Raw genomic sequence first — 72,089 nt, forward strand, 5'->3', positions numbered from 1 at the left:
TGTGTGTGTGTGTGTGTAAACCTATAAATGAGAACGATGGTAAATGAAATATTATATTAAATTTTATTTTTTTGGAAATTCCAACCATATTGATGTGATCTATATACTTGTTTTATAGGAATCACTTCTTGTATCATATGAGTCTGAAGGTTAAAAAATTAATGGCCTTCAATTTTCATAACTTTTTTAGGCTTTAAATACCATGTCTTTCATCCAATAGCATGTTTCATTTAGCACCTTGCTAATTTTGTAGGCTTTTCTCTCTCTCTCTCTTGATTGGTTCCTCTTATTGGTATAAGAGTGGACAATCTTAATTTTCAATTTTTTTTGTTCTTTTTTTGGAATCCAAGCTTATAGATGTGATATAGATGCTCTTTTTTTAGTAGAAATAAGCTTTTAGATCGTATGATTCTGACATGTGATCAGGTTTTATAAGGCTTCAAAAATAGATGGCTCAGAATTTTTTAAAATTTAAAAACTCATAAAACCATATTTTTTCAATATAAAAACATGATCCAACAATTGGTTTCTAAAAAACAAAACATGTGAACATATCTCTAATGTCAGATTTACCAAACATGTCCTAAAACATCAAAATCCAGCACTGTCAACATGTCCACGCTTCATGGACCGTTAGAGGAACCAATGAGAGAGAGGGGGGAGGGGGATATAGACACACCCGCTGAATCTTTCAAATTGTTTAATTGGAGTACTGATAATGATCACCACTAGTGGTCTCAATGCGTTAGACTTGGATCAGATTTAAATGTGTCTAGAACCAAATCCGATATCAAGGTGCTGGTACCATGTATGGGTCTGACTAGACCAATCCTTGGCAAATTAAGCTACACCAAGTAAGGATAACATAAACCAAACCCGGACCAGACCCAGGAAAATAATGAACTTTTTATGCTTTTTGCATTTAATGGTTGCAGTTCTTAATTGGAACTTCGCTCGGGTCCCGATATAGTATAAACCTTCACAAATCATATCCCGCTCAGTTTGCTGATCAGACCTTTTTCTTTATTACCAAACCTGAATCTACCAGGTTTGGTAGGGATTGGATTGAGTCTTACCCGACCCGTTTCTACAGGTCAAATCCTTGATGACGACCATCGCATAATCTTTTTATCCTTTGAACAATAATTAGGGCTAGTTTTGGTCATTTGCTTGTATTTGACTCTTTAAAATATTAGACATAAATATGCATAGAGTAAGTTAAAGTTAGCGTGGAGATAGAGGGAAGCTAGTGAGCGACTGACAAAATGGTAAGTTAAAAATAAAATAAATAAATAAAAGGGAGAAAGGTTTGAAAAACGAGGGTGGTGGTGATGCATTGGGAGGTGGGCGTGGTGTGGTGTGTAAATGTAGAAAGCAGGAGGCGCGTGGCGCGGTTCACCACCAGCCTTTGGGTTTTGTTAAGGGGCTGCAGCTGCTGAATTATTTTATGGTGTGCGCGTGACTGTGTGTGTATGTATAGGGGGTTAGGGATAGGGTTTTGTGAGACTATCATTATATTTAACATACGGCATTTTAGGGTTTTGTGGGTTGCTTACCGATTGGCAGGGTTTTATATTCAAACTTGTGTGTACGATATATATATATATATATATATATATATATATTTATATATATATATATAGAGAGAGAGAGAGAGAGAGAGAGAGTATGGATTATGATACCATGCATAAAATAACACGTTGTATATGTATACGTGTATATGAGAGAAAGAGAGGTTGTGGAAATGAAACCATAACATGCCAGGTTTGACCTATTCATGAGTTACGTCACAAGGACAAGGACACGAATAGACTCAAAATACATGTACGACACTCTAAGACGTAATCATGTTTTAAATGGTTTAATCGATAAAAAATATATTTTTGATATTTTAACGTATAAAAATATATTTATTATTGAAGATATACATGTTCACACCTGTTGTATCGTGTCTCTTGGGGACACAAGGCCTTAAATGGCTTGTCTTCATCACGTAGTATGAGAGAGAGAGAGAGAGAAGCCTTTAAACCCAAATGAGAGTGTATACATAAATGGGCGTACGCATCCTGAGGGAATGAGTGCAGATTTTGTGGTGCTGCACGTTACGTTGGTTGTTGTTTGATGTGTCGTTGGTGCGTGCATGTGCATGTAAGCATGCATGTGACCGACTGCATGCATGATGCATGCACGATAATTCAACGTGTTAGCAAACACATGCCCTTTCACGAAGCAAATGTTCACCACATGCCATGGTTCAAAGCATGCATTAAAGCCTTTTTATGAACTCGTGCTCTCTCTCTCTGGGCCACGTGCTACGGCTAGATACCATGATAACGCATAGGTTTTAGTACAAAAATGGCACTCTCGAAAAGTTGTTGTTTATTATTATCAAGATATCTCATAATGTATGTAATTCATATTCATATGGTTATTTTATATCTCAACCTGCTTGTCCCTTGTTTCCTTGTATTGAGACATGGCTTGGCGTGCCTTCACAATCATCATGGCATTTTGTGCCATTTGGCATTTTGTGCCATTTTTTCAAAGGGCCTCTTTCTTGCCCTGCCCTAATTCATGGAGCCCAAAACCCTAACCCTAATGCACTACCCTATGGTTTGCCTTTATGTCTACCAAGAGAATCTATAGTAATGAAGAACATATATCCTTATATAGGGATACTAACAGGAACTAGATGAAACCAAGTATGGCCTTCGAACTTGCATTTTCGGATTCAAACATGGCCTTTAGGTGGGGAATTTCTGATCAAATCTGGAGATTTTCCCCCTATTCTAGATCTAGTCAACTTAATCAAATATAGGTCTTATCAGCAACGATTTTGGGATTCACCGATTACATATATATGACCTGATCCGAGTCTATAGAGCCAGTCAAGCAGAACTCGGACCTTTATGTTATTGACATTATTGCTGTATGTATCTAATACAACTAAAGGAATGCACCTCCCCCGCCTCTCTCTCTCTCTCTCTCTCTCTCGTCCGTGCTCCGTTATTCGGGACCTCTTGCTTGGTCCCAGGATTGTACGACACAAAAAAAAATGGAGATTATTGTGGCGGGTTTGGTTGCTTTCAGCATGGTGGGTCATATGGACCGAAAGAAACGACATCTTTTTCAGGGGCATCAAATTCGATTTCGGAAGGCTTCGGCAACGGGTCATGTCTGATGTGTATATGGCTCTTAAGTTACATAGTAGGGGGGAGGGGCTGATCGACTTGTACTCTGATCTATGCACAATCACCATCTAGATTGTGGTTGTTTTGCTCTTATGTTTCTCTTTTGTCTCTCCCATCCAATATTCTGTTGGATGTATTTTGGTAATGTTGAATGGTGAATGTTCTCTCTCTCTCTCTCTCTTATATATATAAACTTATGAACTCTTTTTTTTTTCATATTTGACCCTTCAGATAAGATCTATATTTTTGGTTTAGTGGAAACTGGCCGTTGAATCATGTTTTTCTAACATGTAATCTTCTTAGAGGTTGAAAATTTGACAACTTAAAATCTACTAAATTTTTCATCTAAAAATACAATCTAAGGTTCTCTCTCTCTCTCTACACACATAGTTTATATCCTATGCCGTTCCAAACGGCTCTAATAAATAGTCGTTTGTGCCATTTGCTTAGTCTAAACCTAGTAAATGTTTTTTCTATACTTGGTAGAAAACATGCTTTAGATTGTGCATTTTTAAGGTTTAGATGTGTTTTTAGAGCAATAAAAATGCAGTGGCTCATATTGTACCAAGTGGCTCATATTGTACCAAAGACATGGTAAAATAAAATATCAAAATAGGATTAAAATCATGATTTTAAGTGAATAAACAATGATACAAGTTTAGATTAAGCAAAAAATACACAACTATAATTGTTTAGAGGTGGTAAATGTTCCAGAGTTGACCGGTCATGTTTTGATCGGACGGGCTGAAGGCTTTGGTTTATCTCTTAAATGTCACCCCTTTTCCAACCCTAGATGGATCCCTATCTTAAATGATCTCTCATCTATCTCTTCCTTAATCCTTAAGTTAGGAAACCTTCAACCAATCAGAAAGACACCAACTAGATCTCAACCATTCATATCTCGCCATCTCATTTGTGGATTGATATCTAGATCTTTGAATCTCGGATATGTAAGAACAATGTTTGTATCTGCGAAAAAAAATATAAATAAGGGTCTTATCTTCCTAATTTTGGATCTGGTTTTTGAGATCTAGAGGCACCCCACCTGCATGAAATTTAATTCTTCGCCTAAATCCAAGTATTGGATATACATTAGGACAAATATTCTACAATAATATATGTAATAGTATTATACTAAGTCAAGGATATGTACATGTACAAATTGAGTTAACAAACATATTTAAATAATTGTGAATTCATTTGCCAAACTAGCTTGCAAAAAAATAAACTTGCAATATAACATTTAACTCAACAAGTACTTGAAAAAAATAAACACATTATTAAATAAGTAATGTTATGGTACCATATCTTCAACATTTTGATTAACAAGACAGACATAAGACATTTGAGAAGTACACTATATAAATTTCAAAAAAGTAATTAATTAAAAATCACTAACTAAATACTTTCCTAAGACATATAATACTCATACTTTTATTAGCGGTTTCGTCTATTGTGGTTAACCTCACCACATACACTGCACTTGTATTGCAATCACATCCTTATATTTTGTTCTTCGTCTCTTAACCTTAGATCATCTTGATTTACGTCTCATTTTTGATGAATACACAAGAATAAGAGTTGGAGGAGCGACGTGTGAGACATTAATTAATTATCTCCAATAAAAAGAAATATACATGTATTATATGCAACTCTATATGATTTAACTGTGAAAAACTTGTTACAGTAATCCTTTAATAGCTTGCACTTATACAAAATGAATCAGATCACATGTGAGAATAAAATATCGCTAACATGCCACTCTTGACAAGAGCATGTTTGTTTCTCAAGATCGACACTGTAGGCATGAGATCAATCGTGGGCTTAATACCGACGTGTGAGGCAATGCACTACTTGCACACATAGTAGTTGTATATTTCTCTTATGTTCATATAGCTTCTCTTTTACCTCATACACAACAATGCCTCGCATTTTCTACCTACTAATATTTTTCTTCTCATAAAATTTTGTCAGCATGATACGAAACCTCTCAATAAAAGGCATTTAGTAGCATACTCATTTTATAAGTTTTTATTTTCCTATATATATATATATATATATATATATATATGAGAAGGGAATAGTTGTTAACCACTTTTCTAGCTAACCGTTATGCTAACCGAGCTTTCAAAAGGGGTGTTTACACGTACTCTTTAAATTTGATTTTACATATGTATTCTACATGCTTGATTTTATAAGAATCGATTTATAGATCATATGATTTTGATACATAGACATGTTTTTATAATATTTAAAAAATCAATGATCTAAGATTTTTTTAAATATTAATTCAAGGCTTAAAAAATCATGTTTATCATTAAAAAATACGACTCAAATGCCATTTCCTAGTAAATTGACCGCGTTGATCACATCTAACAGACAAATTTAAGTATTACACAAGGAAAACCCTTAGAAAGTCCAATTAGCACGACCGATAGTTAGAAAAGTGGTTAGCATCTACCACCTTATATATAAAGAGAGACAGATGTGGTTACCCATTTCAGCAGCCACTGGTGTGCTAGGGATTGTCGAAGGTTATCTCAATATCTTCCATTAACCATCTGGCGAAGCTAAGGGTGAGTCGATGGGTGTGGGGATGGTGGGTCTAGAAATGGAGAGCAATTGAGATGCAAGATTGGAGTGTCAAGGAGAAAGGAGGTCGATGAGAGAGAGAGAGAGAGAGCTGGGTGGAAACAAGTGAGGTGGGATGGGCGTCAATGGAAGTGGGTCGGCGACTTCCCCAAGGACCTCCAGATGGTTGTCCGGTATACACAGAGGGATATAGATAGGTAGGGATTTTTTAGGTGGGGGAGGTGTAGCGAGAGACACTAGGGTGGGAACAGGGGTTCAGACATGGGTCAACATTGGTGGGGGTAACGAGGGAAAGAGATACTGTTCGATTATCTTAGACAGTCAAACAATTCAAAATCACCTGTAGATTTTGGATTGTTTTGTGCTAGACGTATTTTTTTCTCTCTTTATATTTATACAATGCTATGGTGCTTGAGGAGCATGTTCCTACATTTTAAAAATCATAGTTGAGGTTGCATCTTCTTAGACCTTATAAATGTACTTAACATAGTTTATTTGATAGGAATCATATTTTGGATCATGTATTTTTGGCATAAAAATGGTTTCTTTAAGTTATAAAATTTTGGTACATCGTGAGCCATTGATTTTTTAGTATCTTAAAAAACTTACATGTATGCTATAACCACATTATCTAAAACTTGTTTTCAACTAAGTAATGATTGTGGATCATATAAATGATTAAGAAAAAACTCAAAAAAAATAAAAACTTGAAGCTTCTATTGGGTGGGGTAGGTGCGAGCACCTTATCATTACTATATATATATATATATATATATATATATATATATAGAGAGAGAGAGAGAGAGAGAGAGATGCACAACCCTTAGGTGTGTAGCTACCCACACAATCATATTGGTCGTCCATCACGACCTTGATGGACAGCCTGTGCAAAAAACGCGAAAAAACTCGTTTTAGCAATTTTTTTGCTTTCCAATAACACTTTTTAAAAAAGATGCCCATGTCCTTTTAAGTGTTTTATCAACGCTTTTGAGCACCGCTAAAGCCTAAAAAAGCAAAAAAATATTGTTTTTGTGTTGACCTTCTATCAAGGCCAAAATGGACGGCCAATATGATTTTGCTGGTAGTTGTGTAACTACCACTCACTATATATATATATATATATATATATATAGGAAAATTGGCCCCTGCTAAACCCATTTGGTGCTAAACTACATGCTAAATGGGTTTTTCGGGCTTTTTCGATGCTTTTTATGCAATTTCGGTCCCATAAATGTGTTGGCCATGGTCGATTTACTAAGAATCCACACCTGGATCATGTGTTTTCGATAAAAAATATGATGTTTGGAGCCTCAAAAATTTATAAAGATTTTGGAACATTGTTTTTTTAAACTTTATAAAAACCCACCCATGTGTTGCAATCAAACGCTTCAAGAGCTAATCCTTATAAAATCAAGTACATAGATCAAATTTGTATGGTTAGTGTAATATCGTGTATTTTTTTATGATTTTTAAAATAAAAAAATATAATTTTTAAATTATATATTTCTTTAAATTAATAAAATCATAGGAAAATATATCATTTTATAGGTGACGTCAGCGAAGTATGGGCATGACCTAGAGTCCACTGACAAGACCTAGTCGAGCTAATTGTAATTTGAAATGTTTTTTGTTTTTAACCTTTAAATTTGAGCAAATTTCAGTTTAAATTCAGGTATAACCACCGTTAGATCCGCCTTGAAATACTGATTGCGTTGACGACCTGTTTTTCCGAAATCAGATTAAAGTTGGCCCGAAAAATGCATTTTTCAAAAATGATCGGCCTTATTTTTGTCATTTTTTTGGATTGGATCGGAGTGAATCCGTTCTGTTTGATCTAAGTTAATATGGATATGGACCCAGTCCAGGATCTATGTTGACTAGGATCTGGTCCAAGTAGAATCGATGTGGTTTTTGATATGAATCTGGATCCTAGATTCAAATCTGGATCCAAAATCTATTCGTGACTATTTTAAAACTTTAAAATCAACTTTAAATTTAAATAAGATGAGGTAGAGAGGTGACACCCTCTAAAATATTCTTTAGAATTTAAAATAAATAATTAATAAAATAATTAGTTTTTATTTATTTAAAATATATAGAAAGTAGATAAGAGTAGAGTTCTACATGAAGTAGAACTCTACCTAACTAAGAGTCTCTAGAGGGGACATCACCCCTATCTAGAAACAATCAAATAAAAAATAATAAAAAAATATTAAGAACAATATAAAAAGGGTTAATCTCTCTCTCTAGAATTCGTATTCTAGAGAGAGAGGTAGATAGAGAGAGAGGTGAGAAGCAAAAATCATGAAAATCGAGTACAGAGAGAAAAATAAAAAAGAAAGAAAGAGAGAAAAGAGAAGAAAGAAAGAAAGAAAAAGAATGAAAAAAAAAGAAAAAATAGTTTTTCTAAGGCATCCATCGATTTTTTTGAGTTCGTTCACGTTATGAATCAAGGTACGAGTTTCTCTCTAATTTCTCACAGGAAGATAATTGTATAAACCAATTTAAGCATGAGTTTAACAGGAAAAAAAGAAAATTTGATTTCAAAACAATATATATTATTGATTTTATATAGATAAATACCTATGTATATTTGTTCACATATATCTCAAATTTTCTAGTTCATGAGTCTAAAAATATATAGATAAATATATATTCAGACTCATCAATTTTAATGATTTTTGCATATGCATATTATTGAGTTTATTGTTTATGCATCAAGAGTATATTTATGCTTTAGATTCGGTCGATCTTATTGTTGATGCATCTGAAAACATGGATTTAACTTATATATATCAATATGATCCTCATGTGTGTGTGCTTTAATAGTTTTTGAGTTATACCTTGCATATGAACATATTGTATTCTAGTTTTACCGAGTTCGTATTTATGCATCTGAAATAAATTCTGCATTTTTCAGACTGGATGATTTAAGGGCTTATATATTTGGTATATACATGTATTTTCAGATTTGTTATCTTCATTCATTAAAAAAAATATTATGTTTATGTTCTTAGCCTACTGTTTATCAATGGATTTAGTGGTTCATGCATGCAGTCGAATATATTTTATTCAGATCTTTCGAGTGTTGTATGCATGTATCTGAAAATATTTTTTCTTTTGTTATCAGATCTTTTAGGCATATATGTATATGCAGATTTGTTTCAGATCTGCAATATATATATATATATATATATATATATATATATATATATATATATATATATATAGTTTAGATCTGCTGATAATATATATGTATATGTAGATATGGTACGGATCTGCCAAGTTTATATGCATACAGATTTGGATCATATCTGCCGAGTTTATGCTCGTGCAGATCTGGTTCAGATCTGTCGAGTAGGTGCACGAAGACCTGGTTTAGATTTGTCATGTATGTGCTCATGCAAATCTAGTTTAGATCTGCCGAGTACATTCTTGTTTGTCTTGGACCAGATCTTTCGAGTACACACTTATTTTAAATTGAATAAGACCTACCGATACATATGTTTATTTTGGTTTAGATCTGCCGAATTATATGTTCATGTTGGATCAGATTGCCATGACACATGCTCATGTATGTGCATATGTTATGTTCAGTTTTTATTGAGTTTAGCATACATAAATATGCAGTCTAACATGCATAATAGTGTGCTTATGGTCTGACCGACCCATGTATATGTTTGTGAAATGTACATGGATCATCGAGCGGGCTGATCTACGTGTACTCATAGTCTAGCCGACTCATGTACATGTTTGTGAATATGTACATGGATAAGACAGGAGGGTATGGTACACATTTTGTTGGGGTTTGGCCGACTTATGTACATATCTGTGAACATGTACATAGATCAGCCAACAAGCTAGTACATGGTTTCTTATGGTCTAGCCGACCCATGTACATGATTATGATCATGTACATGGATCAACCAACATGTTGTTAATGTGTATTTTTTAGTATTGGTCAACCCATGTACATGATTTTGATCATGTACATGAATCAACCTAGTTATTGGCTTGATTATCGATCCAACTTTGTATGATTTTGCGATGATAGATTTACGTAATTGTGATTTGTTTATGTACATTAACCTAATCCTGATTTGATCAGCTTGTAATAATGCATATCATACGCATAAATCTGAAATTTATTTAATGTTTGCATAACTGAGGCCACATGCATGTTTGTTTGATTATGTATGAAATTGATCGTGAATGGTGTGCTCTGCAAGCATTGTATTTACATGCGTATGTGCATTGCTTAATGTGCATTCATAATTATGTATTTTGAATATGCATTGTGAACATGTTTGGAAACAACGTGTGTGTTGTATGTTTATTGAAATTTTACAAGTTTGCATAAATCACTTTTGAGAGGTGTTGTTGGTCAGATGTGAACCACTGTAGGTCGTGTAGGGCAGGAGCATTATTGCTCCAACTGTTGTTGATTTTATTTATGCATTATAAAATTTATTTTTGAAAATTTATTGATTGTCCAAAGTTAATTGCATTGTTAAATTATGAGGGTCATGGCCCCAAATTTGTTGGTTTTACATGTTGATTTGCAAAATGATTCTTATATAAAGAACTTGAAAATTTATTTGAAATTATAAAAGAGACCAAATAGTATAATTAATATCTTTCTTGATGTCCCTTCCACAATGTGAGAATCTTGGATGGTGGTCATGAGTGACTGTGAGGATACTAAAACTCGGTATGTAATTGTGCCCTTTAACCCGATAGGGTGATTCACCTACCGACCATGATTTTAAGGAGATTTCAGTCACTTTGTCTGGATGTGGTGTTGTTGACTCGACTGTAGTTGTTGGTATACCAAGAAAGTGATGTCAATGGTTGAGGATTTTAATTGATGTCCCAACACTATGTGAAGATTCTTAATATTTCGATGAAAGGTAAGGATTTTTTATATCGATCGAGAAAAAAGTGTAAAACCCATTAATAAAATACAAATTGTGTGTTAAGTTACAACTGAGAACCTAACTTGGACTTCAGAAATTTGTGCCCGCTTTGAGTATGCACGGGTTTAAGAAAAAATAAAAATTAAACTTGTATGCATTTAATAGAGACATGCATGTAAAAGTAACTCTGATAAATAACTTTACAAGTTATTTAGGTATGTGCATTGAATCATAAATATTTTGTTGTTCAACATTAGTTCATACATTATGCATATTTAGCTTTGTATAATATTTGTTTTTGCATGATATTTGATTAAATGCTTGAATGATATGTTGATTGTGGTAAGTTAATTGCTTGTGATATTCTTTTAAAATTTATGCATTAATTTGTTTATGTTATTTTTTTACTATTTGGATATTTAGAGAAATTCATATATAGGACTTCGGTTCTTACTCATTTTCTTAAAACTATTTTACAAGCACAGATGCTTAGTAATGTTCTGACTAGCTGGCTGAAGACTATGAGTTCCGTGATTGGTTTCTGATGTCTGAGAGGGTGACTCTATTGATATGGACGATATTGATGATTCTAGTCTATTTTACTCTTTGATATAAATAAATAAAGTTTGATTTATTCTTCTCTTGATTCAATACACGATATAGTTTGTTGTTTCGTATATTAAATCTATGATGACTTGAATCCTTGAATGTGTTTTTGTAATTATTTAAAAAATATATATATTTTTAGGGGAGTCAATTGGGATCATTATAGTTAGAATTTAAAAATAAAATAAAAAAGCCTAAAAAACCCATTTAACAAGCGGTTTAGCATGAACCCATTACTCTCTCTCTCTCTCTCTCTCTATATATATATATATATAAGCCCAGTCCTCTCACATTTGTCTGCAAGTGGCTGCATGGTGGACCAAGACTATTCTCTGTTTTTCTAACCCGCACGTGCGGCTCTCATGTGCCGATATGGAGCCCCGCCTCCTCCTCTCTCGGCTACATTCGTGTATCAACCTCAACCAGATAAAGCAAGTGCATTCCTTCCTCATTACTTCCAATTTCCAGCAGAATTTCTGCGGAGTTCTCGTGCTTAAGCTCGTGGATCTGCGTCTGTTAGATTACGCGCGCGGAGTGTTCGACGAAATTGCTCGACCAAACGTGTCCGTCTCAAACCCGCTACTTTCTGGGTTTTCGAGATCCGGATTGAACGAAGAAGCACTCAGGTGCTTCGTTTCAATCCACCGTAACGACCATCTGTTCAATTCGTTCTCGTTTCCGCCGGTTCTGAAGGTGTGTGCGGCGATACCGGAAGTTCATGCGGGAAAGCAGATGCATTCTTTGATAATCAGATTGGGTTTTGGCTCGAACGTCGTAATTCAGACCGGTTTGCTCGATTTTTATTCGAAAGCGGGGGACGTGGATTCGGCTGAGTGCGTGTTTGGTGAGATTTTGTGGAAGGATTTGGTTTCGTATAACGCGTTGATATCTGGATTTTTGAAGAATGGGAAAATTGGTGATGCCCGCCTAGTGTTTGATGAAATGCCCGAGAAGAATGTGGTGACTTGGAACGCAATGATCTCCGGGTATATGCATAATGGGGAGTGCATGGAGGGGATGGAAATGTTTGAATGGATGTGTGCTGAAGGAGTGGAGCCAAATGAGGTCACCCTAGTGACTGCATTGTCTATTGCCGCGAAGCTTGGAGATCTGGAAAAGGGTCAGAGGATCAAGACTTACATTGATCAACTTGGATTCGAGATGAGCCTGATTTTGTCGACTGCGGTCACGGAGATGTACGTGAAATGTGGGTCAGTAAATGAAGCACGCAAAGTGTTTGATGGAATGTATGAGAGGGATGTGGTTGCTTGGACCACAATGATTGCTGGATACACACAGAATGGGCAGTTTAATGAAGCTATCATGCTCTTTGATCAGATGAAGGAACAGAAATTGAAGCCAAATGAGGTCACAATTGTTAGCGTGCTGTCTGCATGTGCCAATTCTGGATCTGCAGATGCAGGTGACAGGGTGGGGGCTTGCATAGAGAGTGAAGATATGATTTCCAGTGTGTTTGTTGGGTCTGCGTTGTTGGGCATGTATGGAAAAACGGGCAATATTGGAAAAGCTAGGCAAGTGTTTGATAAAATGGCTCATCGATGTGTTGTATCTTGGAATGCCATGATTGGAGGACTTGCTATGCATGGGCTTTTCAATGATGTGATCGAGCTATTTCGAAGGATGCGAGAATTAAGGATTGAGCCTGATGATGTAACATTTGTTGGGTTATTAACAGCTTGTGTGCATGCAGGACTGGTTGAAATGGGTTGCCGAATTTATGATTTCATGCATGAGGATTTCAGAATCATTCCCCAGATTGAGCATTGTGCATGCATTGTTGATCTCTTTTGCCGAGCTGGGCTAGTGAGAGATGCTTATGGGTTCATAAAGAAGATGGATCTCGATCCTAATGCTGTCATATGGGGAACCCTGCTGAGTGCTTGCAGAATTCACAATGATGTAGAGTTGGCTGAACGTGCAGCAGAAAAATTGATGATATTGGAGCCTGAGAACTCAGGGAGTTATGTACTCCTTTCAAATATATATGTGAATTCTGGGAGGTGGTATGATGCTGTGAGGGTGAGGAATTTGATGAAGGAGAACGGAGTGCAGAAAAACCCAGCTTATAGTTGGATAGAGGTGGAAAACGGTGTTCACAAGTTTCTGGTTGGTGATAGATCACATCCTCAATCTGATGAGATTTATTGTGCTCTCGAAGGGCTGGGTCTTGTGATTGAAGAGAGCAATGTATATTTTCCTTTCTAGACTAACAATGTCAGTGTGAATTTTTACCCCATGTGCTCCCTGATAGCATTAGGCTGAGAATTTGGGTGCAATAAAGGTGGCGTCTTACAAGGAGCAGCTATGGAATATATAGCATATAGGGAATGGAAGCATTGAAACTTGTGATCTGTAGTCAAAAGGCCAGCTAGCCTATGGGAAACCATAGCAATTCTTGGGTAAGATAGCTAACTTCGCTAAAAGATTCCATGCACAGGTTCTCATTGCATCACAAGCATTAGGCTTCATGTATGCACCAGCTCACATCCACAACTATACGTGTGCAGATTGGAAACATCATAGATTGTGATTTCTAGCTGAAAGAAGCTGAACTAGCCAAAGGCAACCTGGGGAATTCCTGCGTGGGGAAGGTAACTTTGCTAAAAATATTAGCATGTACAGGTTTTGATTACCTGACAAGCATCAGTATACATCTATGCACCAATCTGCATCCACACTCGTACTTTTGCAGAGTGGAGGCATTGAAGGCTGTAATTTCTAGTCAAAAGAAAGGCAGCTCAGGGGCAAACCAGGGCAATTCCAGTGTAAGATTCCTAACTTTGGCTTAAAAACTTATCATATACAAGTTCCCATTACATAACAAGCATTAGTCTGCATGTGTAGACTAATGCCCACCCACATCCATGTGGACACATACATTTGCTGTCATTCAGACTCATGTTGAGGCGCATACATGTAAATAGACCAAATTCCCTCACTTTGGCAGGAAGGTTTTGGGTGGTAGTAGCCCATGAATCCTATGGAGTTTTTCTTATTACTTCATCTTGTCCTTACCGGTAGTTCTCCATTGCCAACATGGTGGAAGATGAAACACCATAATGTGGCCTTGGTTGGGCCAGTCCCAACAGCCTTTCAGTTTTGGTACCGTGCCAGGAATTGCAATTCATGATTTTGCAGGCCACTTATGATGGCTAAAGCTGCACATCCTTTGAAACTCAAAGTGAGCTTAATGGAGCTTAAAGAAACGTGATGTTGGCTTGTTTGTGTATGCCTGTTCTTCTGGTATATTGTAGGTGTGGCATCAATTGGTGCAGGCTCTCATGCGACCATACTGTAGAACCTACAGTTTTGACTGCAATTTCATTGGATGAACTTAATGAAGTGGACAAAGTTCATCGAAGATGAACAAGGTCATTGTGTGAAGTTCCAGCTGTTATGGTGATGTCCGGCTTCAGGCGCTCACAGGGTCACAATGGAAGGTCTTGCGGACTAAGGCTGCAAACTATGGCCGGCCAGATTGGTTGATCTATGGTGAATTGGTTCAAGCTTGGTAATAGGAACTCATCAGCACAACTCGAGTAGGAGAGCATCTGATTCAATTTTGCGACTCCCATTGGAGAGAGAGAGAGAGAGAGAGAGAGAGAGAGAGAGAGAGAGCAATTTGAATTTTTCCAAGAACTTTTTGGGATGACTATCAGGCCATGTTTGTGTCATCACCATAGCTTCAAAACATGAAGTCGAAGTCAAAGGAGTTCTAAATCTTGAAGTTCAGGGGATTGTGATCTGGGGGGAGTTATACTGCTGCAGTTAAGATCTTCTGTATGCTTCCTGTGCCACCAACAGTCCATTTTAGTTTGAATTTGATTTGCTTTCTCGCCCTCAATCAACACAAAATAATGTGGCCAGGCAAAAAGTAGTCGACGGTGCATGTCCATTTAGGTATCCATGATTTGGTTGCTTGTGTTTGAAATGTTAATGTCACCCTTGTATGGTCACTGTCAGTAAAATCACCCACTTGTAACCATTATCGCACATCTCATTCTTGAAATTTTATCAAGGGAAAATCTCGTGATAAATTGATTTTTTCTAAAAAAAAACAGCAAAATCTTGTCACATTTATAATTTAAATAATATGAGAAAATTTGGTCACTAGAGAAATTGTGATAAGATGGCGATATATTGGAAATAAGATTTTTGGTCTAGCTGTAATAATATTGGGATTTTTTGTGGCCTGTAAATGTAAGGAGAAAAGTTGTGGGATTTTTCAAAATCTAGGCGCGCTGCTTGAAGCTGACTGCTTCAATGCATATGGATGCATATTGCAGTCAAGATCCAGTTAGACCCAACTTTTAAATTATTTTAACATTTGTATACAGAAAATACAAGTTGGGTATGGTTCAATTCGCATATGTATGACCCAGATCTGTTTGCAAGACATGGTTCGATCCTGTTTTATAGCGGGGAATAGATACCCCTCAATCCCATGTCCTAACTACAAGGAGATGATGAATGAGATTCAATCTAGGTCATGAATTGGCCATTGAGAGCTCTAATATGGATAACGATGTATTAATGCTGGTATCAAGCCCAGCATCTCTCAAGCAGCTCGAGCTTGTTTACGAGCTCCACAACTGGGCTCAGGGTTCGAGCTCAGTTCTCGAACTGTTCTCTCTCTTGACATTTGCCTGTTTTTTCAAATAAATAAAGGTGGCTGCTTGATCCAAAGTGAGTCCAACTCAAGGCTCAAGCTGCTATCTACTGTAACTAGGGGGTGTCAGAGGGTTAGATTTGACCCATACCAAACCATATATATATATATATATATATATATATATATATATATATATATATATATATATATATATATATATATATATATATATATATATATATATATATATATAGGGATGGCAGTAAACCGGGGCAGGTGTGGGACAAGGTCTCAATCCCCACCCTGTCTCAAAATAGTAACCTTCCTGCTCTCGTTTTCGCATCTCACCAAATTTACCATGTCCACGTCTCCTACCATTGTGTTCATTAGAAGAAGGAGAAAGATAGGCCGAGCTGTCGAGAGGGTCGAGTTGTCATGTGGAGCGGCACAAGAAGCATTGAGAGGAGGTCGACTGCAAAGGATTGTTTTAGGCTTTAGGGTTTAAAATTTAGTATTAGGAACATATATAGGAGTTATATATAATTTTATTAAACAACTGCAGGTATTTTAGTCATTTCATTAACGGGCCCAGGGCGGGGTGAGAAAAAGTATAAGTCCATCCCTGCATGGGTTTTTATTTTCACGTCTATCTCCAATCTATTACCTGTTTCATGTCCTTCATCCCTGCCCCGGACAGGGCAGGTTCGGAGGGATCCCCGCTTCTCCCCCTGTCCACTGCCATCCCTAGGGTCAATGTTTGCTAATAAAAAGGAGGTTCCATTAGAAACTAGGTCAGACCCAAAGGCCTCTAAGAGCAAATGACAAAAGTTCAGAACTATGATGATGCAATCCTTCTCCAGGTCATAGAATACCCAATCAGCATAAAAGGTTGAGACTGACCATGGTTCTGTCCTACAAAGATTAGCTAACCTGACCCACTTTTGGTTCATACCCATCCAATTAGTTACATGTCTTGTTGTGAACAAGAGCAGCTAAACCAACAAAGGGTAGGGTCCACCATACTGTGTGCCTTATTTGTAAGAGACTGAGATAGCCCCACAACCACATTGTTTTGGGTGCAGCACATGCCCTACATCATACTCTCGTACCCACCGGCCTACCAAATCTTAAAGAGGGACCACCTTACGAGCTCACACCAGTGTGAAGTACACTTGCTCACCAATTGTTGGGCCCAGGCATCTTTGTACACCATTTGTGTATCAGAAGTAGGGGTGTCAACTGGTCGGGTTTGGTTCGGACCCATGTGGAATCAGACCTGGCCCCATTTTTGGGTATGATATCGGGTCCGACCCGAGTCTAATAGGATCCACCATAAGAGAAGCCATACTGGACCCGATAAGAACTACATGAACCAGACCTGAGCCATACCTGGTAAATCAATATTTTTTATCATTTTTACATTGAAAGTTTTTGGATCTTAATCAGAACTCAGGTTGGACCTGGGTCTGGTATAAAATTTTACCAGGGTCCATGTATTAATTGGACCTTCAGGTCTGGACCTGGGGTCTTGATCGGGTCTTCTTATTTATCACCATATCCGGACCCTATAGGGTTTGGTACGTGTTGGGTCCAGGTAAACCCGACCGGTTGACATCCCTAATCACAAGTGGTATGTATTGGCATTTATATGAAGGTTTGAAGGGCATACTCTTAAAAACATAAAAAAAATGCCAACTTCACTCCTAAGGCAAATAGTTTTTGGTCCTTTTGGAGCTTTATAGCAGACCAGACAAACAGATTCCTCTTTTCTTTTGCCGACTGCTTTTTGCTTTTCCCAATTCCATCAAATACTTCAATCCCAACAAATTGCCCTTTATGTTCACAAAAATTTGAATGACTCAACCTCCGCTTAGTTAAAGTATCAAATGCGGTGGCCTCTTTAATGATCCATATTTCTCTTTGTTTTGGCCTTAGCCATTAAAAGGGAAAGAAAAGTTAAGCCTTTGTGGATGAGATAGGTTTTGCTAATGGTTCACACTTTAACCAGATAAGGTCTGTCTTGGACCTGTCAAGTGGGTTAGGTTGCCAGAGTAGTATGTGATGCTTGGCTTGATCAGGAACCAGTGTGACAAATATCGAGAGAATTATGAAAATCTCGCGATAATATTGCGAGAAATTGCCTGAAAGTTTAAAACGGCAATTTCTCACGAGATTTACAAAATATCGCGAGATTTATGAAAAAACATAAATACCATGATTTAAACGCGATATTTACGTTTTAAACGGTTATTTATCACAAAAAAAACCATGTGTTTTTATTTTTAAATAATTTTATTAATATTTTCTTATAAAAATATATTTTTTATTTCTAATTATTTTTTTATTGCCAAGATTTATGAATTTTTTCAATTTCTTGTGAGTTTTTTAAAAACAAGAAATTGCCGATAAAAACGTTTGTCACTATGTCAGGAACTAGCTTGTCTATGTCTATCATGGAGTGTAACCCATTTGACATGTAAATTCTAGAAAAGAAAAGAGGATTCATGGCTTAGGTTTCACATACATCATACTTAAATGACCCTGCATTTTGTTAAATTTGGGCTCATACCAAGCCTAGACTCAAAGGGCAAATACATCCAATAATGCCAACATATTTACAATGAACAGCTTTGTTGTTATTGTTGCTGTTTTTATTTTTATTTTTCTCAAATAATGGGGTGATGTAGGAGTGTAGCCTGCAATCAGAGTCCAAGAGATCGATTTGGTCCTGTTTAAGTTTAAGTTTTTATTTGAGTTTTATTTTGATTTGGACCTTTTTAACATAATGAATCCATCTCAGATCCAATTTAGAATTAGGGTTTCTTTTGTTACCTATAAATGCTCATTATAAGAGTTACGGGGTTGACTGATTGAGACCTTGGTTAATCTCTTTAAGCTATAAGTTGATTTATTTTTTATTAGTTTCCTGCTTTCCTTTGATTTTAGTAGGCAGGAGTAGAGTAACATACTTCTTTTTGTCATCTCGGGGAGAAACCACCACCACCACCAACAACTACCCCTTCATCCCAAAATAATTAGGGTCGGCGATATAAACTAAAAAAAAAACTTCGCCTGTGTATAATTGTCCCAAGCCCGAATAAAGGAGGAGGGTTGCGATAGGTCAGTGACAGCTAGCATAAAAATTTAGTGACATCCTATCAATATGAACCAATATGAGAATGAGGAGAAACCACCATTAGGTATAAAATTCTATGGTTACTCCTCTTCCTCTTTCCCCTGACCACTGGGAATAGTTTTACATTGGTTTTGATGGTACAGGAAAGGGCACAATCCGGGTATGAACCTGTGATGTTATTCAACTTGAACGTCTTAAACCCAACAACCTAGCCAGGTTGGAGAGCCACCTATGGGCATTTACAATGACCGGCTATCAGGGGCGGCTCAAGAGAAGTTGAGGCCCTAGGTATATTTTATTGGAGGCTCATATTTCTTCATATTTTTTTATTTATTGGAGGCCCTCAGCATGTGAAATATAATATATATATATTCATTTGAAGCCCTAAGCGGTGCCCCCTGCCGGCTATCATTCAAAAAATTTATCAAGATAAATGACCTTTGAAATTCTCCATGTATTTGAACATGGGACCCACGTTTGGCTAGGTTTGGAAATGACTTGAAGCTCTATACCAACATCTCCCGTCTTTCCTCATGGTATTTTTGAAAACCATAATGTACGGGTAAGGGTAGAAGGTCCATCATGGTCTTGGTGACACGAGAGGCAATATTTTAATATTATTTATTAATTTTCATTATTTTAAGATTGTATCTTAATAAAAATATAACTTTCAACATTAAAATATCAAAAATTTGTTTTTATTGATTAAAAAATTTTGTGTCCTAGTGCCCCTTTACCCCCCCCGTGTCCACGTGTCTTTTTTGTTCTGATCTACATTGGTTAGGGATTAATTAAGCCTTACTAAATAATAGGCGTGCACAAAAAAAAAGGGTTATTTAATACCACATATTGTTCTCCAATCAAGCAACTAATACCACTGTCACTATACTTTAGAAAAACAAAAATCTATTTAATCAATGTCGATTATTTTGGTCATTCTGCCCATCCAACTAGGTGATATAAGGTTGTATGGGCTGCCAGTGTCAGTGGTTCCTTCTGTACGGAACAGTGGTATTTTCGTCAATTGGATATTTCAACGGCAATTTCGATATTTGAAAGAATCACGGACTGGAGTCATTGCTGGGAGAGAGATAGCTCTGGGGTTGGCGGATCGCCTTTCCTCATTACTCGCTTTAAATTTTTTTTCCTTGTGCGGCTTTTTTTTTTCAGAAAAATGAAGGAATAACAGACAAATTGAAATTGTGGCGATACGTCCTATTCCTGCCTCCTTTATTATAATTCATTATATTCCTTCTCCTTCCTCAGCTCTCTCTCTCTCTCTCTCTCTCTATATATATATATACTGCTGGGCTGCTGGCTGCGGCACATGCTTCAACAAATCTTCGTCAGTTGACCGTTGCCTCTCTCTCTCTCACTCTCTCTCTCTCTCTCATACACAGGGAGAGTAGTAACCCCTGCAAGCAGATTCCTGTGAGAGGTATGTCATTCATTTTATGCGTAAAACATCCATTTTTGCAACTTCATTTTGGAGGTTTAGAAATTTATGTTTATCGTCTTAGTTTTTGCTTTTTTTTTTTTTAAATTCTACAAACTTCTGATCATGCCCACCACAATGATTTTCTTATCTTTTTTTTTTCTTCCTTCCTATGAATATGGTCGGCAGCATATCTGTCTCTCTATCTCCCCCCATCCCCCATCAAATTTTTTTTGTTTTCATTTACATTTTCTCTCATCTTGCATTATTTTTTTTTCGGCTTTGTTTTGCTGCCAATGAACTTTTCCAGCTTTGAATTTGAAGTTTTGAACTTAATCGTGCTCAACATTAGGAAAAAGCAGCAGTAAACTACGGAAAAGCTTCATCTCCGTTCCCTAGGAAAACAGACCCATTGCTTTTTCTCCCTTTTCCTGCAGTAGGGGGTATTTCAAAATTTTACCCAAGTTTTCTTTGACCATTTTTTACCCGAATCTATTACATCCACTGAGGATGGTCACTCTGTTGGATGTCTGATTTCCTGAAAGAAATTTCGGTTTTGTTTTGTGATTGCATCATTTTGTCCTTTTATTTTGATTGTGAGATGGCCCAACACACACACACACACACACACACACACACACATATATATATATATATATATCTTTTGGGAAGTTCAGGTAAACAGTACTTGTTTCATCCCAGTTACGTGAGAGATATCTCTTGGTAAAGGGAACTGGCCGTTTTTGTTGTAAATAGTGAGTGAGGATGTGGGATGTTAGTGATATTTTGGTTTATTTATCAGATAGTTGTTTTCTGATCATTTGTTTGTTGCATCTTCTAATATTACTTTATAGCAGGAAAATGCATTTTTTTGACTCAGTAGTTAAACCTTTCCCTGATCTTAACAAAAGAAAAACCGTTAAGGTTTCCTTTTTCTTTTCTTTTTTTTTTTAATTTCTTTAATGGAGAACATCTTTCAAAATTTGTAAGTGGTATCAAGGGTTGATTCTTCTATTTTTCTTTTAGGAAGACTGCAGAGGAGGACGAGGAGGAGGTTCTCCAGCTGTCTTCCATTTTAAGGTAAACCTTTTCTTCTATCTATACTTATCTTAGCCTCTCTATATGTCCCATGGCTGGCAAGGAATTTGTTCACAAGAATTCTCATTCTGAACTTGAGATTCTAAACTTTGCTTGAGCGTCCTTGGTGTGTTTGCACGTATCTTAGGATGATAATCTTAGTATTTCTGGGAAAAGTATAAATCTAAATCTTCAAACAGTTTTGATTCAATTTATTCATTTATGTTCATTTTTATGACTTGATGATTAGGTAAGAAAACCAATTTCTGTAAGTTCCTTGCCATTTCTTCAAAAGACAACTTTTATTGTTTAATTTAGTATATGCATTTGGGTTTTCTCTTCAAGGAACCATGGAGCATAAACATTCGATTTTGGTATTGAACAGAACCATATGAATTTCTTACGGTGGCATCCCTTCTGTGTGGAAGAATTTGGTTTCAATTCAAGTTTGGCAAATTCATAGAGCAACAAGATATGGGATGTTCAAACTCAAAGCTAGATGATGAGGAGGTTGTTAAAATATGCAATGAAAGGAAGAAATTTATCAAACAGGCAATTCAGCAGAGGACTCTATTTGCCACAGGACATGTCTCCTACATCCAAGCTCTGAAACGTGTTTCAGTTGCTCTCCGCAAGTTTGCTGAGGGAGAGGAGAACCATGGGTTGATATTTGAATTCACACCGACAAAAAGTATGCCTGAAACTATCACATTGAATTTGAAATCCTTATCGTCCAGCCCTGTTAAGTCTGGAACTGTGATGAATTACTTGAAAGCGGGTGTGAATTCATCTGTTTCCATAGAAGAAAGGCCTCAATCACCAGAGGTTGTGAGGATTGAATCATATTCCCCATTGCATTATCAACAAGGAGGTGATGGTTTCGTTGGCATTCAATATCCTCTGTATTCATCATTCTTCGGTTCACCATATAACAAATCAGGCCCACCTCCACCATCTCCACCTCAATCGTCTCAATGGGACTTCTTTTGGAATCCTTTTTCTTCTCTGGATTCCTACATGTATCCTTCACGTGACAGCAGCACCTATCGGCTGATTGATGATGAAACCAAAGGGCTGAAGCAGGTTCGTGAAGAAGAAGGGATTCCGGATTTAGAAGATGAAAATGATGGTCTTAGAAAGGATATGGTATCAGAAGAGAAATTGGCAGAAGATGCAACAAATATGTCAACAATCCCTGATGAAAGTCTTGAGGTAGAATATGTAAAGTCATCATCAGCCAAAGCTTCTGACAAAATTTCAGAAGCCATGCTTGATGTCAAGATTGAAGCTGACCATGATGAGACTGAATTCCAATATCATGCTGCTAGTAGTATTGAAGTGTCAGAATTACGGAAATCAGTAGAACATGGGGTCACCAGTGCAGAGGATCCAGCTAATACAGAAGCTGTGGTTTACTTTAACCATGGCCCGACAAACTTCTATGAGGTCATTAAGAATATTGAAAATCAGTTCATCATGGCTTGTGATTGTGCTAATGAGGTCTCAACAATGTTGGAAGCAAGTAAAGCACAATACTCCACTGCTTCAAATGAACTCACAGGTACAGCAGGATGTTGAGATTTGGAAATAGCTGACCTGATAACTGCTAGTTTCAAATATATGCAAATCCTTGTCACCACTAATTTGAACTATTTTGGGAATTTGACCATAACAAAAATATTAGAATAATTTTTGGGCAAAGGATATCATGTTATCTGGGAAATTTAAAACTAACCAGTTGCAAGTTTTAAAAACCATAAACGTAGTTTTAAAAACCTTCTCTTTTTTCGTCTGATGAGTCATCAGTCTATCATCATTTAACTTAGAATCTTACTTTTTGTAGAAATGATGAATGAGATCTTCTTTAACATCTTAAATTTCCATGAGAGTGACTTGAGAATACTGTAGAATCTTAACATAATGACTGCAAGCTGTCTCTCTCAACTGTTTTAGTGTTTCCTACATTGGTGATGCTTGCTACGATTGCCCTGCTACCTGGGGTTTGTATCATTTTCGTCAAATGTCTGCAGCATGTTCATTGTAATACCACAAAATATAAATGTCCATCCTACTATTTACTTGGTTTTAAGTGGCCCATGTGCTTATTTTAGTTATGATCTTCTTAAACACCGTGAGATTTGTCATGTGCATTCTGTGTTCACTATAATTGCAAATTGCAATGCCATCAAACTGGATTACCCATTTCATCCATGATTTTATGTTTGTACTTGGAAGAGTTTATATATGGATTCTCTATGACTTTTACATTCATGAAACTCATTAAATCAAATATAGAAGTTCTATTGGTGTGTTTAATTTATTTACAATCTATGGATGTGCATTCCCTTATTTATGTAATTTGGCCTTGATATTTGTAATGAGCTTTCTTTTTTGTACTAAAGGAGTCACATTCTCTTTGCAAAATTTGGGCTTGTTCAGCTGTTAAAATTTTGAATCCAATTGCTTTAATTCGCTCTGCATCATCTCGTTCATCATCATCAAGAACGTTCCAAGCTTCTTCAAGTTCCAGGGATGATGATTGTGACAGCATTGGAGATTTTTCTGAGGAACCATGTATGCTTTCTGGAAGCCACCGATCAACATTGGACAGATTATATGCATGGGAGAAAAAACTCTACGAGGAAGTCAAGGTAACTTTCTTTTTATGTATTTCATCAGTTTCTTCAGTTATTTAATTGTATTCAAACCACCTCTACAAATTGGTGTGGTTGGAAATATTTTAAGTCTAACCAAAGTCAGCCTATTCCAAACTTGATAACTTTTATATACATTGCACACTCCTTTTCTAATGTCAGGGATTAAGAAAACATGCTATCAATAATGAGTTACTATAAATGTCATATAAGTTTCTCATCATCTATGGTATCTGTGCACATTATATACATATATTAATCGTCTAGATCTGTTCTGATGTCTCTATAACAGTCTGGAGAGCGCATACGCATATCATATGAAAAAAAGTGTAAGCAACTGAAAGAACATGACAAAAAGGGGAAGGACCATTTTGTAGTTGATAAAACCAGACTTGCAATCAGAGATCTCCGTAACCGCATCAAGGTTTCCATACAGTCAGTTGAATCTGTGTCAAAGAGGATCGAGACTTTGAGAGATGAAGAACTTCAGCCACAACTAATGGAGTTGATTCAAGGGTATGACTTTTCAGGCTTAGGTTTACTATATTTGATTATTTGATTTTATCCAGTTACAGAAAGTAATGGTGTTTGCTGCACCTTTTTACCCTCTGGGGAAGATGGAAGCTGCATATTGGAAGCAAAATAAAACAGTTACTTGTATTGTCATGAGTATTACATATATTGAATCAAGTTGGCGTGCTATGCTTGTTGATGTTGAGTTAAATCCATATAAAACCTGAAAAATTAAAGAATATAGACTTTGTGTGAATACATGTTTCTTATTTTCCATGCTATTTACCTTCATATTACCAGTGAACAATCTGGAGTTCTGACTTGCAAACAACTCATTACATCTTCCTATGACCTAGATCTAAAAATGGTGTATGAAGCCAGTCCTGTCAAATTTCTTCTTTTGGATAGTGGATTCTCATTAAATTTCTTAATCCTTTTAGCATATGATTTTTTGTCGTATTCTCTAATGTGGATTTATTTGGTTGGACTTATCGTGCACCTTCAGTCTTTTATAGACAGGAAAATGATTGCTAGCTGCTAAATCAGGTAGGTGAAAAGAAGGTTGCTACAATTTTTCACTGCCACCTGTAAACTATTAGTAATTTTGTTTTAGAAGTATCTTCAACCTTTTCTCTTGGTTCCTCAACTTCCTTTTTTATTGTAGAAAAATGACTGAACCGCAAGTTTTTGACAATTTTTTGGGTAAATGTATTACTATGAGCCTCATATTTCTTGATAATTGTCATTGGTTGCAACTGAATTTCTTGCAGGTTGAATATGTTGGATTGCAAACTGTGTGATTACAACTGGTAGAGACAGCTTTTACATACTTTTAGCTCATCCTTTATAAATACTGGGGACTGTTGATGCGAACATAGACTTGCATCAAAGAATAAATAGTTCTCTATTAGCAGAGTTAGATAAGAAATGCATGCTTTTTTATGGTCATAGAAAATTACATGAATGATGGAAAAGAAATTGTACCTGAAAGATGCAAATTTTTTATTGAAATGCAATGTAAAGAATTTTGGTAATACTGTTGATATCTCTATACTGCTTACTATAATGCAACCTTCTTTAAACTACTAATAGAAGGATCTTCACCCATCCTGGAGAAGTATATGATGTGTATTTAGACAAGAAGATCTGCTTATATTCATTTGACCAATCCTCATTTATACACAAAGATATATGCATAATTGTGTGCATGCAAGTAGATGCTCTTGATTTAGCCTAGTATAGTGCTCTTTCTCCATAAATAGTCCTGACCGTGGATTTAAATTTAGATAACGGTTCTAATCTAATGTCTGATTAAGTCACCTCACAAGCCCCACCATAAACTGTAGCTGCTAAAATGCATGCACAGCTGCAGCTCAGTAGCTAATCAATGTGGTGAATTTGCTGCAGGACACTATTGGTGTTTGTTTGTTGTGATGGAACATGTCACATGTGTACTTCGTTTTGGCTCCTCTTCCATATCTTCTTGTATAGGAAACTTCACAAAAATGGCCGTATCCTTGTCTCATCAGCCGTGTCCATGTGACACATGACTGAACCAGCAAGATTAGCTTATCGTCTTGAGTGCACTCAGAAATGACAAATTAATGCATCATAAATGTATGCGACCCAGTAACCAAGGTCCAGGTTAAAGTTTTAAAGGTTAAATGATCTAAATTCTATAATTTATGTTATTTTCTTCCTGCAAATTAGGTTGGCAAGGATGTGGAGGGGAATGGTAGAATGTCACCAAGCTCAGAAGCAGATCATGCTAGAAGCCAGTCAGCACACCCTGCTCCCATGGTTGCCTGCCGGCGTCTCGCCTGAATCTCATCAGCAAGCCACCACCAAACTCGAGGCCGAACTCTCAAACTGGCGCACAGCCTTCAGTAACTGGGTCGAGGCCCAACGTGCTTACATCCGGGCCTTCGTCGGCTGGGTCCTCAACTGCCTGCGCCTCCAATCTGACAGCTCGTTCAAGCCACCTGACTCGCCACACCGCCTCGGTGCACCACCAATCGTCACGATTACGGCCCGCTGGGCTGCGATATTCGACGAATTATCGGAAGCTCCGGCCGTGGATCAGTTGAAGACCTTCTCGACAAACATCCAGGCCCTCTACTACCAACAATGCGAGGACTTGAAGCAGAGACGGAGGTTCGACCAACTTGCGAAGAATCTCGAGGCGAAACTGAGAACGCCGAACTTCTTGCTGGAGCCCCCGGACTCTGGCACGGTGCGGGAATCCGGCGGGGTTGCATCCGAGCAGGGGTTGGCGGTTGAGGCGTTTAAAAACCAGTTGGAGGAAGAGCGGGAACAACAAAGGGAGTTAACGGATCGGGCGGCAGAAACGGCCGTTGACGTGGTTTGCGCTGGTTTGACGTCAGTAATTGAAGCCGTTACGGAGTTTGCCGTTAAGTCTGCTGAAGGATACGGTGAGCTCGAGAAGGTATGTGAGAAGATGAGGCAGATCGCTAATGGTCAGTCAAGGGCGTAAGATTTAGAACAGCATCTAGACTTTTAAGAAATGACTCAAAAGTCCCTAGGACATTTGTTTGCCCTTTCCTTGGGTTATGTGTGCTTGTACAAAGGAATTATTTCATTTATTGAATATTTTTATATGCCCAAATGGTTTGATTAGCACATATGTTGGACCAAATGGTTTGATTAGCAATTATTTCAAAAGAAAAGAAAAGAAAAGATAACGCCCCAATAGTTAGCAATACATGGAACGGCAAAAAATCATTAAATACCTTATATTTTATTGCAAAGGCAGCTGGGAAAAACAGCATGAAGAACTACTTGCAAAAAATGGCAAACAATACATACAGGTTTAATTGGGTTTTAGTTTCATAAAATGGGATAAAAATGGACATATATATGAGATTTTTCTTTCAAAAATATGGCATACGAACTATGAGATTCATATTCAAGAATTCATGAGTTTCATAAATTATGGCCCTTTCAAAAATACTTTGTTTAAACTAAATTTTCGTGTTTTAAATGTTTCTCTCAAAACAATGCATTGTTTTGATAATTTTTTGAAAAGGACGGAGTTTCAATTTTTTTTTTCAAAGTTTCATTCAAAAAAGTATTAAACGGAGTTTTGTTATGAAATAATGGTATTTGTAGTGTAGTTTTAGAAATAACTATTACTTTTGAGTGTTTTTGAAAATAGAAATGTTAAAAGTATTTTTAAGAATTTAAAAATTAATAAAGTTTGCATAATAAATAAATTAGAAAACCTAAGGAGAAGTAGATTTTTTTCTTAGGAGCTGTTGGCTCCCCTTCTCTTTCCTCTTCTTTTTCAATGTGGAGAACTCTCCCTCCTTTCTTCTTCTCTCTTCTTTTCTTCTTTCTTCTTCACTTCTTTCTCTCCACGTAAGTTTCATGTGCAATAGCCAAGAGCTTGACGTGGCATCACTCCTCACATTGTGGGCAACTTTTGGAATGCAATACCATCATAGGAGAGATCCGCACTTTTCTCAACCCAATTTGAAATCGGAAATCGCCATCGATAAGTTCCTTCTTCTACCCCTTCTTTAGATTTTTATGATTTATTGCATATAAATTAGATTTTATTTTATTCTTCTTGCATATTTAGATCTACTCACTATGATTTTTGTGTATTAAGATTGTTTAGGATCGCTTAGACTCATTGTTTTAAATTTTAGAATTTTTATTTTGGCCAGAAAACTCTTTTCTTCACCGGTCAAATTTTGTATGTCAATCTTGATTTTTTTGGTCTAATAAACAGATTGTTCCAGTCAATCCAGAAAAAGTATAAGGCTGAAATTTTAGTATGTGTTAGTTGTATGTGTTTAGAGTATTCTCCTCAAATTTCAGCTCAATTTGACTGGGAGTTGGGATTTTAGATCCATTTTACTGAAGCCAGTTTTTTGTCTTTGCATAAATCTGACCTTCGATTTTAGTTGTAGTGATTTTTATAAATGAATTTTATTTTTAGTTTTTTTGTAAGAAAGTATCAAGTTTTTCTTGCCTGTGTGTGATTAGACATGTTTAGAAAGTGTCTAGATATTTTTTCTTGATTTTTAGAGTTGCCAAGTTTCAATTTTGGAAGACTCCAAAAAGAGAGAGTCCTCCTTTTTGACCTTCCCTTCTTGGACTTTTCATTTTTCTAAATTAGAAAGTCCAACTTGGGAATCTTTTCCTTCTCCTCTTCCAAAATTCAAATTTTTTTTTAAAGTGGAATGATCTCTTGTGTGTGTTAGGCAACTAGATCCCTCTCTTCTAGGAAAGGAGGGTCATCCTCCACCTGGACCCAACCTAACCTATCCTAGCTAGGTGGGCTAGGTTCGGTGGATTGGTCTAGTCAAGGTGATCTAATCGAGTGAGCTAGTTTCTTTGTTGGTTTGTGTTCTTTATTTTTAGTAGGTCAAGTATTGTGGGGTAAGTTAGGTCACCCAGGTTAGATTAAGGATGCATACAAACCTAGTCCAAGGTCTGACCAAGCTAAGTTAGATTAAATTAAATTGGGTAGAGTAGTTTTGCTAGTTTTATAAATTTTTCGGTGACTAAGTGTCTTGGGGTGTCTTTAGCGAGTTTTTGGTGTCTTAGTTGAGTTAGTTTGTATGTGTTAGGTGCTGGTTTTTGTCAAAAAATAAGAATCTAAAATTAGATTTTGAGTGCTTAAGTAAGTCTAGTTGAGTCTTTGTCGAAACATAGTATAGAAATAGTTTTGCCTTTTGGGTTTCCGTTTTGTGTGATTGTAGGTACTGACCTCGACGAGCACCAAGGTAGATAAGGTGGTTGAAGTAGACACACTAAAGTTTCTTGCACACAGGTTGAATGAAGCTAGCTCACGGTTATATTTGGAGTTTTATAGTTAGGGCATTAGGCCATTTCTATCATTTTCGAGTTATAATCTATTTAAATTTTATTTCTGCTCATGCTTTTGTAATGGGCTTTGTGCGTATTTGCTTTCGTATTTTTTTCTATTTTTGAGGTAATAAAGAGTGTGATTTGTTTGGAATACTTGTTCTTATTCCGCTCTCTGTGGTTAGACCCATACTTCACCACTTTTGTGTGAGCCGATTATTTAGATTTGGTGTGCGGTTTACACTTGATTTTTATTGAAAATATATTTTAAAATATTTTGAAATTAAAGTAGAGACCAAATTTTTACAACGGCAATTAAGGTCTAAGTATTCACTTTATTGCCTAGTGTTTGTTCACGTTTACCTAAGATTGCTAGTTTGTTTTGGTTTATTACATATGATTTTTTAGTTTACTTCCTTGTTTTATATATTAGGAATGTTTAGTTTATTTTGGTTAAATTAACTAGGATTGTTAGATCTACACTTGGTTATGAACTTTAGAGCTATTTTACTTTTATTACCTGGCCCACCTAAATAGGGTAATCAAACTATAAGTGATCAAGTATCTAGTTTGATTGTTGTAAAGATAACTCCATTGTTGCAAGTGTGTGGTTGTGTGTTTATTTGCTTTTGTAGTACTTGCTTGCGTGGTTTGGCTTGATTGTGCTTGTATGTTAGGTTAGGTAGAAAGCATTTAGGACACATGCTACACCGGGTCTAACTCAACGGTGTATGCAAGGGCGACACCGTCTAGACCGTGAGTTTGTTGATCCAGCCGATAACACTGAATCAATCCTCAAGAGATCCTATAGAACCAGATCCATGGCAAAAGACCTCACCCAAATTCGTCATTTGAGAGAGTACTTCATTCCTACCGAGTATACTCCCACCTTCTGCATTACAAGACCAGATGTAGGAGCGAACCAATATAAAATCAAGGTCAGTGTCATTCAAATGCTCTTATCCTATTATGACCTTAGCAACAAGGATCTCTACCATCATCTCGATGAATTCCTAGAGATATGTTTCACTGTTAAGATCAACAACTTTGGAGATGACACACTTAGGCTAACCTTATTCATCTTCTTCCTTAAAGACAAAGCCAAATACTGGTTGAATTCTTTGAATATAGTTCGCATTACCGCTTGGGATCAGATGCAAAAGGAATTTTTGAAAAAATATTTCTCGATTGGTAAAATGAACCAATTTCAGAAGGTTATCACCAGTTTCAACCAACTGGAGAGAGAACAATTTCACGAGACCTGAGAGAGGTTAAAGGATCTTCTCAGGAAGTGCCCCCACCACGAGGTGCCTAAATGAAAACTATTTCAGTACTTTTATGAGCTCTAAAAAGAGCGAGTCCTCCTTTTTGACATTCCCTTCTTGGACTTTCTAATTTTTAAAAATGAAAAGTCTAACTTGGGAATAATTTCCTTCCCTTCTTCTTAAATTCATTTTTTTTAAAGAGGAAGGTTCCCTTGTGTGTGAGAGGAAACTAGAGCCGTCTATTCCAGGAAAGGAGGGTCGTCCCCAATCTGGACCTAACCTAACCTATACTAGCTAGGTCGGCTAGGTCTGGTGGCTCGATCTAGTCAAGGTGATCTAGCCGGTTGGGCTAGGTCCTTTGTTGGGTTGTGCTCTTTGTATTTAGTAAGTCAAGTATTGTAGGATAAGTTAGGTCACCCAAGTTAGGTTTAGGACATGTCCAGTCCTAGTCCAAGGTCTGACCAAGCTAAGTTAGGTTAAGTTAAATTGGGTCGAGTAGTTTTGCTAGTTTTGTCAAGTTTTTGGTGACTAAGTGTCTTGGGGTGTATTTGGTGTCTTAGTTGAGTTAGTTTGTATGTGTTAGGTGTTGGTTTTCATCAAAAAATCGGAATCTAAAATTAGGTTTTGAGTGCTTAAGTCTAGTTGAGTCTTTATCGGGTCACTAACATAGTATATAAATAGTTTTGTCTTTTAGGTTTTCATTTTGTGTGATTGCAGGTAGTGGCCTGAACGAGTCCCAAGGTAGACAAGGTGGTTGAAGTGGACACACTAAAGTTTCTTGCACATAGGTTGAAGGAAGCTAGCTCGCGGTTATATTTGGAGTTTTTATAGTTAGGGCATTAGGCCATTTCTATCATTTTCGGGTTGTAATCCATTTAAATTTTATTTTTGCTAGTGCTTTTGTAATAAGCTTTGTGCGCGTTTGCTTTCAATTTTTTATTTTTATTTTTGAGGCAATAAAGAGTGATTTGTTTGGAATACTTGTTCTTATTCAATTTCTTGTGGTTCGACCCAGACTTACCACTTTTATGTGAGCCGTTTATTTAGATTTGGTGCGCGGTTTACACTTAATTTTTATTGAAAATATCTTTTAAAATATTTTTTAAAAAAAGTAGACACCACTAAGACCAGCATGATCAGATCTTTGATGCAGTTTTTCAGTTTTTTCTGTGTAATAAACTAAAAAGTATTGATGTTATTTATAGTTTAGGGATGATAAAGTCATTTTTTTTATTATGAGAAGTTTTTAGGTCTTTACTCATGTTGTTATTGTTCTTTTTTTTCTTTTAAAGGCAAGCTCAGGTTAGGCAGACCCCAGTTATTAATCAACAGTACCATTGGGTTTTAAACTTGCAACGACCTAATATAGTGACATGCACTAACTGTTTCTACCAGACAAGTGGAGCCCCTGTTGGTATTATTATTGTTTTTGGTCAAATATGTTAATCAAGTGCTTTTCATTAGTAGAACATTTTGACCAAGTTTAAAACGTGCCTGACTTATATTCTTTTTTTATGATGAGGAACTCTCGCCGGTGCGAACCCCCCCCCCAGGTGGGGCCCCACAATCACCCTGCCTTACGTGTCCCACCTCTGAAATCTACGGACACACCCATGCAGCAATGGGGTTGGATCCTAGGTCTTCAAACTCGTAAGTATATAGTTAGGTCATATTATTATAACTAAGAGGTTATGAGTTTGAATTCCAAAAGCTTATCAAAAGGAAAAAGAGAAATTTTCAAAAATACATATAAACTTTGTTAGATAATAAAAAAAACACCTAAGTTGTAGTTCTAGGTAAATAAAATTGAAAAATTAGGACTTGCAAGGCCAACGCCATGTTGTTGGGATAAGGCATGATAAACTTTTTCATGGTTAATTAGACAAAAAAGTTTACTTCCTTCAAAGTTGTCATAAAGTGTGTATTGTAATCACTAAAAGCTAGGTGATACCCTAAGTTAAATTGAAGGAATGTGTTTATGATTAATAAAACACAAATTCAGATGTGCTTTCAACAATATGAAAGCCTTAGGTGTATTTTTTATTATCGCCAAAACTTCAAGTGTGCTTTTGATTTTTTTCATAAAAAAGTACTAGATTCACCTCACAAGCTCACCCATAAAAATTGGAAAAAAATGGTGTTAAGAGGATGCATTAACTTTCTGCCTTTTGTATTTGTAGTCGTTCACCAAGAGACACCAAGATGAAAGCAATAGCCCTCCAGCCCTAGAACTGGAGAAGGAGGCCGAGCAGCTCATGATGGTTTATTTGATTTTGTTTTGTTTTTACACCGAGAAACCACCCTCAGGAACAGAGACCTGGCTGTGTGCTGGTTTTGCCAGCTGTATGATCATGCATACATATTCACATTTTATTCATCTTTATTTATGCATGATCCATGATAAAATTGCATTAAAAACCCATATTTATCATGGTTTTCGAGTATTTGCTTCGAAATTAAATTTTTGGGAAAAATCATATTTTTCAATTTGATCGTGCGCTTTTCAGTATTTTTATTAGTTTTAGAATTTTCTTGATTATAATTTAGTTAGAGTAAGACTTACTTAATTATTTTGAATTAGTTTTAGAAAAATATCATTTAAAAAATACGTTTCAAGAAGAGACCTTTTTGGAAATTATTAAAAATTAGCGGACTCTTTTTGACAATTCAGATTTTAACCTAATTAAGGATTATAAATACGATTAAGAGGGTTGGAGAAGATGTTTTTTCAAGCAGCCCTCTTTCTTCCCCTCTTTCTTGCCTCCCTCTTCTCTCTCTCCCTTGCTTCTCCTCTCTCTTTTGTCAATTTCTTTCTCTCCTTGTTCTCCTCTTCTTTTTCTTCCTCTTTTTCTTTAAGCTTTGAACCCTTTCATCATCGACAACTTTTTCTTGTCTACATCATTGAGGAACGACGAGTAGTATAAGTAAATTTATTGCCATTGTTTGTTCACGTTTATTTAGGTTACTAGTTTACATTATGTTCTTTAATTAGGACTGTTTAGTTTACTTTTCCTGTCAATTATTTATGATTGCTTAGTTTGCTTCCTGTATTTAGGTTTAGAACCACGTGTTTGCATACCGTAGAGACCAACTTACCATTTTTGCATGACCCACCTATTAGGATACCCTTAGAAGTGACTGCGCATGATTAGTATTGTGCTCATAGTTTGAATTTTCGTAAAATATCTGTTGGGTACAAGTGTGTGGTGTTTGTTTATTTCCTGCTTTCTAGTTATTTTCCTTTTTATTCGCTTTGTGGTTTATTATGGTTTGGCCGCATAACGCCTTAGGTAGGTAAAAAAACAGTGTCTAGGACAGTTGCTGCACCGATCTACTCTTTGGTGCATGCACGGGCGACACTCGCTTGACCCCGAGCTTGTTGAGTTAGTTGAGGACCCCGAGTCCCTTATTAGGAGAGCTTGTCGATCCAGACCCATGGTCCAAGATTAGCAGTTGACCCGTCCTCTTAGGGAGTACTTCACTCCCAATGCTTATACTCTGGTCTTCTGCATCACTAGACTCGATGTAGGAGCGCCACAGTTTGAGATAAAGGCCAGCATAATTCAAATGCTTTCATCTTTTTATGGCCTGAGCAACGAAGACCTCTATTGTCATCTTAATGAATTTCTTGATATATGCTCTATTGTGCGGATCAACAATTTTGGAGATGACGTGTTGAGGTTGACGTTGCTCCCGTTCTTCCTCAAGAATAAAGCCAAGCACTGACTAAAGGCCCTCGATACTGTTCAAATTACCACTTGGGAACACATGCAATGTGAGTTCCTCAAGAAGTATTTCTTAATTGGTAAGTCAAATCAGTTTCGTAAAGCCATTACCAGTTTCTCTCAGATTGAGGGAGAACAGTTTTATGAGACCTGAAAGAGGATGAAAGATCTTCTCCTAAAGTGCCCCCATCACCAGGTGCCTCGTTGACAACTAGTGCAGTACTTTTACGATGGCTTGACCGAGAAGAACAAGCAAATGGTTGATTCTTCGTGTGGAGGCACATTTATGCTCAAGAGCGAGGATGAGGCATGAGCCCTATTTGACACACTAAGCGAAAATGCCATGCACCATGCCCTATCCTCGCGTCTTGATAGGACCACACCTGTTCCTAGTGGTCCTAAGAAGAGCGAGATTTATGAAGTTGAGTCCAAGTGTAATTTGCAAATTAAAGTGAACCAATTGACCAGAAAATTAGATCAATTATTGGCCAAACCAACTTCGATAAATCCAGTAGGGAAAGTGTGCAAGCTATGCGCTAACCCTGCACACTTTATTTCTGAGTCTCCGACAACACCACTATATCCTGAATTTGTTCAGGAGCAAGTGAATGTTGCCCAAGGTTTCGTGAGACCGATACATGATCCTTATGCACCCACCTATAACCCGTGATGATGAAATCATCCCAACTTTGCATGGAGAAATCTACAAGAGCCACCCCATATGCCTCTCCCGACACAACATAGACAAAGTAACCTTCCACAAGGTTATTCGCGTCCCATATTGCCTCTAGCCCACCCTAGATTTTTGTCGTACTATTTTATTTTGTGTTTTTGTATTTTGCAGAAAAGCATTGAAACGTGCGATAGAGCCCTTTTTGTGCCCTTAAATTATCCTCTGAGATCCCCTCAAAGCCTCAGAAGTGCTCTCAGAAAATTAAAAGTTTAAGAAAACAAGGAGGGAAGGACAAAGGGAAGCAAATCAATTCAAAGAAAGGGACCAAAGAAGACTTGAAGTGCTGAAGCTTTTTTTTTTTTTGCTTTTTTTAGATTAGGGTTTTATTTATTTATTAATTGGGTCTGTAATAAGCCATTTAATTATTTGTTTAAGCCCTCTGCATAGGGCATCACTATGGTAGTTATTTATTTAATTTTTTTCTTGACAATTAAACATAGTTAGATTATGTGTTGAATACGAAGTATTTTATGTTCTTTGAGATCGACTCGAACTTCACCACTCGTGCGAGCCGATTTTTATATTTTTTATGTTTGGCTTTCACTTGATTTTGATTAAAAATATTGTTTTAAAAAGCATTTTCATAAAACTCATATCACTGTGCTTACGGTTGTTGTCCTGACAACGTAAAACTCATAGAGCTTATAGAAGAGAATCACCATGCTTCGGCTTGCGCAAAGGGCGACGTTTGGCTTCCAAACTGATTTTTCAAATTTGTGAAATAGGCTCATCCTGGCTCGTATAGGTTTGTTAACTAGTAATAAATATATTTTAATATATGATGTTTGGCTTGCAAGTAATAAGTTTAGAGTTTAAATCCAAGCTTACCTCTTTGGAACAGTGCATTTATTTGTAAACGAGCCCATTTGAGTTTTCATGGTAGGTTTAGTGTCAATATTCAATTCATTTTAACTTCAAAAGATGTTTTGTTTTCATAAACGAGTCAGCTCAAGCTTGGCTCATTTAATTTTGGCTTATCGTGAGCTTGTATTTGATTGGCTAACGTTCGCCTCATTGGGACCTTCTACCGTTCTACGTATTGAAATCTGTCACAGACACGTAGACATGAAGACTTGTGACGCGGATTCTATGCCCAAGTTGGATTTTTTTCTGAAAAACATGACACGAGGACACAATTGTTTTGAAGTTTTTAATCAATACAAACTTATTTTTTTGTTACTTTAATATTAAAAAACGGAATTTGATTAAAATAATATTTTAATCATTAAATATATTATAATATTAGCCATACGAGTCAGTGCCTATGTCCACATGTCCGAGCGTGTCTGGTTGTGTCATTGGGGACACACCACCAAATGTCATGTCCCTCTCACAAAAAATCTCCCCTTTCTTTTCTTTTTTACAATGAGGTGAAAGCCCACTATTGTGGTTCAGATTCTGATCCAATTTAAGCATTACTTAATCGGGTTTTTGCTTAATTGAACCCTATTCGGATAAAAAATAAATCAAACCCAGATTCGACTAGTTTAAAACCTGACATTTATATTTAATTGGGTTAGGTTTTTAGTCGAATTTGGGTTTGGGTTTGAATGCAAAACTTAATACCAAACTTGAATCCAATTATTAATCAGATCCAGATTTATTTACCAAACCAGCCTAATGGAGTCGGATTATAGTTGGTTATCGGGTTGCACCTGACCCATTTACATCCCTACTTGAAGGCATATTGAGATCCTATTTGCTTTAATGTTAATTTCCGACTTAAACAGGTGACACTTTAAAATCATGGACCATGTAAAGGACCATAAAACATATACCCAAATAAGAGTGCCAATGGGTCATGTTTGACCTAGAACCGACCCATATCAAACCCTATAGTGTTAGGGTTAGAATCCGGATCGAACCCAAAGAGTCCGATTAGTATATAGAGTCAGGTATGGTTTGTGAAATTTCATACCAAACCGAGTCTTACCTGGGTTCTGTTTCTCAATGTAAAATAGATAAAAAACATTATTTTATATGATATGGACCAGGTCTGGTTCATGTAATCTTTATATGACCCTAATATTGTTTTATACTTTTTTTTATTTTATGGTAGACCATATCAGACCTGTATCGGGCCCGGTACCCACACGTCAAAGTCAGATCTGAGTTCGGATCTACTTGGTCCAAACCAGAGCCAAAATGTTGACACCCAAATCTCCCAATATCCAAAATTATGGATAGGGATGGTAGTGGACCGGGGGAAAACGGTGCTCCTTCCTGCCTCACCCTGTTTGAACCCGGGATGAAGGACATGAAATGGGGATGGAGACGGGGATGATCTTACACTTTTCTCTGCCCTACGTTTTTTTCGATCCCCGTTAGTAAAATACTAAAATACTCTTTAGGGATAGTGGATTGAAGAAAAATGGGGCCCCGCCCCGCCTAACTCCTTTTGGATTGGGAATGGAGAACATGAAACGGGGATGAAGGCGGAGATGGAGGTTAAAATCAAAACCCATGCGGAGATGAAGGCAGAGATGGAGGTTAAAATCAAAACCCATGCGGAGATGAAGGCGGGGATGGAGGGCAGAATTTTGAGGCGGGGTTCCCACACCCACACCCACACCCACACCCGGTCCACTGCCATCCCTAATTAGGGATTTAGGTTCTAGTTTTAGCTTCAATGATGTACCCCCCTTAAAAGTATCCGAAGCCCCATGCTAGTTTAATCGGTTCTGGGTCTGGATCTCACCTGGACCCGATGCGGTGGCAGCCCTAGAGTCTTACAAATTTACAAGGATTTCCACCCCAAACAAAAACCCTGTTGCAAACATAACCAAGCAGCTCAGTGGTGCTTCTTTAAGACCATAAATTCCTTCCCTACGACGCCTTCCCTCCAATTCGCCCCCAAATACTTCCAAGAAAACCAACACCCTCCTTCTCCTCTCTCCCTCTTCCCTCACTAATCTTCATTTCGCATGTTGGTGTAGTCCTACCCAATCATTTCTCTCAATCCCCTCCATAGTTTTTTTTTCCTTTCTTCCCATCTTTCGCCAATCTCTCTGTTTTTTCTCCTTATCTCCGGGTTTTGAAGCCATGGACGATCGTGGGCAGTGCGAGAATCTCGTCCTCTTCGCGAGAAAACCGCATTTCGGCCTCCCGACGGGATGCCCATCTTGTCTGCCGGTTTACATTTACCTCAAGATTTCCGGTGTGGCGTTCGACGTTTGCTTCGATACCACAAACCCCGATTCGGGTTAGTGAGTACCCCATCTTTTTTTTTGTTTCCATGTTTGTTGCGCAATTTCGTTTTCTACGAGTTGGGTTCTCTTCGTTTGATGGCATTGCATCTGACACTGAGTTTTATAGGCATGATTTTCTTATTTGGCGTTTCATTTTGTTGTGCATGATTCGTTTGTGCGGTTTATATGTTTATAGGAATTTTAATAATCGTAAGTACGATTCTTAGTGCGTAACGCTATTTGTATGTTTTTATTTTTTTGGTAAGAACGCAATGGTTTTCTTCCCTTGTTGTGTTAATCTCGACGGCGTTGATGGTACTTACAAATGTTCATTTCGATGCATTTTTTTTAATGTGAACTTAAATTACTTTGGATTTTTGTGGTGTGTGTGTGTGTGTGTGTGTGTGTGTGTGTGTGTGTGTGTGTGTGTGTGTGTGTGTGTGTGAAAGAGGAAGGGAAGGGTGGTTGGTGGAGGAGGGGGTTTGATTAATTGATCGCTATTGCCTCATTTAACCAATATTACCTTTTCAATTATGAATTCGTGACTTGTCAATTTCTTAACACGTTCCAATAGCTAGTCCAATTCAGTATACTGTAGATGAGATTGAATGCAATGTTTTGCTTTTCTGTCAAAAATTCCTTGCTGTAAGAAATTGAAATGATCATGTTTTTACAGGTTTTTGAAAAGGCAGAATATCAGGATATTTGAAAAGATGCAATATTGAAAATATCAGTCTTTGATAAGGTATTCATTTTGGAAATTCTGGATTTTTCTTTTTTATTTTTAAATAACCCCTTAGATTCTATTTAATAGACCACTTACTTTTAGTTTCTTTTTTGGGGACAGCCCTCGTTGAGACCTATGTAGTCAAAAGTGCTAGGGTGTTCCTAGTTGGTAGACCCATAAAAAGGCTAGTCAATGATTAGGAAGGACTAGTCGGTACTCCAATTAAAACATAAAAAAATACATAAAAATATGTTTAATTCTTTTACTAATAAGATGCTTTCATTACACATGTACAAAATTACACATGCTTTCACAAAATATATTAATGTACATAACCAGAATATACATATATATGGGGAATGAAAACCTCCCCAATGGAAACCCTCCCAAACCTCCCCAATGAATTTTTTTGGTGTTTTTTTTTTCAAAATTCTGACCGTACAGATGTGTTCAGCATGATTGATTTAATATAAATAGACACTTGGATCATGAATTTTGGATAGGAAAAATGGTATTTGAAGCCTTGAAAATTTATGAAAATTGTACACCATTGATTTTGAAACTTATAAAAACCTATCCATGCATCAAAATTAAACACTCCAAGAACTGATTCCTATAAAAACAGGCATATAGATCACATCCGTACGGTTGGAATTTTGAAAAAAACACCAAAAAACCAATAAAACATCCATTGGGGAGGTTTGGGAGGGTTTTCCATTGGGGATATTTTCATTTCCCTATAATTGTAAACAATATATATATATATATATATATATATATTCAATTATTCATAACATATTCAGTATGATCAACAAAATATACTTTCAACCTTTCACAGAATCACAATAACACATAATATATAAATAACATATTGCATAATTCATAATTCATAATTCATAATGCTAAACATGATTTTAGGATTTCATAGAAAAATCATCAAAAACAAAGTAACACACACATATATGTAAAACATAATCAATTAAAATTAATTGTGTATGCTTCCAATGCTTCACATATATGTAAAACACTTAAATTAGGATTTATTTTTCTTCTTTTGATTTACTACGGCGGACCTTTGGTCCAGACCGTTTTGTCAAGGGTGCTTCTCATAACAAAAAAAAAAACTTAGTGGGTCTACTGGCTGGTCATCATCCTAAATCAATTCCTAATGGTTTTTATCTCTTTTAGTAGTCAGTTGAGCACGTTATTGTGGTGACAGAAAAAAAGATTTAAAAGTTGCCTGTCATTGAATTGATTTGGCAAGCCGTGCACAACTTGCTACATTCGGTTGAGGAAGAAAAAACTCAGAAGATATGTTGAATCCATTAATGGTGCTCTGCGTCAAACACCAAAAACCACAAGATTAAATGCATGTACAACTTGGCAAGCATTACAAAGCCTGATTTAAGTAGCACAAAAATCGAATACATGTCATCCAATCAACCAAAATAATTAATCATAACTGGATTAATGTTACTTTTACATGTTAATCTCATATTTTTTTCAGTATTTATTTGAGATTTTTTATTTCTTGTTAGTTGTTGCTTCATCAATAAAGCAATTTTTATTTATTTATAATTTTAGATATTTTTTATATTTTTTTTTAAGTTTTCAAAAAAAAAATTTTTGAGGCTTACGCCTGGCCTCAGATTTTGGTGGAGCGCCTCGCTACGCCTCAACGCTTTTCACAACACTGGTTACAATATTCCTCTTTCTTCTGTGCAAGCTCGTTCCTAAATTATTTGACATTATGAACAAAAAAATTCTACGTTTCTTATTATTGGTCATATGGGTCAGGAGAATGCTAAGATATCCTATGGTTCTATGAGAATGTGCGTTATAAATGGGAAATTTCTAATATGCATTAGATGAGCCCCATTATCTTTGACTTCTCACGTCGCCCATGTTTTCATAAGGCGGGAGACTTCGGGAGTGATGTCTCTGCTCGTATACACCTTCACGTGTGGCAGTGGCGGCCCTTTAGAGTTCTTATATTCTTCCTTTATAGAGGGAATCTCATATCCTGTTGTTGTTCCCTTCTTTTCTATCTTTTTGTTGTCATTTGTCTTCATTTATTATTTTGATTTAATTTGTTTGTGATATCCTTTTTAGTTTCTCTTACTTTTTCTTCTTCCTTCTCATGGTTTCCCCCTCCTTTCCATCGGATCATATTTCACTCATGCATTCCAATCTGAATCTTCACATATATTAATTGGACATCCTGGCCATTCTGCTTTTTCATTTTTTTCTTTACTTTTTTTTTAATTAATAGCACCCTATTCATGAGTTTGTCAAGCTTCCCTAGCTGCTTCTGCATAGCCATTACTGATGATTAAATAAAAAGCTACAGTTACCGGCATACCCTCTGAACAATGTGTATTCTGACGTTGTTGATAATATATTAATATTGTGCTTTCTAATGGTAATTATAAGTTTATAACTATACTATTATTAAGTTCTAGCTCGATGATATTGTGGTTTCATTTTTTTATAATCCACCTACTGTCATAGACTTACTACATGTGAAATCAGCTGACTGATGCAATCTATACCTGTTTCTCATGATGACTCCTTGTTATGCTCATGTCTTTGAATTTGTACATTTGAAATTTTAAATCCTTGTTGAGGCCCAATGTGTTACTATCATGTCTCTGACTAGCCTCATTTTCTCTACAGAAGACATACCTTTAGTTGAATATGGTGATTATGTGGCATTCAACAGTGAAAAGGGTGGGGTCATTGAAGGCTTAAAAGAAGATGGAATTGTTGATATGGATTCAAAACTTCCTAGTAGCTCTGTTCCAGAATGGTTAGCATTGAGGGCAATGATTAGCTCGTGGCTTGCAGATGCATTAATATATGAACTCTGGGTAGGTTCTGATGGAAGTGAAGCTCATCAGATTTATTTCTCTGATCTTCCATGGGTAGTTGGCAAGGTTCTTCACTGGAAGCAAACTCAAGCTGTGAAACAACGACTTGGGATTACAAAATCCAATACTGCAGAAAGAGAGGCTGAGGTATATATTTTTAAACTCCTATGTGAACGTGAAATCAATTACTTTCCTTCTGAGACTCTTTGGCATGTGCTTCTGTCATTCTTTGGACAAATGATTTTCTTGGTCTGTTCATTTTTTTAAATCAGTTTTTTAGAAATGCATTTTTGGAAGAAATCAAACATAATTTCTTAAAACCAAATAAATAAATAGCTGTTTGGATGCAAAAAAAGTACTTTTATCATTTTATATTAAATAAATATACATCAACATCATCATAAATGCCACAGATCTTGTTCTCAGGAAATCTTGTAATATTTTGAAAAATGTCTCTTTCCTTGGGAAGGAAAATATCGGCATATAAAGTTATAAAATAGTTTATAAAGATAACTAAAAGTATAAATAATATAAAAGCAATGCAAAAGTATTGTTTTTATCATGTTGATATTGCGATAAAAATGCAACATTTTCAATAGGTGATATTTTGAGGTTATTGCATTTTTTCAGTATTATATCTGATATAGATTGTAAATCACCACCATGTTTTTCATCATCATCACTATTTACCCGTACCATCTTCGTAAATTTTCATTGTCGTCATCATCATCATGATCATCATCTCTCTCTCTCTCACACACACACACACCACCGTCACTGCCATCATGTCCTTTTGCTGCATGACCACCACTATCATGAATCATCAACTTCTTGCAATGTCTTTTATACAAAAATGACTAATCTTCTTCATCACTTCCATTCACCAAGTACAATCTCCATTTTGCAAGACCGTTGCTATTATAAACTTTATCCCATCATCACCATTACCATAGTGATCATACACTATTATCACCACCATTGTCATCAGAAAATGATGGGAGAATTTCTTCCAATGTTGTTGAAACTATCCCTGTATTCTCTTGTTGTTCCATGGCCAGAAGGCACGAAGAATGCAGGCTTAGCCTGCATTCTTCAGTGCTTTTTCTTGACATAGTTTGCCAGGATTTGGTATGGGTTGTCATCACTATTTCAAACAATGACTGCCCACTATCCTTCGTAAATTTTGAGAGAGAGAGAGAGAGAGAGAGAGAGAGAGAGAGAGAGAGAGAGAGGCTCTCAGAAATTGGTTTGGCAAACGTGTTTTTTTTCCAGAAAAATAACTTGAGGTTCAAGTGACAATTCAAAAATGTTTTGAGTGATATTCTCAGCCAAAATTTTAACTAAAAGGGCCAAACCTTTTAACTGTTGAGCATCACCTAAATACCTTAAATGCATCATCTGATGCTGTCATTTATAGGTGTCCTAGTACTTTTCATGTGAGAGCAAAAAGTTATCCCAGGAATGGGGAGCAAGAAATGTTGGCAATAGTTGATTGACATCGTTATTGTGCACAGATTTTCAGGCGGGCTACCATGGCATATGAGGCACTCTCCACAAAGTTGGGGGAGAATAATTTCTTCTTTGAGAATAGGTATTCATTTGTAAACAACGCGGTTTTCATTTCTTCTCATCACAAAGCAAAATTTTCTCTTAAAGCTTGATCAACTGCCAATATAGACAAATTTTACTTTACCTTGGTTGTTTTGATATTTTGTCAGGCCAACGAGTCTGGATGCTAGTTTCCTTGGACATGCACTGTTTGTTCTTCATGCTTTAGCTGTGAGTACTATTAAGAAAAATGCTGTGATCTTTGGCTATTGTCTAATTTTGCATTTCATATTTGCAGGGTGATTAGCGAATCATTCTGATAAAGATGCATATTTGGATATTGTTTTCAAACATTAAGAATGTCACCACAGTACCTGGTGGAATAAGATTAGTCATTTATTGAACTTCAAATGAAGTGTTGTTTATTTAAGATTGTCACTATAGTACATGCTGGAATAGGATTAGTCATTTATTGATTGATATTTTACATTATGCTGATTTGTGTTTTTTAGCATTTTTTAAAGATTTTGAAAACTTTGTGACTATTTATTAGCTTCTCCGTCCTTTGAGTGTGCTGATTCTTGTGCATCTCAACCGTTTTAATTGTACTAATTACTTTTTATCAAATAATTCAGGATTCATCTACATTGAGGTCCCAGCTCACAAGACATGAAAATCTTGTTAGATATTCAGAGCATTTGAAGCTAGATTTGTTGGAAAGTGGTTCATCTTCTCCTGTTCCCAGATCTCCTTTTGACCCTTCGACATCATCAACGCCAAGGAAACCATATGGATGTAAGTGATGAGATAAATTTATGGCTGACAGCAGTAGAATTTGAGCAACACAAATTGATTGATGTACCTTCTTGCCTGAGGGGTTGTTTTTAGGCTTTGTATCATAAGCAGTGAACTGTATGCAAAATTTTGATGTGTTCAGTGGTTATTTGATGGATATGCTTATTTAGTGATTATGAACTTATGGCAAAATATGGATCAACTGCAAAATTTCCGTGCACTTTTTTTTTTGGGTTATGCACGAAATTTTGATTGACATTCATGGGCGTTTGTTTCAATTACAACCCAAATTCTGTTTTTTGGGTTAGTGCCGATGCACATGTTGATTGTGACCGAGTGTTTGTGCAGGTAATAAGCCCAAAAGCAAGCCCAAGAAGGAAAGAACCGAGGAAGCGAAGGCATTCAGAAGAAGATCAAAGTATTTCTTGCTAACACAGCTTGTTGCTGTTCTCATTTTCTTGACACTTCTAGGTGGTTCCGATGAAGCAGATGTGGAAGTTGATGATGATGAAGGCATGCGTTATGAGGACTAGTAAGAGGGCGCTGCTGCCTTTTTTCTTGTTTTATTTATTTTTTTTCGAATTAACATCTACATGTCGATCAAATTCATCAGGGTTCTGGGTTATGTTGTAAACTAGCTACTTGTTGAGGAATTTTTTGGTGAATTGAGGATTCATTTTTGCAATCTTTTTGTTTTACTGTGACACTGGAACAGGAGTTGACAGGAAGCTCATTCTCATGGCAGAGAGGTTTTTAGTTCAAGTTCTTGAAAACTCAGGACACATAATTACTTGGTCGTTCCAAGTTTGGTTGCATTTGAACTTAGGGACTTAATTGGGTTTCCTAAAAATTTACCCCTTCAAAAAGAACTAGCTGATCATTCAACCTTGCCACTTCTTTATGTCCATCGTGCTAAACATAGTTCAATTAATCGATCTCTAAGCTTGGCCTTGCTGGGCCACTAGTTATTTAGATCCATTTGATTTCTGTTAGCCTTGGGGTTTGTGGTGATCAATGTTCGGGCAAAAGAGAGAGAGAGAGAGAGAGAGAGAGAGAGAGAGAGAGAGAGAGAGAGAGAGAGAGAGAGAGAGAGAGAGTGCTGCGGTATTCCGGGACAGTGTCCTTTCCTAGGGAGACAGTGGGAACACCGCGAGACACTTTTTGGTATTCTGTTGGATTCTGTGTTCAGTGTGTCCAGTGTTTGTGTCAGGTACTTGCGTCCCACGCAGTTATGCACCTGCTAAAGTCCTTCTTCTCATCGCATGAATTATTGAAACCGTCATGTGTAAACCTGTTAATTGTAGAAGGCAGAGCCTTCTTTACCAGATGTTTTTTTTTTATTGGCAAGCTGGGGTTAGGTGAGCTCCTACCAGTTATAAACGTACCATTGGGTTTTGAACTTGCAACGGCCCAAACACAAGGTCACATGCACTGACATCTCCGGCCAAACAAGTAGTGTTGCAATAATTCAGAACTAGGGCAACACATTGGCATTCATTCATTCATTGCAGTAGCCTTTGTTGGGTGCTAAGGGTTCAGCTTGCACTCGACTTACGCATGTTGACATAACAATGACGGGAAACCACCTATCGATGAACTCAACTTTGAGAAGGAGTCGTGTTTGGCCTACTAGGAGGGCAGTCAAGGAACCATTTTCACCGTTGTCACCCCTGAGGGCGAGGGCTGCGCCACAGGTTACACCTCTAGTACAATGACCGTAACTAAGGCAAGCATCGCCAGCACGACTAAGGACCTGTCTGGATGACAAAGGGAAAAACCTGGTTTGGATTAAAAACCAGCATTTTAATGCTGTTTGGGTGACAAAAACGTGGTTTGGTGTTTTTGGTTACCAAAATCTAAAAAAAACAAGGCTAGCCATTTTCCTGCTAACCATCAGCCAGGAAATGGTTGGGGCTGGTGTCGCCCTTGCCGACCGACAAAAACTTAAAAAGATGGTCAAAACAGGAAAATATGGCAAGCTATTCTTCAGCCAGCCACCAGCCTAAAAATGGCAGGGTGCCTGACGACACCAACCAGGCCATTTTTCGGCAAGTGACTGGCCGAAAAATGGTTGGCCGCTCAAAAAAATAAGAAATACTTAAAAAAAAAGAGGTACGGCCAGCCACTGGCCGAGAACTGGCCCACCCTGTGTCACTCATTTTTTTGGGCCATTTTCCAATAGGGGGAAAACGGCCGGCTGTTACCATCCTCGCGGAACGGTATCAGTTCGGCCATTTTCTGGCCAGTGGTTGGCCGGAAAGTTGTGGGTGAGTAAGCCACAATAGAGTGAAGAGAGGAAAAGGAGGGTTGGGAATGGGGTTTCAACAGGTCGGTTTTGGTTCAGATCCAAGTAGAACCAGACTTGGACCCAATTTTTGGGTATAGTATCGGGTTCAGACCTGGGTCTAATTAGGTCTACTAGAAGAAAAAACATAATCAAACCCAATAAGAACTACATGAACCAAACCCGGATCATACCCGGTAAAACGATATTTTTTTTATCATTTTACATTGAAAAGTTACATGCCTTAATCAGAACTCGAGTCAGGTCCAGGTCTAGTATAAAATTTCACAAACTATACCTGGGTCCATGTATTAATCAGACCTTCGGGTACCAACTCAGGTCTTATTATTTATCACCATACCCAGAACCTATAGGGTTTGGTTCGGGTTGCGTCTGGGTAAACTTGAACCGTTGACACCCATAGTTGGGAATAGACTCCCCCACACACACACCACCCCCCAAAACTAGGTTGAAAAACTGCTGGGGCGGAGCTGTTTTGCCAAACTGGCTTAAAAACCGAGTTTTGCCCAAAACCTGGTTTTAACACTCAAAACAAGTGTCATCCAAACGGTACCTAAATCTTCTTCAGCGGGGTGGTTTCCCTGTTCTTCATGAAAACAGAAACTGGCTATGCTCTTGTCTAGTTCGGGTAAGATTGGGTGCAGAGCCCGTCCAGCACTTCAAATTTGGGTCAGGGTCTGGATTAGGTTCGACCCGTTGGCCGGTCGAGGACAAAAGCCGTTTTAGGTCGTTGGATGACGGAAGGATCGGACGGTCGAGGCATGACGTTTGAATCCCCGGTTTTGCTTGCAGAGGACCTTGCGTTGATTGCTAAAATCTATCTGAGAGAGAGAGGGAGACGAGGGAAATCTAGGGTTTTATCTTCGGTGGAAAACGTCAAGGGTTCGTTCTTCTCGCCCCTTCATTCTCTCTTTCTCTCTCTCGTCAAATTTTCATCTTTCAGGTGACCGATTGCGTGATTTCCATGGGGTTTTCTCGCGTAATATCACTTCATGAACGATGTATTTGTAGAGGAAAACAGTAGCAGTTTCTTAAGCTGTTGTGAATTGTACTTATTCTTGCTCTCATTCGCTCTCGGCTTCCGTTCTCTTTATATTATGACCTTGGGTGCTTTCGTTTTGATAATAATTGATTTCTTTCTCTCTTATTCGTGGTGATGAATACATGAATTTGCTCGTTTTGAAGAAAATTCGACCTTTTGGTCGGTAAATACTGAATCCATTAACATGGTGGTAGCGGCTTCTAGGGCTTTGGTGAGAAAATAGAGGCTTTTGGAGGCTGTTTGGTCGTCAGAGTCTAGTGAGGAGTTAAGAGTTTAAAAAAGCTAGTGATCCTGCGTGTTTCTTTTATGCTCAAATGTGGACATTGGAAGCTAAATTTGCTGAGATTTTTTTTTTTGGTGTTTGCAATCGGCACAAAGAGCGGGCTTTAGGTTTTTTTTTTTCGTGTTTGCAATCCGGCACAAAGAGCGCAATTTTGTTTCTTCAATGCAGCTTGTGATTGTTTTTTGGGGTACGGTTGGCGTACAAACCATAGTTATCAGTATCGTTTTCGGGAGTTTTTTTTTAAGTTGTTTTTATCTGAAAAATCTCGGGAAAATATGGGAAGTTTTAAATGTTGGGAAAATATAATGAATAATAAAAAAGATAAGAGATAATAGGTTTTATAGAATTTTTCTTGCAAAAATATAAAGAAACAATTTAAAAAGTTTTTAAAATATAAAGGAAACAAAAAAATGTACTTAAAACATATAAAAAAGAATTTTTTTAAATCTTAGGAAAATATAGCGATATTTTAGGCTCTGGCGATATTTTGAAAATCTCGAGAAAATATTGGCTGACCTTGAAATACCAATAATATTGCCATATTTGCAAAATGTTGACTATACCAGTGACCATGATGCAAACTTGTGATTTTTCTGGAAGCAATAAAATTTTTTAGTGTTTATTTTGTTGGCAATGACTATTTAGTCTTTCTTCAATCTAAAGGAAAAAGGTGAAGTTGTTTCTGCTTGTATGGTAATTTTTGTTGGAAGTCTTGAATGGTGATTTAGGATTTACATCAAAGCTATGGTACCCGAACACTCCATTTTTCCCTCCATAACTGTGTCGACATGCGTATCCCTGTATCGACATCCGGATATGCCATTTTACCCTCCATACATATAAGTTTGTATTTAATTTATACTTATATTTTCAGTATATAATATATATTTTAGACATAACCTATATATTTAAATTATATTCAGTATATATATATATATATATGTGTGTGTCCCCGTACCCACATTTTTTTGGAATTGCCATGTCGTACCTTCCATACCCGCATATATATATATATATATATATATATATATATATATATATATATATATATATATATATATATATATATATGTGTGTGTCCCCATACCCACATTTTTTTGGAATTGCCATGTCATACCTTCCATACCCGCACCCGCACCCAGGTGACATAGCTTCAAAGAGAAAGTGCTGAGTACTTTGACTATCACGCTGTGGCCTTTTGTTCTCTTTTTCATAGAAGTTGCAAATAATGGTTCAGTAAAATGATAAACTGGTAGGTGGGACTCGCAGTCGCTTTTGTTGCAGATGTTTGTTCTTTAGGCATTTGTTGAAGAAAATTTATCTTCCAGTAAGTGGTTTTGTTAAGGGCTGTAGACGTGGAAACTGCATGTTTCTTTTTTGCACGTGGAAAGTATCCATGGATCTTTTCTGATTGATAGAAGAATCGTACAATTGCTGCATAAGGTTTAATATTTGTATTTTGGACTGTTTATCAAGAAAATATGCATGACAATATATGCAAGAGACATTCCTTTTTTGTTGAGATCTGTTGATTGATTTTCTCTTTCTCGTCTTTCTTTTCAGTATTTGGCCTGCAAAATCAGCAGCATTGAATTATTATTTCTTGAATGAAGGGATCCAGAGTCATATCCATGTAGCAGCAACTGACTGCATGGGGTAATTGATTTGGTTTATTTTCACATTGTCATGATACTGGTGTGTGGCTTCAGCCACAGTCAAATTGTGTCAAGGTTGTTTCACATGCTGCTTGGTTTCTGCTTTTAATAATTGGAGTACTTGGTGACTAGTTGCTGAGGATGAAGCACATTTGGCTGTCCAAACTTCCAACTCAAGAATAGTTCCCTCCCCCTGTTATTTACTTTTGACATGGAAGAATTACACTGTTTTGAATTCATGCGGTAGGAAAAAATATGTAAATGTTATTAATACTACATGCACTGTCACGAGCCTATTTCCTTCAATGGGCCAGCGCGGCGCGACGGTCCTTCCTTACCGCCGCAAGCTTACTCGTCAGCTCGCTTGCCGGTCGCGGAAGCTTGTAATCAGAGTGCAAGAGAGCAAGAGAGAATAGAGGGAGAGAAATTGCAATCACAAGAAGCAATCACAACGAGGGTGAACAAAAGAAAGCTCAACGCATTTAATTCATTCACAATTTTGCCCGCAGGCGATTACAGTTAAAGTATACGGGCTGCCCCTTCGGGGTATTGATTCACCTGAACCGGGCAGCTTACATCAGACTCAACAAAAGCAAAACAGACTCTAGCGCAACTGTACACTGTAAGTCGCAAGGGAACATGCTCCCCCCTTCAAATCATGCGCCGTCATCGGCGCCATCTGTTTCGTGGTAAGCCCTGACTTCAGTCGGGTAGCGACTATTCATTCGAAATGCAGGCTTTCACGTTGGTTCTGTTGTTTCCTCCCACTGCACCAAGTATTTCTTCGCTTGCCCCAAGTAGTTGACCTTGTGGCGAAGGATCTGACTGAGGTGCTTCTCGGCCCGTTGTGCTGCCGGGGCTCTTTGCATGATGGGAGCGCGTTGTGGCACACTGCGTTCTGGGTCTCCATCATCTGGATGGAACTGCTTGAGGTTGCACACGTGGAACACCGGGTGCACCTTGAAGTCTGGGGGCAACTCCAACTTGTATGCCAGCTTGCCCACCTTCTTTGTGATGGTGAAGGGTCCCTCATACTTTCTGAGTAGTCCGCGGTGCCGCCCGCGGAAGATGCCTGTGCGACCAGGATATAGCTTCACCAACACTTGGTCCCCAACTTGGAACCCTGCGGGCCGACAGTGTTTGTCCGCCCACTTCTTCATTCTCTTCGCCGCTTTGTGTAAGAATGCCTTCGCCAACTCATTCTGCTCGTGCCAGTCGCGAACAAACTGATAGGCGAAGGATGGCCTTCCCTTTTCTTGTGCGGCAAGAGTGTGCGGGGTCAGTGGTTGCTGCCCCGTGGCTATCTCAAACGGGTTGTGGCCTGAAGATTCGCTCTTCTGCAGATTATAACAAAACTGTGTCACATCAAGGAGCTTCACCCAATTTTTCTAATTGGCACTAACAAAGTGCCTAAGGTACTGCTCAAGTATCCCGTTGATGCGCTCTGTCTGCCCATCTGTCTGCGGATGGAAGCTTGTTGAAAACAGCAAATCAGAGCCAAGTAGCCGAAATACTTCATGCCAGAACTTGCCCGTGAAGCGAGCATCGCGATCGCTCACAATGCTCTTTGGTATGCCCCAGTGCTTCACCACATGCTTTACGAACAACTCTGCAGTCTTCTCTGCAGAGCACTCCTTGGAAGCTGAGATGAAGGTGGCATACTTTGAGAAACGATCCACCACGACCAAAATAGAACTGAGGCCCTCTACCTTTGGCAGACTAACAATAAAGTCCATAAAGATGCTTTCCCAAGGACGTTCTGGAATTGGTAGAGGCTCAAGGAGACTGGCAGCCTTCTGGTTTGTCCCCTTATCTTGCTGGCAGATGAGGTATGTCCGCACATACCCCTCAACATCATCTCTCATCTGCGGCCAATAGTAGCCACGCTCAAGGAGTGCTAAGGTCCGCTCCTGGCCAGGATGGCTGACCCATAGTGTATCATGGCACTCCTTAAGTAGCTCTCGGCGAAGGCTTCCCCACCGTGGTACAAAGATGCGTCCCCCTTTTGTTACGAGGAGGTCGTCCTATAGCCAAAATCGCCGAGTCTTCCCTGTCTGCGCCAGAGAAACAAGGTGTTGTGCGGTCGGATCCTGCTGCGTACCCTCGCGGATGCGGCTCAGCAATGCACCCTCCAAATGCACTTCAGAAGGCTTTGCGCGCGCAGCAGCTAATTCAGCCCTACGGCTCAGGGCATCCGCCACAACATTGGTTTTTCCAACCTTGTACTCTAAGGCAAAGTCGAACTCAGCCAAAAACATCTGCCATCGAGCTTGCTTGGGCGTCAACTTCTTTTGCGTCTGAAAATAGCTCGTGGCCACATTGTCCGTCTTGACGACGAACTCGACACCCAAAAGGTAGTGCCGCCAGGTCCTGAGGCAATACACAATGGCGGTCATCTCACGTTCGTGCACTGTGTAATGCCTCTCTGCATCCTTCAGCTTGCGACTCTCATATGCGATTGGATGACCATCTTGCATAATAACTCCGCCAATGGCAAAGTCTGAGGCATCCGTGTGGACTTCAAAGGGTCTCGAATGATCAGGCAGTCGCAACACTGGCTCTCTCACTAAGGCTTTCTTCAAGCCCTCGAAGGCATCTTGGCACACTCCTGTCCAGAGCCATACCCGATTCTTCTTCAACAAATCTGTGAGGGGCACAGCAATGAGGGAATAACCGTCGATGAAACGCCGATAATAATTTGTCAAGCCAAGGAATGACCGCAATTCTGACACTTTGCTTGGCGGAACCCATTCCTAGATGGCCCTTATCTTCTGCTCATCCATACGCAGCACACCATGCCCCACAACGTGGCCAAGGAAGCTGATCTCCTCCTGCCCGAAGAGACACTTCTCTCGTTTAACACAAAGGTCATTCTCCTTCAGCACCTGAAACACTGTTCGCAAGTGCCCGACATGTTCCTCCATGTTACTGTTGTAGATCACGATATCATCCAGATAAACTACCACAAACTTGTCTAAGTAAGGGTAGAAGATCTGGTTCATTAAAGTCATGAACGTGGCTGGAGCATTTGTCAACCCGAATGACATTACTAGAAATTCGTAAGCACCATAGCGGGTGACACAAGTTGTTTTTGGCTCATCACCTTCAGCAATCCTCACCTGCCAGTAACCCGATCGCAGATCTAACTTGGAAAAGATACGGACACTGCCTAGCTGATCGAACAAGTCCGCTATCAATGGCAATGGGTACTTGTTCTTCACCGTGACCTTGTTCAAAGCACGGTAATCCACACATAACCGTTTAGAGCCATCATGTTTCATCTGGAAAAGGATCGGGGCACCAAATGGGGCTTTTGATGGACGAACAATGCCTGCGTCCAACATCTCATCTAGCTGCCTGCGCAGCTCCTTCAACTCTGCTGGCCCCATACGGTATGGAACCATTGCGGGAGGCTTTGCTCCTGGGGTCAACTCAATCTTATGGTCGACCTCGCGTCTTGGCGGAAGACGCTTTGGCAATTCCGGGGGCATCACCCCTCGAAACTCCTCCAACAGTGGGGCTAGGGTCGGTGGCACTACTGCTTCCACCTTCCCTTCCTCTGCGCGCACTGCCACTAAGAATGTCTGCTCCCCATGCTTGACACCCTTCTTTAGTTGCATTGCCGACAACACTGAAGACTTGCCTTTCTGCGTAAGGCACTGCACTGTGTGGGACAAATCTGACTCCATGATCGTCAGCGTGTTGAATTTTGGCAACATCATAACATTCTGGCTTCGCAGAAACTCCATACCCAAAATCATCTTGAAATCGTCCAGGGGCACCACAGAGAAGTTGGCTTTACCGACCCAACTTCCCACTTGAATAGCCACATCCCTTGCTTCACCAAGGATGGGCTTGGCCTCAGAGTTTACCGTTTTAATGGTCCTCTGCTTTGGCCCATGCTTCAAGCCCAACCGCTATGCCTCTTCCCGCGAGACAAAGTTGTGTGTGGCCCCAGAGTCTATCATTGCTGAAGTAGACTTTCCATTCATAATAACTTCAACGTACATGAGTTCCTTACTGATCTGCATGTTTTTAGTTGCACAACTTCTGGCTGCATTAATCGATCGCATGGCGCCCATCCTCGGTTGCATGGTCTCAGTGTCGCTGCATTCTTCTTGTGCAGCATTGGCTTGCCCGTCATCCTTTACAAGGCGCTTTGGGCATTGCCGGGCGATATGTCTATCACCACAGAACCAACATGTCACAACCGCACCCTTGTTGCTGTTGTTATGTTTTGTGTAGTTCTGTTTCTTTTCGGATTGATGGCGTGTCGACGCCTCACCTTTATCGTTGCGCTGCTCATCCTTCTTGCCTCCGTGGTCAGGCTTCTTCCCAACTTTGGTTGATGGGGTGAAAGGCTTGCGCTGAGTGTCAACTAAGCGCTCAGCCGCCACATATGCATCTTCCAAAATACGGGGGTTACTCCTTTCCACTTCAGACTGTGCCCATGGTTGAAGCCCCACAATGAACCAGTTGAGCATGTCGTCTTCTGGCATGTTAGGTATCTCCAGCATAAGCTTCTGGAACGTTCTGACATAGTCTTGCAACGAACCAGTATGTTTGAGCTCACGAACCATCCGGTAAGCCTGTCTCTGCGCATTTCTTGGCATGAAGTAGTTGTGCAACTCTACTTTGAAGTCGTCAAAGGTGTCTATCACACATTGACCCCTCTCCATGTCATTGCGTTTCCGCCTCCACCAAGCGATAGCATCACCATCAAGTAAGGCCGCTGCAGCCTTGATCCTCATATCTTCGAGGGTCACATTCTGGATATCCAAGTAGGCTTCTACTTGGAACAAGAAGTTCTCAATGGCCTTGCTGTCGCGAGAACCATTGAATTTTGCGGGTCTAGGTACATCAATCCTTGATGGTCTCTCACCATTTCCGCCATTCAGGGTCACCGTCCGCTGCAACGTACGGTTTCTCAACTCAAGATCGGTCACTGTAGTCATCAACGAAGTGACCTGCCCCATTAGTAAGTTCACCTGCTCTTGCAGGCTCGCCACCACATCATTCAATCCATTGAATGATTCACATGCGAGTGAAATCGCTTCATCATGCGAAGTCACATCTTCCACCAGCTTGTTAACAGTCGCAGCCAACTCTTCTTGGCCCCGAGGTGAACCCATCTCCTCAGTTTCGGCAACTGCCTTGCCCTTGGTGTTGCGCAAGTGTTGATAAGGCGCCACGATGTCTTGCTCACAAATCGCAGCCTGTCGGCGTGTCTGTCGACACCGACTCCGGAGTCTCTTCCCCAGCACGAGAACAGGCTCTGGTACCACTTGTCACGGGCCTATTTCCTTCAATGGGCCAGCGCGGCGCGACAGTCCTTCCTTACCGCCGCAAGCCTACTCGTCAGCTCGCTTGCCGGTCGCGGAAGCTTGTAATCAGAGTGCAAGAGAGCAAGAGAGAATAGAGGGAGAGAAATTGCAATCACAACGAGGGTGAACAAAAGAAAGCTCAACGCATTTAATTCATTCACAATTTTGCCCGCAGGCGATTACAGTTCAAGTATACGGGCTGCCCCTTCGGGGTATTGATTCACCTGAACCGGGCAGCTTACATCAGACTCAACAAAAGCAAAACAGACTCTAGCGCAACTGTACACTGTAAGTCGCAAGGGAACATGCACACTATGTCTATTTATCTATCTAAAGCACGTTGGTCATCTGCATTCACTTATACATGCTTGAGATGACAACCGAAAGCCCCGTAAGGTTGGTGGGTCTAGAAAATGGCCATCTTCCAGGGAAATGGCAGCATTTATATCACCCTCAGACAATGTGGCTGCTGAAGAACTGGGACTGATTTTAAGAAGCCATAGATTTCATGGAAATCAAGATGGAGTACCTAATAGAAGTGAAAGTGCTCCACCAAGCATAGAGGGTTCGTTTGGAGATTTTTGTGGTCAGCAGAACCCAAGGAAGTTTCGATGCAGAGGAACAATGCTACACTGATGCTGTCTATGCATCTTATTATTACTCTAACAACAAATTGAACCCAAGGCTTGCTTCACCATTTGTTTCAGAAACTTGGCGATTGGTTGGTGAGTTCGGAGATGGTAAAAAAATTATGACTTCTTTTGATGACAGCAGCAATAAATCATTATTTTTCTCTCACTCAGCCCTTTCTACTCAGAAGGAGCTGGAAGAGGAAAGGTCACCAGTCGGTAATCTTGTTAAACATGCTTATACTGATTCAGGGGAAAGGACTAGTTTATCTGGCCAGTCCTCTCATGCATCAAGTGGCCACCATAAGAGTCTGGTGGACTTGATACATGTAAGGAAGGGAGATGACATTTAGTTTTCATAACCTACTATTTGGATTTATTTATTTGAAATCCAAGTCAACACCCTTAGTGCATGCTGCTTGATATACCTTTTCTTCTCCTGCATGTTTTCCTTCTTGTTTTCATCTTTGTTTCTTTCAAACTAAGATAACTTTTCTGGCAATGCAGTAGGAGAACTATCAATTTTCATCCGTATAGATCTTCATGCTGCTTTACATATTGTTTTCACGTCATTGTATGTGGGTGATGCCTTGCGATCATTTTCAAGACTAGCTTGTCACCTTCAATCAACAGTTTCACTTATTGGGTAATGAGTTCACCGTTTCCCTAGAAAATTCTGTCAACTTTGCCATCCAAACCGTGGTTGCCAGTTGAGGAAGTGTGAGCGGAAAGCGAGACACTTTCAAAATTTTAGGATGCGGGAAGCGTGGGACCACTTAAGAGCGAATCGAGAATCGTCTCGAAAGCAACTTAGGAAGCGAGGGGGAAGCAAAAAAAATAAAATAAAAAATACAAAAAATTTAAAAAAATGGAGGAAGCGTGATGAAGGGAAGCGCGCTTTCCATAAAAAGGAAGTGTGTTTCCCATTAAAAAAAGTGCTTCCCCGCACATTTTGGAAGCACGATATTTTGCACTTCTGAAGCACGTTTTGGGGAAGCGCACTTCCCCACTTACCTAGGCGCTTCCGATAACTCTGATCCAAACTCACTCTTAGCTGGTATAAGAAAGGCACAGTTTCTTTAAAAAAAAGAAAAAAAAATCACCAAAAATCAACGATAACAGCAACAACAATAACAACAACAAAGATATCAGGATACAATTTTCTCTGTATTGGAAAGGGAATAAGGAGGTAGTCATAGTGTTTCATAGATCTCATTTGTCTAGATCATGGGGCAATTCACCGTGAAAATAAATAACATGGTTATGTAGGGAATGAGTTGTCATTTTCTTTTGGCTTGTTATGCATTTCATATCATGCGTAGTCTGACATCTTTTACTCATCCAACAAAAAAGTCTGATATTTTTTAGTTTCCCTTCTCTAGTAGCGTTTCTACTTTCTTCTTCTCATTTTGTGTATCTCAGTTTGGTCAATATGCAGTTTTAAATACCTTTTGGTGATTATAGGATTATGCATGTTCTTATTGCAATTCCTCTTGGTCTAATTTTCTGAAAAGAAAAAACTACTGGCCCCTTTTCAAGTATTCTTTCTACACCGTCTTTGGAACAACAAAATTTTATATATAATATGTCCTCTCATCTGCTTGAGTAATCTTGTGGATATCATTCTTTATGTGATTTTTTGTTTTTATATATTTTTATTAGTTACTAGCTGCAGTTTCTATGTTTGTTACAGTATCTTCCTCCATGAGCTTGAGATTTTTCTCCCAGAATTGTGTTTTTCATCAGATATTTAATTTCTTTTCTTCCAAATTCAAATGAGGAAAGTAATTTTTGTTTTACTTTAACTATGCTCATGCACAGTACTCTGTGGATTTTAGGTCAGCTCCTCTGTTACCTTTGTGTGGCCATCTGTAATTATGGTGTTAATCGTACTTGGATATTACCTTTTAGTTTTATAGATACAGGTGGGTCTGACCCACCTCAGGCTCGATACCTGAACCTAATCTCTTTGAGTTTTTGAGAGAGAGAGAGGCCCCTCTTCCTTTTCTGTATTGTCTTTTTTAATAATTTATACGATCCCCTTAATTTATCAGCTATTTACAAAAAGCTGCCTTGCTTTTGATAATTATATCCTGCTGCCTGCTTTTATAATTTATGTTTCAAAGCTGTGCATGGTTTTAAGTTGATATTTGTTTAGGCAAAGTGACTGAAATGTCTTCATTTGTTGATTTGTTTAACAAAAACCTGTAAGATGACGAGTTAAAAAAAAAAAAACCCATCTATATATATATACATGTAATGATTGAGATGGAAATCATAGGTATATATACATGTAATGATTGAGATGAAAATCATAGGTGAAAATGAAAATTATATCAACTCAATCCAACCACATAGATGTGTTCAACATGATTCCTTTGCTAAGGACATGAGCTTGAATCTTGTTTTCCCGATGTAAAATCGTATTTTTTAAGTTGAAAAGTTCTGGTACATTGTGGGCCATGGTTTTTGAAGCCCATGAAAAACTTCATTACATGTCATAATCAAATCACTTGTTTAAAAACCTATTTTCTACTAAACAAACCATGCATATCTATCTACAAAAATATGGAGAAGGCAATTTCTGCTCAATAGTTCTGTAGTTCGTTAGTACCAAACCTATGGTACCTGGACATGCCATTTTGCCCTTCGTATTGATACGTGTGTCCCCGTGTTGACACACGTCGACATCGGGACACACCATTTTACTCTCCTTACATACAAGTTTGTATTCAATTTATAATTTCTAATTATATTTTCAATATATAATATATATTTTAGATATAGCATACATATTTAGATTATATTTAGTTTATTTTGAATTTATTTTATATTTATATGATATTTAATATATGTATATGTATATATATATATATATTTATTTATTTATATAATTGTGTTTCTGTACCTATATTTTTTGGAATTGCCATGTCATATCCCCTGTACCCGTACCTACACTCAGGTGACATAGTACCAAACATATATATATATATATATATATATAATATATATATATATATATATATATGTGTGTGTGTGTGTGTGTGTGTGTTTCAAATTCACACAAGGTGTAATAGTAGATGTGTATACCAACCCATGAAGCATGTTTGTACCCAAAGGTATAATGTTGAACATCTGATTACATGATTTGCTAGTTTCACTAGTTGAAGTCAATTCCTTATGAATTGAGGTGATGAAACAACCATGATTATTATCATTTTCACCAAAGTAGAACGATAATGACTCCATTATATTTGTCTCAAAAAAAGTAAATAATAAATGGTCTTAGTTTTTACCTTTTCAACATGAGTCTCATTTGAGCAATTATAAGTTTTTTTTCTTTTGTTTCTTACAATACCAGGTTCTTTCATCATTGGCAATTCTAGTAACATCCTAATTTTAGATGGATCCAATTTTTTGGATTGAAAAAAAATAGTTTTATTCACTTTGGGTTATACGAACCTAGATTTGGCTCTTAGAATTAACGAACCGCCTGCTATTACAGAGCAGAGTATAACTACGAAGAAAGCTACCTCTAAGAAGTGGGAGCGCTCGAATAAACTTAGCTTATTTCTTTTACAATCTTGGGCGGCTAAGAATATTCGAGATGCCATCCCTCACTGCAGGACAATGAAGAAATTCCTGGGAGCTATTGAGGCTCAGTTCGCCAGTTTTAATAAAGCTAGGGTCAGTACACTGATGTCAAAGTTGTTGTCTATGAAATACTTTAGTGATAGTCACATCCGACAATACATCTTAGAGATGAAAAATATTGCATCTCTGTTGAATGACATGAAGTTTGCCATTTCAGACTCGTTTATGGTCCATCTGATTTTGACTTCGCTGCCTATTGAATATGAACCCTTCAAGATCTCCTACAACATACATAACGTTGATTGATCTTTTAATGACCTCTTAACTAAGTGTGTTGAAGATGAAAAAAGATTGAAGGATGAGAGGGTGTCGAGTGAACATATGACTTATGATCATGTAAAACATAAATTAGGGGCAAACAAAAATTCCTTCAGGAAGAAGAATAAGAAGAAAACCTCTAGGAAGAGTTTAAGCAGTCAAGCGAAAGCCAAATCCTAGGCATGAGGTTTTTCTATAAAGTGTTTCTTCTACAAGAAGAAAGGACATAAGAAGATGTACTGCCTAAAGCATAATAAATGACTCGATAGTACAATTTAATCCATGTTCCATTGCATAGTTGGTGGATTGATTCTGGTGTCAGTAGTGCACATTACCAAATCTTTGCAGGCATTTATGAACAAAATATAACCAACAGAGCATGAAAGAGGCATATTCTCATGTCAAGATTGTTGAGACCTACAGAGTTATTGGAGTCAGAATTCATTTTGGATTTGGTTGATACATTTTATGTTCTATCTTATAGTTGAAACCTTATTTCAATTTAAAAACTTGATAAGTTTGATTTTGTCTTTAAATTTGAAAACTCTAAGTTTATTATTGTTAAAGATTCTATTCATGTAAGTTTTGCATATGTGTGTGATGGTTTGTATCATTTGAAAACCAAATTTCAAATTTGGGAATCTCATTTCATTGAGAATACAATGATTGATAATAAGCGTGGCCTAAAAGAGGATCAATCCTATTTGCTTTGACATCGAATGTTAGAACATATATCAAAAGAGCGAGTACAAAGACTTGTGAAATAAGAAATTCTTGGATCCCTTGATTTTACAGATACAAAATCATGTGTTGACTACATAAAGGCTAAACAATCAAACACATATAAGATAGATGCCAAATGCATTGGAAATCATGCATTAGGATGTTTGGAGGCCTTTTTTCCTGTTACATGGGTGAAAAATATTTCTCACATTTATAGACGATTACTCACGATATATGTATTTTTACTTATTATTTAAAAAATCAAAAGTATTTCTGGTTTTTAAGGACTTCAAGAAAGAAGTAGAAAAACAGACTGGTGAAGTTATTAAAGTGGTTAGGTCTAATAGATATGACAAATATTGTAGACGTTTCACTTAGATGAGACAAAAAGGAGGTCTGTTAGCACAATTTCTAAAAGAAGAAAGTATTGTACCTTAATATACTATGCCTGATAGTGCTTACCAGAATGATGTAGTTGAAAAAAAAAAATCGTACACTTAAAGAAATGGTTCAAGCGATGTTGAATTATTCAAACCTTCTCTTGACTTTGTGGGGTGAAGCTTTTAGGACAACAATGCATATTTTAAATAAGGTTTCTACAAAGGTTATCCAAAATATTCTTTATGAGTTATAAACTGGTAGAAAACCTTCTTTGTCATATATGCGCATGTAAGAATGCCCAACTTAAGCTAAATTATTTAAACCATATATAAAAGCCTTTGATTTTAGGATGACTAGTAGATTTTTTTATTGGTTATCCATAAAGATCAAAAGAGATTTAGGTTTTATTGTCCATCTCATACACCATAGATATTGGAAACAGATAAAGCAAGATTTTTTAAAAATAGTTCTATTCGGATAGATGCATCTCAAAGTTTCGAATTTAAGGAAATGCAATATTTAGGTTCCATACCTGCAAAGGATAAAGGCCTAGGTTTTCCTATCATTGTCCCTTTGAATAATGTCATGGAAAATTTGGTCATTGAATATCAATCTCAAACAGAACAAGTTATTGGTGAGGATATACAACAACAAGATGCAAATGTTCATTTTGAATCACCTGTAGCACATGTATGGAGGTCTACAAAGACCAAAAAATCTGTTATCCATTCAGATTATGTGGTGTATTTGCAAGAGCCTAATAATTTTATAGACATTGATGATGACCCCTTCACTTTTGCAGAAGTCATTGAGAGTGAAAGATTAACACATTGGATCAATGCCATGAAAGAAGAGTTTGACTCTATAACAAAGAACTAAGTGTGAGATCTTGTACCTTAACCTGATGGAGTAAGACCTGTTGGTTATAAGTAGGTCTTTAAGATCAAGACAGACTTCAAAGGGCAAGTAAAGAGGTACAGGGCTAGACTCATTGTAAAGGATTTCACACAAATGGAGGGCATTGATTATAATGAGACTATCAACACATTGGATTAATGCCATTAAAGAAGCACTTAACTCTATGACAAAAAACCAAGTGTGAGATCTTGTATTTCAACCTGATGAAGTAAGATATGTTGATTATACGTAGGTCTTTAAGACCAAGATAGACTCCAAAGGGCAAGTAGAGAGGTACACAACTAGACTCATTGTAAAGGGTTTCATACAAATGGAGGGCATTGATTATAATGAGGCTTTTTCTCCTATCTCAACTAAGGAATCATGGCCCTCGTAGCTCATTTTGATTTAGAGCCACATCAAATGGATGCGAAAACGATTTTCCTAAATAAAGATTTGGAAGAGAATATATATATGCAACAATTTTCTGGTTTCAGTTTAGATCACTCAAATAATTCAGTTTAAATGACATGGACAAAGACCATAGTCTTGAGCCAGCGCGCGGCTAGGTCTCTGCGCCTGGAGCAGTTTCTCTGAGTAAAAAAAAAAAATTCCCACCGATGAAAACACCAAGGATACCAATGCCTTGATGCTCAAATGAATGTAAGACATTATTGTGGATGAAAGGAATTTTTCAGACCATTCAATATTTGGTGGATATAGCCTCGTTACATATGGACCTCTATTTCACACATCATGCCTATCCATACGGATCATATCCGTGTGCTCTTGTTTGCCTGTGAATGGTTACCCCAGCTTTTGAGATATTCCACAAAGAGCATGTCACTTCAGAATATCTTTGGAGGAGGACAGGTACATCAGTGCTCAGGTTTCATAGAAAATGACATGCATAAGCAAGGGGTCTTGGGATAGAATGAGATTGCTGGATGGTTAGGTCAAACTATCATAAGCAAGGGGTCCCTGTTTGAAACCCCATGGCCTCATCCCTCAGCTTTCTTATAGAAAAGAAAAACATATTAAGTTCGAACAACAGGCAGCAGTTGATGCCAGTTCTCAGTGACTTGTTAACTGAGCAATCTACTTGCACAATCATATGTGGAACTTGTATCCTCTCAATTTTGCCTCGTTGATATGTTCAACATGATTTATTTGCTAGGGATTGCACTTTGGATAATCTTATTTCGATGCAAAATTCGTTATATTTTGGTACATTGTAGGTTGTTAATTTTTGAAGTCATTGTAAAACCAATTTACATGTTGCAAAAACATGATCCAAGCCTGTTTTCTACTAAAGAAACTGTGTAGATTGCATCTATAAGTTAAGATATGCAAAAACAAGAGTGAAAAGATTAGTGTTTTCTGTTCTATTGCTTGTAGCAAATTTATATCCTTTCTTAGCTACTTCGATTGAACGAACACAACTTGCGCACACTCACTGAGTCCATTTGTGTATCTAGTGTTGCTGGAGCCAAATACAAAAAATTCCTTGGTTCTACAAATTTCGACATGCCTTTAAAATTCGGATCGGTTTGTTGGAAATCATCATAAAGTTGTGCAGATTTGTACCCGACTATCACATACTAAGCCAGGTATGCCGAGCCGTGTTTGCATAGGCTGCTGTTTGTTACTGTTTGACTGGGGCAGAACCCATTTCCAGTCATGCACCTACTTGAGACATACATTTTCCTCATTGTTTGCCGTTTTAACACAAGTCTGGGTTATCATAAATTAGTCATTGGATGCATCGGTTGTTTGTTATGGATTTTGAGAGGGTGGTATCATCATAGCCCAGAGCGCTTATTAGTGGGAGCAGGCAACAAGAATAGTTGTCTGATCTTTGTACTTTTAGTGGTGCACAGAGGATAGATTCAGACACAAATAGGCCATTCTGGTCTTTTGGAATATCATATAGACATTTTGTAATTTTCTGGACATGGAGCTTATTTCCTTTGCATCCAGAGACAATGGGGGCGCTGTGGTCGATAAGCAGAGCAATATGAAGCCTTTAAAGCCCGTTTGCATGCCGCTGAAAGCTGGGGCTTTATGCAGAAACACACATTCGATGCATTTTCGCGACAACACAAACGCGGGGCACCCTTTCCTCGCCCAAAATGAACGCCGGACCGCCATTTCAGGTGTAACGTTTCCGGTTGGGGGGAGGGGGGGTTCCCATTTGCTTTCTGCGGACACACTCTCTGCAGCATCCCTGCTGTCTGCGACAGGCAAACACGCCCTTAATTACTACTTTTTTGTACAGTGTACGGATTTTCGGTCTTGAAGGACAAAAATGGCTGGTGCGCCCTAGTGCCATTAAGGGTGCGTTTTAGTTGCAGATGCACGTGGACAGCGCCGTACGTCCACGTGTGTCTGTGGGCAGGACAGGATTCACTGTCCTGCCCTGTCCTCACAATGTTCAACATGATTTTTTTGCCTCTCCACCCTCTACTGTTCTGTGGAGGGGGCACGGGGCAGCAGTCGAAACCGGCATCCGCTGGATGCACCAATATTGCGTCCCACGTTTGCGTGGGTGGGTGGACTTATGTGTGGCCCACACTCGAGGTGCACCCTGTGGATGGGAGCGAAGGGCGATTCAAACACATCCTAAGGGTCTATCTCATTCATGGACGCGCATGGACTGGACAGGACAGAATACAGTTTTTTTAGTGTCCGTCCTTTGCTGTTCCGTGAGGGGGCACGGAACAGCAGCGGGCGTCTGTGCATCCATCCCACCTTTGTGTGGCACGCTCAAACGCCCCCTGAAGGCAACCAGCTGATAGAACTTACTTTTTTCTCCTTTATATGGGCAACCCCGGGGTAATAACCCCACGAGGAACGCCTGGTTAATAGTACGACCTAACCATCCAGTTATCTCACCGGATTCCAATGACAAAACCGTCTTTAACCTAAAGGGTCATGTTTTTCAAAGATACGAAAGCCATTTCAGGAGAGAATGGTAAAAATGGCAACATGAGAAAAAATTCAAATCGATTGACCCAAGATATTTCCAAATTGGATCCTAAGCTAGGTTGTCGCTAGATCGAGTAACCCAAATCCATTTGGATTGGTCTGGATCAGACCTTGAGCCGCTCTGCTGCCTATTTTGATGTCCACATCTTGTTTTGGTTTGGAGACAAACTAAGTTGTCCCTAGATTTAGGCGTCTTCTCTCCCTTTCAAAGGCTCCTAGCTATGTTACATGGACACTTCACCTAGGCTAAATAGTCAGTGTTGGACACTTCTCGATATTGACACTGACATCGACACTCTTAGACAAACATTGGTCCCATCAGAATTGGAATCGTTTTGAAAATCGATTCAAGGTCCCATACGATTCTGACAACATTGAAAAACCCAAACCAAAAAATTTCATATGCTATGTCCATAAAAAAAAAAAAAAATCAAAAGTAGGACAAGATGAGAATCATAAGCTCCATGTGCATTGTACGAGTGCCAGCGTTTGGCTGATTTTAGCTAAAACTGAGGACATCCAGTGGAAGAATAAGCCTCCAGCCTAACCTCAAGGGTTTTACCAACCGGAGGCCAGCCAATTTGGGGGTGAGTGATGGAGATTTTTTCCTTGAATTATTCAAATAAAAGAAAATACATATCACGTTTCTGTTTTCACATGAATTCCAAAAATTTATGTTCTCAACACATTTTTAGTTTTCATTTCCATTTCTGGCAACCTTGGTTATGGCATTGGTGGAGGAGATCCAGTGATCAAGCCCGAGCACTTTACCAAGTACTCGTCCGGCTACACAAAATACAAATTTTCTGTGTTTCAGCAATTTTTTGTGTTTTATCTTTTACAGAGAAAATCGCTATACAAACGGCGATTTCTATGTTTGTGTTTTACACAAAAAATCGCTACACACAAACAATTTTCCATGTTTTGTGTGGTCCGAGTACTTTGTAAAGTACTCAGCCGATTACCTAACCACGCCTCCCCATTGGTAACACTCTCACAAGCACAAAGACAAGTTCCAAAAGGTAAACATCCAGACTCGTTCATGCAAAGGGCTCAAAGAGCAGTTAGTGCACGTCACCTTGTGTTGGGACGTTGCAAGTTCCAATCCCAAATGGTGTGGTTGTATTACTGGTAGGGGGTCTGCCTAACCCCAGCTTTCTCTGTCGAAAAACAATTAAAAGGGAGACACATGAACAGGAGGGCCATGTCTCAACTAAATACACAGAGGTGAAAATCCTACGTGGCTGCTTAGTGCATATCATAATAAGGTCTGGAATCATAAATAATATTTCTAAGAGGAAACTCCATGCATGGTAAACAGTATTTCCAATGGGCTAAATGCAAACAAAATTTTAAAACCAAAATAAACTCCCTTTTCTCAAGAATGAGAAGAACAAAGACGGCCATTGGAAGAAAATAATCCAAACAATCCAAAATGAATTCCCCTCTCTTTGTGATGTCAAAGGGTTTTGCTGTTTTTAGGTTGGCTTCAACTCTTCATCTTTGTGCATGTTGTCTGCGAGTGAGGATAGTGCTGAAGAACCCTTTCTTTGTGGTTGCTAATCTTTATCTTTTTTCTTTATTATATACTGATTCGTCTGTTTTTGTCTCTTGTCCCTATGTTTGGCCTAGCTCCTTGTGGTTGTGATTTTCTGTTTCTGTTTGTCCTCCTATTTGGCCCTGTCAACTCCGGTGGTTGTGGGTGCATGGTTGCAATGGCGTCAGTTCCAAAGTCCCTGTTTATTTTACTTTGAATTTATGGTCCGGCTCTCCATCTATTTGTTTCAGCTGCATAATATTGTGCAGAAAGCTATAAAAAAATAGGAGAATTTGGGTAATATTGTGTGGAATTTGGTGGTGATGGAATTTTGTTTACATATCCATTGTCGAGTTTGTTGGATCTAGAATGGTAAGAGTTGTTGGATCATATTTCAGATCACATCGTTTCACCATCATGACATAAATCAGAATATGAATCAACACGGTAATTAAGATTAACAGTTGATTGAAACATGAACAAGGAGCAAACATGTCGATATCCACATAATATCAGAATCAAGACAAAAGCAAATGACCAAACAGATGCATAGAACATAATAGAAACAACAAAAACATGTTAATATTATATAATAGGCTAAGGCGTACAAAAGTACTCCCCTTAGAATAGATTCGCCCCCACATACGGTGCAAATAGGGTCCAACGTCCTTCCCCCAAGATACAATAGCCTCGACGATCTGGATCGGTGCACTCCGACGGTAGATCGTCCTTCGAAGACAACCTTTCAAAACCACTGTTGCAGAACAACCTCTTTTTGAAAAAACTCAGGAGAACGAGAGAAAGATAGCAACATGAAGAGAGAAAATGAAGAGTCAGGTGACTTCCTCTGTGTTCGTAACTCCAGCCCTAACCACGTTTTTATAACCCACGAACGGTTACAAAAATGTGGAAGGGACTTGTTACGGAATACGAGGGGTCACGACCCGATAACGGATCTATCCGTTATTCATTCTCTTAACCCATTATCTAGTCCAAATAAAAACAGAAAATCGGGGCAAAAAGATCATTGGACTCTGTTGGGATACGACCCAAAATGGCCAATTACCCAAACCCGAACCGGATCAGCACGGAGCAACGGGCGTGCGTGCGCATGTGGTAGTAATCTCACTCCCTTGTTCTTTGGAACAAGTGTAAGAGCTTCCATGTAGGTTATAAAGCCCACAACATACTTGAAACTCTTCGTTATGGGATTATTCCACATCTCCAAAAAGGAGTGATCCCCATTGTTTTTAATTATTTGAATTCCCTCTTCTCCTCTTCTTACACTCAACAAGAGTTACACTGTTTTTTAAGATTTCTCTTTCTTTTGAAGCAACCGGTGCTGTTGGTCTTTACTGGTCTGTTTTTCATGGTGTTTTTTTATGCTAATATTGATGATGAATAATACTTTCTGGTGGTTTTCTTATGTTTTTTTTACTGCGTGGCTTTAATTTTACAGGCATTCTAGTGCAAATGCCTTTCAAGTTGTTATATATGCTCATATAGCTTTTTCAATGGCCATATCCATCTGCAGCAAAATATGAAAATTAGAAGCTTGAGATGTCACCGTAACAAACCTGTTAAGGATTGCGAAACAGGAGGCGCTTCTAATTAGAATGGAGCAGCCTTAAGTAAAATGAAATATTTCAGTTCAACAGATGTATTTGCATCTGGTTCTGAGTTTGGTAATGATGAAATTGAGACCAGGATATAATCGAATCTACAGGAGACGTAGTTTCGTCCTTTGCTCATGATGACCAGAGTTGTAACAGATGCTCTGGACCTTCTGAAAGCAGAAAAGATTTAGATGAGAAGTATGAAAGGGAGGACTCCATCTCTGAAATCTCATCAACTATGTTGGAAGAGCATATCAAATCCACAGTTATATATGACTTTAAGAGATACAAAAATGAACAACAATATCAAAAGCAGTTGGGGAATTTAGGCCTTAATGGTGCTTGCCTCGAGGGACAATTTGATAAACATTTTGATGGTAGAAAAAAAGAGGGGCATCGAAAATTCCAACAGCCAAAATTTGCCCTCTTACAAGCAAATGGCAATGGCTGTGATAGCCAAGCAATTTACCCGTTGCAGGGGAATTTAGCCAAGTTATTCCACGTATAAATGGAATCTCAAGGGAAGTTACGTGGAGTATTATGCGGAGAATATAATCAGTTCATTAACTGTGCATGTAACTGAAAAATGTCAACGTTAGAATGAAATATGCTTGGCTTGAGTGCTTTTAGTGGACTATCGGTGAAATCTTTGCATTTCTGCCTTTTTTTTCCCGCTTACCCACTGATTATACAATTGATTGCAAGTAAGAAGTGATGTTGAACTGATGTTAAAAAAATCTTGTAAGCATTTACATACTTGCTTGTTGAGGAATATCTTTTATAGGAGAGATCATGTATACCAGTCGCAACCAAACCACCTTGAAAAAAAATGAAATTACAACAAACATTAAACCTAGAGCAATAAGCACATGGACCAATACGTTATATTATCGTATTATTTCTTTGATATTCTTATTTGCATTAGTTATGGACTTTGTGAAATTATACTGCTTAAACTCCCCCGCATTCATATCTATTTTTTAAAGAATACAATGTTAATTGCTCCAGTTGACAGAAATTTAATCTACAATATAAATTGAGTTTAAGGTTGTTGTACACGTGAAAAATTATATTTTATAAGTATGCAAAGTTGTCTAATGAAAACCTTGCCAGATTAAAAAAAAAGTTATGGCAATTCGTCGGTCTCCAAGCATCCATGAGCTCCATCTTGCACCTCTTTAGTCTCGATCATTTGCTATGAACAATTACTGTTAACCAGTTAGTTTTTATTAGTCGGTAGAAAAATAATAGAAACACCGATTTTGAGATTCACATAGAAATATGAGGTTAGGTAAATTGTCATTGGTAGTTCCGCTCATATTGCAATGTCTTAGTTGTTGTATGCTTAGAGTCTTTCTATGAATCTTGCTAGATGTTAGATAATCAAAATATATGATACATTCATGTTAGATTCAAATGAGTCTACATACAAACATACCACATGAACAAACTAATTTGTTTTCATTATCAATTGAAAATAAATATAAATACATACATGTTAGTACCACTGGTTGTATACACACATAACTCAGGACAGTCATTATACTTCAGACACCACATTTGTGTCCTTGCTTGAGGGTGGGGTAGGGGTTTAGTTCTCTTTCTGCTGTCACATTTTCTTTTATGTGCATATATCACGAACTACCTAAAATATACATAGAAGACATATGACATTGAAGCAGTTTATTAAAAAATATTAAATAAATATAAATAAATAATTCATTAAATAACTCTTAACATATACACTTTTTGCAAAACATAGGTACTCAAACATACTATTATTCGCACTTATGTCTGTTGTGGCCAACATCATCACATATATTGCACTTGTATGCTACAACATCCTTGTGTTTGTTCTGGCTCTTCACCTTAGGTTGCCCTGATTTACGAATCATTTTGGGTGGATAGACAAAAATAAGAGTCAATAGAGCGATATGCATGATATTATCCATCATCAGAAGAAATGAATATGCATTATATGTAGCTTGATGCAATTCAACTTTGAAGAACTTATTGCAATAATCCTCTGATAGCTTACCCTCATATAAAATGCATGTGATCGTATATTCGTGTGAAATCTCACTAACTTACCACTCTTCACAAGAACATAATTGCTTCTCAAGGCCAACATTCTAACTGTAAGATCGATCACGGATTTCATACCGATATTGGTGGCAATGCACTACCTGCATGTAGTTGCTGAGTCTTTATCTTAAGTATCAATATATTTTCTTTGACCTCAAACACTATAACACCTAACATTTGTCGCTTGGTATTCTTTCTTTCACAAAAAGTTTCATTGGCATTAAATGAAACCTTATAATAAGAGTAATTAGGATCTTGTCACGTATAGCCAAAATTTATGAATTGAAGCTCTCTGCTATATTAGCCGTTAAACATATCTCTTTTGTTGAAAAGTGATTGTTAGCCCAATGTTTTAGTTTCACATAAGTGACAACATAATTGTATGCGATTAAGTATTGCTCTTAGATTTTCAAAGAAAATAAATGCATTGTTGTCTCGTGGTTGCTCGAGCTGCATTCTACTAAAGTGCACTGAGTGGTAAACCAAATTTTTTAGAAAAGTTTTCTGTCAAGTGCTTCATGTAATATCCAACATGACATGTAAGTCATATACAGTAGATAACATACTTTAACCCTTCATGCCTATATGAGATAATTGTAAACTCTAATCTCTCTTTAAATTTGTCAAAGACGATAAACACTTCATTCACATACTCCAAAAGCCACTTTTATGAATCCTTCAACAATTTACCACAATGATCAATATTATGGGCCCATAATAACATACCTATGTATCTTCTTTTTATGAATGTGTTAGCTATCATAAAAACTAGATGACATCATTTTAAAAACCCATCGATGCATGAATGAAAAGATAAGAACATGTACTTAAATCAATCTTTCCAATTGATCTGAATATGCCCTAGCGATCCTCGGTTAGCCTTATCAAATAATCCAAATATACAAGAAGCATAATACAAAACTCTTCAAATGAATCATATAACGCCTCTCTCATATGTTCTCATCTACGCCATGCTTGTTTGTAAGTAACTTCCATACATTTCTCGTGATTGATGTCATTCATGATTTTTTTTAGTCATTTTTAAGTTATCATACATGCATTTGTGAATAACACCTGAAATCTACTTATAAGACAATTTTTTCACTACAAGGTTGCCCAATGATCCACCACATGTATGCTTGCTTTCATACTTCTTCACTTGAAATAACAATGTTGAAGATCATTAAACATTTTGCCAAAAGCAATTTCTTGATCGTTTGAGTTGTTAGACATTAAAAATGTTTACAATCATTAAGTTTTTTGTTATGCAACGTGTCATACAACTGAGATACATTTGCTTCAATGTTTTTCAATTGTTCTTCATTGTATGAGAATTTAATGAATGAGAACCTATTCAAGCACTTCTTATTAGTATAAAAAATATATAATAGTTTTACTGCCCGACAAATGTTCATATAGCTTATACAACATACCAAGTGTTCAACTTTCCAAATGTCATTTGTGCATCTCTTTCACCCACCATTATTTGTCTCATGTCATAATTTTCATCATTCTCTTTTATTATTTTTTAGTTTGGTTACATCGACGTGATATAGTCATCATCATCGATATCATCTAATTCTCTACTGTCAATGTGATCGCTGCTACCACTAATTGATTATTCGATTGTACAAACTATAGCAAAAGTTGTCATATATATATATATATATATAGGTTTATTTGCTTTCATGAATGCAACATTCATTCATTTTCAATATTCAAAATTAACCATAAAATTAACACCTCCATTATTACACGTACATATTAAGAATAAATTATGATATCCAACAACTTGTATCTAGATTTATCATCTGCCTTGAAAGGTTGGATGTCATCCGAATTATTGCCATAAAGATCATTTGCACTAGTTTGCCTATGTGGTTTCATATCCTCTGTAGTGATCCTTTGATCATGTACGATATCAATTGCTTGTGAAAGTTCTTCATTGCCTGAATGTCGAATATCTATATCTCTAATCGGTTCGAGCAACTGCATACCCTCCATGTGCCTGATCTTAATGTTTGAGATGTCAATATCGTTAATTATTTGGGATAGTTGGATGTTTGCCAAAAAACTAAGCTCAATAGATGGTGCATAAGGCAAAAGCACATTCTCTATAGGATTCTCATCATTACATTCATCAACGGCTTCTTATACATCACTATCAGTTGTTTATTGTTTAACTCTAAAAGCGACTTCTTCTTCAACTTTATGAGCAATTAAGTAAACGTCGCTAATAAAAAACATTGATTCTACATTATCGTCGTCCGAG

General features: G+C 37.8%; 2 protein-coding genes and 1 pseudogene across 3 annotated transcripts; all 3 read left to right on the forward strand.

Moving 5' to 3' along the window:
• Positions 1 to 11,677: 11,677 nt before the first annotated feature.
• Positions 11,678 to 14,531, forward strand: LOC149833779 (pentatricopeptide repeat-containing protein At1g08070, chloroplastic pseudogene; annotated as a pseudogene). The gene is made up of 2 exons (XR_016432423.1): positions 11,678 to 13,725; positions 13,834 to 14,531. The product of XR_016432423.1 is annotated as a pentatricopeptide repeat-containing protein At1g08070, chloroplastic pseudogene (transcript).
• Positions 14,532 to 21,977: 7,446 nt separating this feature from the next.
• Positions 21,978 to 27,247, forward strand: LOC149833780 (protein ROLLING AND ERECT LEAF 2-like). Its single transcript, XM_090009216.1, has 4 exons — positions 21,978 to 23,147; positions 24,026 to 24,237; positions 24,533 to 24,756; positions 26,464 to 27,247. The coding sequence occupies exons 1-4, from the start codon at positions 22,061 to 22,063 to the stop codon at positions 27,245 to 27,247; spliced, it is 2,307 nt and encodes a 768-aa protein (XP_089865342.1). The 5' UTR covers positions 21,978 to 22,060.
• Positions 27,248 to 38,170: 10,923 nt separating this feature from the next.
• On the forward strand, positions 38,171 to 45,133 carry LOC149833781 (mitochondrial outer membrane import complex protein METAXIN-like). Its single transcript, XM_090009853.1, has 6 exons — positions 38,171 to 38,514; positions 41,904 to 42,244; positions 43,612 to 43,688; positions 43,816 to 43,876; positions 44,281 to 44,440; positions 44,789 to 45,133. Exons 1-6 carry the CDS (start codon positions 38,355 to 38,357, stop codon positions 44,971 to 44,973), a joined length of 984 nt encoding a protein of 327 aa, XP_089865979.1. The 5' UTR covers positions 38,171 to 38,354; the 3' UTR covers positions 44,974 to 45,133.
• Positions 45,134 to 72,089: the final 26,956 nt, after the last annotated feature.

The sequence above is a fragment of the Nuphar pumila genome, chromosome 6 (assembly GCF_984573655.1).
Source record: "Nuphar pumila chromosome 6, dmNupPumi1.hap1.1, whole genome shotgun sequence".
In the NCBI taxonomy this organism is placed as follows: Eukaryota; Viridiplantae; Streptophyta; class Magnoliopsida; order Nymphaeales; family Nymphaeaceae; genus Nuphar; species Nuphar pumila.

What these genes read in the sequence shown, in the direction of transcription:
- LOC149833780 (XM_090009216.1), top strand. Translation starts at nt 22,061, where the DNA reads ATGGGATGTTCAAACTCAAAGCTAGATGATGAGGAGGTTGTTAAAATA. An exon ending in AACTCTACGAGGAAGTCAAG is followed by an intron (nt 24,238 to 24,532) that starts GTAACTTTCTTT and finishes TCTCTATAACAG; the next exon opens with TCTGGAGAGCGCATACGCAT. An exon ending in CTAATGGAGTTGATTCAAGG is followed by an intron (nt 24,757 to 26,463) that starts GTATGACTTTTC and finishes CCTGCAAATTAG; the next exon opens with GTTGGCAAGGATGTGGAGGG.
- LOC149833781 (XM_090009853.1), top strand. Translation starts at nt 38,355, where the DNA reads ATGGACGATCGTGGGCAGTGCGAGAATCTCGTCCTCTTCGCGAGAAAA. An exon ending in TACCACAAACCCCGATTCGG is followed by an intron (nt 38,515 to 41,903) that starts GTTAGTGAGTAC and finishes TTTTCTCTACAG; the next exon opens with AAGACATACCTTTAGTTGAA. An exon ending in TTGTTCTTCATGCTTTAGCT is followed by an intron (nt 43,877 to 44,280) that starts GTGAGTACTATT and finishes CAAATAATTCAG; the next exon opens with GATTCATCTACATTGAGGTC.